Source organism: Lytechinus pictus, unplaced genomic scaffold (assembly GCF_037042905.1).
Source record: "Lytechinus pictus isolate F3 Inbred unplaced genomic scaffold, Lp3.0 scaffold_34, whole genome shotgun sequence".
In the NCBI taxonomy this organism is placed as follows: Eukaryota; Metazoa; Echinodermata; class Echinoidea; order Temnopleuroida; family Toxopneustidae; genus Lytechinus; species Lytechinus pictus.
The window spans coordinates 279,300-351,388 of NW_026974154.1; the positions used below are offsets into that span (position 1 = coordinate 279,300).

Below are 72,089 nucleotides of genomic sequence, written 5' to 3' on the forward strand. Positions count from 1 at the left end.
CAAGTTCGAAGTTAACCATGGCATTAGTCGGCTATTCCTATTAGTATTAGGCATTAGACAGGTCCAGATTTGAGGTAAAGTTAATGCGCTAGCCTAAGCTAGCCCTACCCTAGCACATGTCTTGCCATTAATGGCAGCTAGTTTGATAAGTGTTTAAGAATTGGATGTATATATAGATCTAAGCCTATAAGGCCTATGTAACTATGTAAGGGTACCGGTAATTTGACGATGCTAATTCATTCTGAGCAACGTGAATGCTTACGATCGGCACTGGTCGAGGCCACGCGCATGCGTACTCTCAATCCGAAGACGCAAGTCATGAATATTCATATGTCGGTCCAGAACTCGGTGGGAAAAATAATTTCGCGGCCCGGCCGGCCGCGCCCAGGCCATTCATGACTTGCGATTTCAGCGGGGAGAGATAGTTCTCGAGGCCACGAAAAACTTAGTATCAACCTCTCTTTTCAAGGGATATCATCATGTCTAAGATTCAAGGTGAGTGATTGCGTCAAAATCAATCGTAAAGTAAGAAATGAAAACCCCCAAGTGATTGACTTAAGTCTGAAGAAGAAGGAACTGGGCCGTAATTTTTAGGCTTTCTCAAAAAGCGAAAGCCACTGGCACTGCCTGGCTCTGCCATGGCCAAAGCCAAAGGCAAGCCGGACGCGGGCTCGACTGTCGTCTGCGAGGAGGCCTACGCTACGGCTACAACAAAGTCCCGGTGAACTCCGGAGTGCGGGGATCATGAGATCATTAGATGGTGGTTCACTAATGGGTACATTATTGCCGCCGTCTACAGGAAAATTGAAGGCACAGCGCATGTGAAATTGAATCAAATTCCCACGAATTATCCCCCCCCCCAAAAAAAAGTAAAATTTTAGTGTGGTGAGAGTTAGACAGCTGGCAAGTGGCAGCCGTCTGTTTCAAGTTTTTAAACATTTTTAAACATTGCTATCGACATCGTGCAGCCACCAGGGGACTTGCAATGTAAAAACTCCCCCGTCGGGGCTCTTCAATTTTTGTCTTTAATTAATAAAAATTTTGAAAATTAATGCGATCAAAATGCAAATTAATATTCCCTCTTGCCTTGGCATTAATTGCCAAGAAACTGAGAAAAATCAAGTTAAAAGGAACAAAACAGTGACTTACCTCACTTTCCCGTTTTATCCGATCTTAAGTACATTAAATACATAAACATATATGGCCATTGAGTCCCCTGTATGGTGGTGTGACCTTAATTTGCACGTTACCTAATTTTGCGCAGGGTCGAATATCTCAATCAATATCTAATATTTAGTAGGCCTAGGCCTAATAATAAATATATTGATATATATATCACTTACAGAAAAAGCGACTTAGAATTATTAAATATGGAAATTTTCTTGAAGGTAAGGCCTCAATTTGTGAAAATATTGGTATTAAAACATTGGCAAATTTTATTACCTTTTGCGTCTGCTCCGAGAAAATCCGAACTTCTCGGCAAGCATCAAGAAATCGCCAGTTTGTAAGCATAGGTCTCCAAATAGGTAAGTCAAATGTGATACCAACCCAATTTATGGCATTTTAACCTCCATCTGATACAATTAACTTACCTTTGTCTGTTTGATTTATTTTCTAAAGCTTTGCAAAACGTTTGTGCGCAAATTAAGGTCACACTTTTTTATGACACTTTTTCAGCCGAGCGTGCACTAGTAAATCATCATGGAATTTTGAGATCGCGAAACCCTTGGCCTACTTTATAATTCCGTCATGCTAATTTGACTTTGGAATCATGCCTTCTATTTGGTATTTATGATTTTGATTAATTTTTTGTGAACTGTGAGAAATTTTAGATTGAAAATCAACTTCATGATAATTTTTAAAATGTGCGCAAATTATGGTCACCCCATCATACAGATCGCGCTAGAATTTGGTGAGTGAAGCCAACGGAGTTCAGCTGAACAACCAACATAACAGAGACCGAAGCTTTTGGTCTAGGTGAGAGTGAGACTACCACCTGTTTTGTTTTGAAACCGACCACATTGTCCTTGCGCGCGTTGAAATTATTGCAAACGATACGCTTGGGAGAGTAGGCGCAGTATCCATAGAAACGGTAAGAATTGATTTTTCAATTCGCGTATATATCGGCGAACAACGAATACGACGGTTTTACATTTGCTCATTTTCACCCTTCTTTTGAAACTGACCGCCTGCGATACACTAAGTTTACGGCCGATTCTTGTCGCAGTGGCGAAATATTTTGACTCTTTCAAATCAGTTCTATGTTTTTCATCAAAATTCGCTATTTTCCAGCATATTTTTCAAACGAAAAGCTGTTAAATTTATTTTGATTTCATGTAGGTCTTTAATGTGTCAGATATAATTTCATACTCGAGTCTAGTGTTACCGTAAGTAACGGTGTATTAACCGCACCTGTGTATTAACCGCACCCCCAACTTTGGACTAAAAAAATAATAATAATAATAATAATCCTTCTCACATTTACATGCATATTTGAGGTACGAAGAAACAAAAACTAAGTTAAAGATTTCAAAGTATTCAAAGAGATTACCGGTATGCGGAAATCTGCTGTTCTTGATCAATTCATCTACAAATGTTAGCAAGAAAGAAAGGTCCCGACAATATTGGCCACTTACACACTCACTCACCTCACAGTCACAGTGTACACACACACAGCACTGCCGTTCTTGTACATGTACATTGCAAACTTCGATACGGTACCACTACCAGTACATCTTATCAAATTGTGAACTGTGTCTTTCACATTTCTTGCATCACAACCTCACAATCACTTTCAGAATTTGTCTAGCATTCGATGGCTTAGCATGAATTTTGGGTACGGGATTACAGGAAGGTTCAAGAAACAAAGAAATTGGCATTTTTTCCACTTGTTTTACGGCTTCGTGCCGTCTCTCTCATACGTGGTGCACGGTGTACATGGTATCTTATGAAAAGCAAACAGTAAAGAAAAAAATAAGCTGGCGCGAAACGGGAATTTGAGGGGTTAAAATGAATAGCGCCAGCTTAAGTCGCACTAAAACCACAATACAACGCAAGCTAGCTCTCGGCTCTTGCTCAGCTGTGACAAATTATTACCGAGAATGCTTGGCGTCTCTTTGAACTTAGCCAGGGAACTTCGCTGCTTTGAATCGAGAATAAAGTCGAAATTAGTGTCATGAAGGTGGGTGCATTTGTTATGGACACTATTTGATTAAGATCGTAATAATCGTTTCCCATTACCCGCGGCTCATACCCCTCTAAACGACATTGCCCTGGGCGGCTACGCCCGGCCATTCGATGTGTTGTGAACTGGCAGACTTCTTACATGTTCGGGAGGGGTTATGCGGGCGGGCTCAGACCCGTCACCATGGATAAACCGCACCCCCGACTTTTGCTTATATCCCGCCGAGAAAAAGGTGCGGTTAATACACCGTTACTTACGGTAATTTCCTTTTTATTTAAATTTTTCAGGAGGAACCGTTGTTGAGATGCAAGGAGATGAAATGACAAGGTATTTATCCTCTTTGCATTGACGCCCAATGGCGACAATGCATTGTTCTTGTTCCGTATTCCTATTCCGTCGTCTTCTTCTTCTTCTTCTTCTTCTTCTTCTTCTTCCACAAAATCCCATTTGTTTAACACATGGTTTTTGTTAGCTCTGCCCTGGCTCCGTCCCTCATCCAAATTCATCCAAACTTGGTAGACATGTTGTCCAGCATCCCTAGTTGTGCCCCTTGTCTTCCTTTTTTCAAAATCACTCATGCATGACCATCTAGGCGCCATTTTGTAAATTTCAAGTCCATTCGCATACCATTACTAATCTCGTCCTAACTCCCGCATCCTGCATTCTACAGACTTCTAACAAATTGCTATAGATAGTCAAAGAGTTGCCCCATCATTTGCGACATATAACCTGACCTTAAAAATGCCATCTTCATGCCCTAAATTCAAATCCGAAATAGCCTTCCTTCAAAAACGTCATATTTATTGAAATGTAAAGTCAAAAAATCGTAAAATGGCCATAACTTTCTTGTTTTTAATCAATTCAAGCTCATATATTCAGGAATTGATACTGGTACCATATCATACATAGGAATTAGTTTTCACGCATCACTAAATTTCCGTTACTGAAATAGCGCCCTCTAAAGTTTCAAAAACGCTTATCTTTGAATGCTCCTCATTGCGTCATGCATGGCCAAACCCGTACCCTTTTTTAAATTTAGGGTGTTCAAGATATGCTCTTTCATGCCATTTAGAAAAATATATACCTTACCGCTGACAAAATATCTGAAAAATGCTCCCGAATATCAGCAAAATACGCAAAAATGCACTATAATGCCAGCACAACTTCAACTTGCTCTTATTTCCTTATTATTGAAGCTTATCCTTTCTAACTTGGCAGATATGAGTATTGATATATACTTCAACCGTTCGTCAACCTTTTGTAACAGAAACTGACAAAAATCTGACGTCAGCTTAAAATTATTGTGCAAAACCTTCATTTTTAATGTTTTTCTTTATATGGCATTTACTTCCGGTCTATTGCTTGAGCACAAATAAAAGGGGTATCAATGTCACCGCATTTGAATGCTCTTTCTAGTGATACCAAATATGACATAGGTTACAACAGAAAATTTCAAGATAAGCCAATCTGAACACATGGTATACTACTCATAATGCACACATTATCAACAACAGAATTGTACACAATGTCTATGGCATAACGTATTATGCATGCACATCGTTCTGCTATGTACTTTACACTGAGTTACGTTAATGAACTGTCAGGGAAATGTGTATGCTTATCCATATCACTCTCTCTGTGTCTTTCTCTCCCTTCTCTCTCTTTGTTGAGCGGCCATGGTCAAAAAATTGACGAAATCTGTTTGACTCGAGAATGCAACTTCCTATGGAGGGCATAATGTCCTAAATCCACTTTGATTAACATGTAATTTTTTTTAATTACTCCCCTGCCTCCGCTCCTCATCCAAATTCATTTGGCAGATATGTTGTCGATGATGCATTAGTGTGTACCTCTTATTTCATTTTCTAAAATCATTCATACATGACAGTGCATGCGAAATTTTGAGTGAGTGACATCATCATCACTCTCATTTGGATGTAACTGGCTCGTTCATATAACTATTTTGTTTAAAATAAGCGAAACTTTGAAATGTCATAACTTTCTTATTTTACATCCGATTTTGATGAAATTTTCAGCTTTGTGCTTGTCTGAATTTTCCCTATTGATTCAAATCAACATTTTTCTGAGGTGGAGTTGACCTTTCAATCAGACGCGTCAATGCATGCACATCGTTCTGAAACGATTGCAGTTCTAGTCTTTTTCTTCCTTTTGTTATTTTCTTTTCCTTTTTACTTCGATCTACAGTTTAAATTTGTAGTTGATTAGCGCCATTTCAATTCCATTCCATTCCTTGTCTTTATTTGGCAATATGTCATGATTGACTATTTTTGCCACCCATGCATGAAAAGTAGGGTACGGTAAAAATTTTATTTAGTATTATTATTTTTAATTATTTTTTTATTATTTCTTTCATTTTCATTCCTTTTTTCTATGACAAAAAAACGACTGACACTTGTCTGTATCACCTATAATGCATGGATTATACTCCTAGGCACATATGACTTCCAAATGAACGGTTATGTCCTCATGTACGCTTAACCAGTGTAAAGATGCGAAATACATATTGCGATGTGGATTTCTGTACCCTTATATGGAAGACCACTTTTGTTTCTAATGGGGCGTTGAAAGAAACTTGCAATCAATTGCAAGTAAATTTTTGGTCCCTAAATCAATCATATATCTTGCAGTCAATTGCATATTAGTGATTGATTGCTAATTTGCTCCTTGAAACAAGAAGATTTATCTGATTTGCTGCAGCTAACGTTCATGTATCAGTTGTAAAATTGCAACAGAATATTTGCAATTTCAAGATCGCAAATATGTTCTTGCAACACCCCCTATTAAAAGACTGCTTCATGCGTTCCCATTACACCTTTTACTGGGTTCCACAAAAATTGGTTTAAAAGAAAGCTGATGAGAAAGGGGTCATAATTTTGGCTGTTAATGTAGCTCACCCATGATAAGTTGGAGCAAAAATATTGAAAGCGAAAGCAAAACCCCACAAGCGCGCATGATATCTACATCTTGGGCAGAATTGAACATTTACCCAGCAAGCCATACGCGTACGTTTTGCAGAGCTCAATGAATTGAATCATATTGTGACGTCACCTCCTAAAGGTGTGCAGCAGTACATTTTGGACTGTACATACATTAATGTTGCTTGTTCAGCCTCCCCATGCCTTAATATCCATTACTATACCTGGGTGAAGAGTGGCAATGATGGGCACCTTCTAATTAATAAAACATTAAAGCAGAGTATGCAGTGTAAAAGGTTAATTGTGCAATGCACATGATGTACATGTGAACTTGTGTATGAAGGTCTTAAAGTGTGAAAACAGCTAATGATTTACCCTCATTCATTGATTAAAGATAGATAGAGACAATAGGCAAACAAACTTGTTGATATTACACTTTACAGATAGTCTTAAAGTCACAGACCTTACATGTACTTGTAGCTCCCATTAGGGATAGATAATTAGGCAAATTGTTGAGGCCTATGCTTTACAGACTTTAGAAGCCACAGACCTTAGTTCTCAATACACACATACAGGTATGTAGTAATAATCTTAAGTCACAGACCCCTGGGGGGGGGGGGTCACTTACATTGACGAGTGGATACCATGCACGACCCCAAAACACGTAAAAAGGATGTCTTTTTCAAGATAGGGCACGTTACTTACGTAAAGTACATGTAAAAAGGGTGTCGAAAACACTAAAATAATGAAAAAAGGGTATCTATTTTCGCTAGGAAGGCTACGTGTTTAGGGTCAAATTTGCGAGGGTATAACAAATTAATACTAAAATGTTTTATAAGGGATGTACTTTTAAGCACTACGTGTTTAGAAAAGTATGATTTGCGCGAGGTGTGGGAGGTGGGGCTGTACTATAAACCCAATGATGTAGGTAAAGGTGACGTCTGTATGTGACATAACAATTGAAATATCGCTGTACTTGTTTAGGGTGTAAATTCAGGGAAAACTTGCCAATAGTATTGTTTTGTTTCCAATACTTGTTAAGGGTAGGGTTTCACACGCCAATACTTGTGAAGGGGTGCATTTTCAGATTATGGAAAATATGTTTGGGTGCTTTTCGAGACCCCATGGTCGCGCAGGGTATCCACTCTTCAATGGAAGTGGTCCCTCCGGGCACAGACCTTATTTCTCAATATAATGTCACAGATCTTAGTTCCATTCATCTGGCATGTTTTCACAAAATTGACATAGTCATTTGGGATTTACATTTGCAATGGAAGTGTGAGAGTACTATAATAGGTGTGTACAAATAAAATAGATGTACATGTCCTGTAAAAAAAGGAAGTTATGGAATAATAATAGCCAGCAATTTTAGAGGACAAGCCCACCTCAACAAAAAAAAATATTTGAATAAAAAAAGAAAAACCAACAAGCATAACACCGAAAATTTCATCATGAATTGGATGTAAAATAAGAACATTATGACATTATAAAGTTTTGGTTGATTTCATAAAACATTTATATGCACATCCTGGTGGGCATGCAAATGAGGAAACTGATGACGTGACCCACTCACCTTTTGTATTGTTTTATAATATTCATTATTCTAATTATCTCCTCATTGTCAAGTAATTCACCCTAAACATGTAGAATTAGCATTGTTTTGATACTATATGGTTCAATTGAGTTGATCCTTAAAGTCAAATCTGTAAAAGAATGAAATATTGCATAATTCAAACAATAAAAAAACAAAAGGAGTATTGAGTGAGGGACATTATCGACTGTCTCATTTGAATTGTGCCTATCACTGTTTAGTGAAAAATAGCATTCTTTAAAATGTCATAAAATTTTGTTATTTTACATCTGATTTTGATGGAATTCTCAGCGTTAACCTAGTTAGGTTTTTCTGTATTCATATTATATGACACCTAGATAGATCCTTGTCATTTGATTGGTTGTTTGATATCGTTCATTCAGCCCATTTTACAATGACGTCATCAACCGTGCAATTTTAGATCCATTCATCGTGCAATTTTGGATCCATACGATTTTGTCCATTGCACTCGCACACCGAGACTGCAGCTGCAGAGGTACCAGCAGTGCGCATGTTGTAATGACGTAACAATCAACAGACCAAACTCGCACTGCATGAGCATGTTTTGCATCGAAATTCATTAATTTCATATGAAAAAAAAAATGGAGGTGTCATATAAACCAAATAATGAATGTTTTTTTATGAGTGCAATGGACAGAATACTTCATGAGGTGAAAGATGAAATGATCCATTCAACGAGACGTAGCCGAGTTGAATGGATCATTTTTTCATCTTTCACCGAATGAAGTATTCTGTCCATTGCACTCATAAACATTCATTATTTGTATACTAATCAACATTTTTCTGAGGTGAACTTAACCTTTAAGAGGAAGGTTTCTGATCAGGGAATATTTTATTCTTTATTTTTGAGTACATCTTTAAGAACCATGTAAGGAGCGCTACTAAACATAATACTAGTACTTGTTCCCAGTCTTATTTGGTCAGTAGTTGTTTACATTTGTTCTTTATCAATATGACATTGTGCTCTTCAGGGTTAAATGATAAGATAATGATTGAAGGTGACCTTCATGGATTCAGACTGGGAAATGTAAGACAAAGAGAGAGAATTCATTCTTGAAATAAAGTTGGTAAAGTAATTGCTTGAGAGAGAGAGACGGACAGACCAACAGACTTTCACAGACATACATAATTTAAAGGGAGAGAAATGGTTGGGTCGGGGTGGTGTGAAAAATTTAACTTTTAAATAGTTTTGTGGGGGAAATATAACTTTTAGATCGTTTTGTGGGAAATATAACTTTTAGATAGTTTTGTATGTGTGTGGGGGGATTTAACCTTTAGATAGTTTTGTGGGGGAAATATAACTTTTAGATAGTTTTGTGTGGTTAACTTTTAGATAGTTTTGTGGGGAAAATATAAGTTTTAGATAGTATTGTGGGAAAATAAAACTTTTAGATAGTTTTCTGGGGAAAATAAAACTTTTGGATAGTCTTGTGGAGGAATATATAATTTTAGATAGTTTGATGGGAGAAATATAACTTTTAGATAGTTTTGAGGGGATATATCTTTTAGATAGTTTTGTGGGGGGGGGGGAATTATGGAACTTTTAGATAGTTTAGTGGGGGAAAATATTTTAGATAATTTTGTGGGGGAAAATACAACTTTGGTGGGGAAAATGTAACTCTTAGATAGTTTTGTGGGGAAAATATAACTTTTGGATAGTTTGTGGGGGAAAGTATAACTTTTAGATAGTTTTGTAGGGAAAATTTAGATAGTAAGGGTCAGTTAATAGGCAATCAGAACAAAGCTCATATTTCTTTTCATTGTTCCAATGTTCTCAAATTTAGAGCTGTGATAGTTTGTAATGTATTGATCCATCAGACTACGTTACATGTACATGTAACAGTCTCATGAGGGGCCATTTTGTCTCCTTAATGATTTTTTTCTACAGCATTCCATAGGAGGCCATCAAAATCAAACTTTTATTTCCCTTCATTCAGAGTTATTCATTCAGAGATCTTTGGATAATACATCTGTTTGTCTCTAATATGTGTCTTTCTTTGTCTAATTAAAATACAGGATTATATGGGAGGCGATTAAAACCAAGCTGATATTTCCGTTCATTGATCTTAACATTCAGAGTTATGATCTTAGTATTCAGAACAGAGATGCAACAAATGACCAAGGTGAGTGACCTTTGTAAAAAACACACATACCCATCTATCACACATTACAAGATAAAGAAGAGCTTTTTTATAAACCTACCTATCGATTGCACATTACAAGATAAAACAGACCTTCTTTCAGAAAACCTTCCTATAGATTGCACATTACAAGATCAAACAGACCTTCTTTCACAAAACATACCTATCAATTGCACATTACAAGATAAAACAGACCTTCTTTCAGAAAACCTTCCTATCAATTGCTCATTACAAGATAAAACAGAGCTTCTTTCAGAAAACCTTTATATCGATTGCACATTAGGAGATCAAACAGAGCTTCTTTCACAAAACCTTCATATCAACTGCACATTACAAGATCAAACAGACCTTCTTTCACAAAACCTTTTTATCAATTGCACATTGCAAGATCAAACAGACCTTCTTTTTATACAAATTACCTATCAATCGCACATTACAAGATCAAACAGACCTTCTTTCACAAAACCTTCTTATCGATTGCACATTATAAGATCAAACAGACCTTCTTTCCGAAAACCTTTATATCAATTGCACATTAGAAGATCAAACAGAGCTTCTTTTACAACCTACCTATCAATCGCACATTACAAGATCAAACAGACCTTCTTTCACAAAACCTTCTTATCGATTGCACATTATAAGATCAAACCTCTAGGGATCTGTTAGTCTTATTTTCATTTGAAATACTACAATGATTTGACTTGCGAGCTAATTGGGATATAAACTTCACTAATGCAAGGTCTGTGCAATGGATTGATTTACCAGCTCCCAGTCTGCTTTGTGAATTGGCAAGTATGCAGAACAAAAAAAAAAATGCCTTGGTCAATCCCTGTACAGATTCTCATACACTGCAAGAAAACTTGCAAGCAATTTTCTCGCGATGACAGAAAAACCGCAGGATGACTTTCGATGTTTCGTGTGGTTTTCATTGCGGCGTTTCACGCAGTTTTATTCTATTTCAGAAAAAAACGCAGGAAACTGTACAATGCTTTTTTGCAAAGTGAGAATAGCCCAATGACTGCAAGTTTGTTGATGGTGACTATGAATAATTTTGCTTTTACAAATTTGAATAGCATTTTTGGTCATAAGAAAAAAGCTCTCAAAGTAAAGTATAGATGTAAAATTATGCTATTCAAAAGACTGCATAACAGTCTTTCAAAAATGAGGAGCAAATTGCGATGCGATACCAGGAAAACTATTCCCTGAAGCATGACCAATGCTTGTAGACTTACTGTGCCAGACACATCTTGCATTACAACAACAAAAAAACAGAAGCTTTCAGCTGATAGGCTACTACATCACCTGCACATTCATTGACCTACCAGCAAACACAAAATTATAAATCTCTTTAACAGTTTTTATTATTGATCACCTCTACAATCACCAGATACATGTAGCAGATGGTAAATGGAAAAACATCAGGGCTTTTTTTTTAAATCAGTAGCAAATCATATCAATTTTCGTTGTAACTTGTGATATATTTCTTGCAATTTGTTAATTTATCTTGATCTTAATTGATTGATCATTGCCTATAAATTTGTCCTCATTTTGAAAGCTGTGAATCATGATGTGTTAAAAAGAATTTTGTAACCCAGTACATGAGCAGTGTTTTACTCTAGAAAATACCTGCAAGAAAACACTGGAACTTAGAATACATGTGATAAGTGATTGCATTGATCATTGATTAATATCCCATACATGTACAAACAATCAATCACATGATTTAAGCTTTGAAGGTTCAAGTGGGCTACAAACATGTACTGTATTGTGCATGTGTGCAGCTGATTCCCAAACTTACCAGCAAGTTTATTTCTTTGATCTGTTGGTTTCACTGAGAGTTACATGTAAACCAAACCACTGTGGTCCAGTGGTTAGAGCATTGTACTCATTATCGCAAGGTTGTGAGTTCAAATCCCCACTCTGCCATTGTTTCCACTTTCAAATTGATAAAAAGGCCCGAGAGTAGGCCTATACATGTATCTGTCGTCTATATAAAGGTCAGCCACTATAAACCTACATGTAGACATACAATTTTTCCTAGGTGATTGGTTATATACCAGCTTGGTGTTTACCAGCGAAATGCTATCCCGCCGAATCCTACGGGAGTTTCAATAAACTGAAACTGATTGACTGATGAATTTTTCTGGGATGCAACATGTAGGTATATGATTCAGAAAAAAAGTGAACCAAGTCCAAAATAACATGCAGTATCTTGTGTTGTTCCTGAATAAAAATTGAATAAGTTTACAATAAAACATGCTCAAACAATGATATCAATTGCAAATTGGTAACTTTTTATTTATGATTATTTGTAATACAAGTTCATTTTAAATTGTATATATCCAGATTTACCTTTTTAAAAATGTCAATCATTGCCAATTTGAGGAGTAAAAGTAGATTATGAATAAAACCTGTTAAAAAAAACACTTGTGCACCTCTAATACTGTAGTTGGTTTATACGAATTTGGAATTCTGAAATATTGCTTTTCAACTGATATATATGGTATTTCTTTTGTTTTATTCTACATGTAGTGACCGTTGACTGTGCTGAAGCTATCAAGAAATGTAATGTAGGCATTAAGTGTGCTACCATTACACCAGATGAAAAGAGAGTTGAAGGTAAGTCTACTTAAATTAATTCAGAAATCTGTGATCCGTCCCCAACAAACTGGTGATTTTGACTCCTGTTGCCCGTAACACAAAGCTACATTGTAAGTGATCATAGAACAATTTTCTACGATTGATTCCTTTGACTACAATGTACAATCAATCGTGAAAATCAAGCGTACGATTAATCGCTAACCTTTGTGTTATGGGACCAAGATCAAAGGATTGTTTATTCAGGGTCCTGTAACACGGTTTTTAGCGATTAATCGTACACTTGATTTTCACGATTGATTGTGTATTGTAGTCAATGGAATCAATCGTAGAAAAGTGTTTTTACGATCATTGCTTAGCTTTGTGTTATGGGCCCCTGATCATGTTGGAATCACCATTGTGTTGGGGACAGATCTGAGACTTCTAACTTGATGGTATGAATGTGTAATACCCAAGATATAATTAAAGAAAATCAATCAAGGAAATAATCAATCCACAATCAAATCAATCACTTCAACTCAGCATCAGTTAAACTTTCCCCAAAATTCACATTCAATCTGACAGGATGATATGGTTCAGTGACTATATGAACAAGTCTGGTATATGGACCTCCCTACCTTGTGAATTTTTTAATACAAAGTTTGCTTGGAAAATATTGACCAATGTATTTTAAATATTGCAGGACAATATGATTTTCTGACTGAATCGTCACTGCAGTGTACAGTATGTATTTTGATGCACAGCCTTTATAAAATCAATCAAAATCTGAAGGAATAAAAAAATAGGTCTTAAAACTAGACTTTGCCCATTTTTACTGCATTTTACCTCCTGTACCACAATTATGGAAATGAAAATAATTACTTAAAAAACATTTTTTTGTCTCTTTTTAAGAGTGTTATTGTATTTTTATTTTCATGGATGATGATGGGAATTATTGTTATCATTTGTACGATCGTTATTAATAATGATAATAAATAAATAAATAAATAAAATAAAATAAATCAAAATAGCAATAAAAAGGGAATAATAATGATGATCATCATCATAGAGAGTTGTACATTATATAGTGCATGTCACATATAATTATAACTTCTCTATGTATTATTATTATTTACATGTACCTCACCTGGGTTGAATGCAGCACAGTGTGGATGAATTTCTTGCTGAAGGAAACAAAGCCATGGTTCGGATTTTAACCCGCAACCCATTATTATTAAATTGCCCAAAAGCTACCATGGTTAATTTGCACAATGGGAGAGAAACAAAGATTCCCCTGAATGTTTGGTGAACAATGATTTCCAGTATTATTATCTAGTATTGTGCTATTATTGTTAAATTTAAATTCATAAATTTATATGTATATAAATTTTCTTTGAATATAGAATTCAACCTAAAGAAGATGTGGAAATCCCCAAATGGAACAATTAGAAACATTCTTGGTGGTACGGTCTTCAGGGAAGCTATCATCTGCAAAAACATTCCAAGACTGGTAGTTACATGGAATAAACCTATTGTTATTGGGCGTCATGCACATGCCGATCAGGTGAGGATGGATGGATGGAAGGTTGGTTGGTTGGTTGGTTGGTTGGTTGGTTGGTTGGTTGGTTGGTTGGATGGATGGATGGATGGATGGATGGATGGATGGATGGATGGATGGATGGATGGATGGATGGATGGATGGATGGATGGATGGATGGATGGATGGATGGATGGATGGATGGATGGATGGATGGATGGATGGATGGATGGATGGATGGATGGATGGATGGATGGAGATGGATGGATGGATGGATGGATGGATGGATGGATGGATGGATGGATGGATGGATGGATGGATGGATGGATGGATGGATGGATGGATGGATGGACGGACGGACGGACGGACGGACGGACGGACGGACGGACGGACGGACGGACGGACGGACGGACGGACGGACGGACGGACGGACGGACGGACGGACGGACGGACGGACGGACGGACGGACGGACGGACGGATGGATGGATGGATTGATGGGTGGATGGATGGATGGGTAGATTGGTAGGTGGGTGGATGGATGGATCGGTGGGTGGATAGATTGATAGAGCAATGGATAGATGGATGGATGGATGAATGAGTGAATCGATAGATGAATGGATGGACCAATGGGCAGATACTCTCCATCTTATTCTTAAAGACATCTTCTCTTCTCTTCCTTTCTAACAGTACAAAGCAACAGACTTTGTAGTTCCTGGCAAGGGAAAGATTGAACTAACCTACACACCAGAAGATGGAAGTGAACCCAAGTCATTCACTGTTCATAACTTTGTAGATGGAGGTGGCGTTGCCATGGGAATGTTCAATACTGACGTATCTATTCAGAACTTTGCTCATTGTTGTTTCCGCTATGCTCTAGATCGGGGCTATCCACTTTACCTCAGGTTAGTTGGCATTGAATGTTAAATGGTAGCCTGTTTTATTATATTGAGCTATATTATAATCAGTGGTAATCTATTCATGTAAAAGGGTTAAAATCAGGCTCCCATCAAATATCATAAAATGGGTTTCCTTTGAATATCATATAAACGGGTTAACATTGAATTCAAAATTACTGGTTTACCATTGTATACATTGCATACAGGTTACCATTGAATAAGATAGGGTTACCATGTGATTAACTGGGTTGCCATCCTTTGAATATGATATAATGAACAGGTTATCATCAATATATTGTAGATTTGATACCATTGAATACTGTATTTTTAAACAGTTTTCATTGACTAATTACATAACCAGGTTACAATTGAATGTGAAATATTAATCATGATAATAAACAAAATACAATTGAATATACAAGACAAATACAATATAGGTTACCACTGAATATAATAGGTTGCCATTGAATATTTAATCCTGTAATTATTTATTGCTATGATATTTCATCCCTCCTCAGCACAAAGAATACGATTTTGAAACGTTACGATGGTCGGTTTAAGGACATATTCCAGGAGATCTACGAGACGACATACAGAAGTGACTATGAGGCGAAGAATCTCTGGTACGAGCACAGATTGATTGATGATATGGTAGCCTTCGCAATGAAGAATGAAGGAGGATTCGTCTGGGCTTGCAAGAATTATGATGGAGATGTACAGAGCGATTCTGTAGCACAAGGTAATAATAATGACTATTATGATGGTAATGTAGAGAGTGATTCTGTAGGACAGGGTAATAATAATGAATATTATGATCGTAATGTAGAGAGTGATTCTGTAGCAGAGCATGATCGGTTAAGGGTTAGCATTGAAGTGAATTTTTTTTTTTTAGATATTTCTATCAAAATTGCTTTTAAGATAATCTTTGATATCTCAGGTTTCAAAGAACTCAGTTTCATGAAGATTGATAAATCCGAAAGTACTGGAATAGTCCATTTTATTCGTGGGGGTGCTATTACCTCTCATCACGGACGGACATTTTTACTAAAATTAAATTCTCTCTAGTTTTATTGTTTTTAAAGTTATTCTAATTTTGTTTGGATGTTCTTGCACTCTGAACATTAATCTATTATCAAACATAAATTAGTAGAAAAAAAATATTGGGAAGTAATTATTTTTGGTAGGTGTGAACATTTCCATTTTGAAATTTCCGTCCGTGATGAAAAAAAATATAAAAAGTTTTTTTATTTTTTATCAGAATAGAAATAAAAAATAAAAAGGTGTAGAGGTATCTCACTAAACACTGTACATCATTTTATTTGAACATAGCTGAAATCCGTACATTTTATCCATATCATAAACTCAATCAAAAATGATCACGGACGGACATTAATTTCATCACGGACGGACAGTGTAAATTCACTCAAACTCAATTCACTCTAGTTTTATTGTTTTCAAAGTTACTCCAATTTGGTTTGGATTTTCTTGTACTCTGAACATTAATCTATCATCAATAGTAGAAAAAATATGGGAAGTAAATTCTTCTGGTAGATGTTAACATTCCATTTTGAAATTTCCGTCCGTGATGAAATTAATGTCCGTCCGTGATCATTTTTATTGAGTTTATGATATGGATAATCTGTATGGATTCAGCTTTTTATTCTTTAACAGAATAGAAACAGAAATAAAAGTGTGTAGAAGCATCTCACTAGACACTGTACATCATTTCATTTGAATATAGCTAAAATCCATACATTTTATCCATATCATAAATCAATCAAAATAATCGCAGACGGACATTAATTTCATCACGGACAGACAATGAGCAAATACTGAGCAGATTATAAATTTAATTTTAGTTCCAATTTGCAGTGAAAAATGGTACTGAGAATTATTCAGAACTCAATGGATGGAAACCTACAACTCTTCACAATTTTTTGTGAAATCTTTCTTTGGCTGTTATTGGGGCTTAATTGTTGTCAGGAAATTTTTTTTTTAAACATAATTGGAATGCAGATAGAGTTGGAAGTTACATGTATGCCAAAAAGCAGGAAATGAAATAGAGCAAGAATAAGTCAAAAGCTGTATATTTCATCAATTGAAGCTTGCAGAAAGTGATGGAAAAGAAGAAAGTAGAATGCATATTCTGATAAGCAGAAAAAAAAATCATCGTTTTTTTCCATGTACAAACCTATGGATTCACAATGCTTCTAATAGAACATGACATCACGTCCCTGAGGCTTGTGAAAAGTACAAGAATTCTTTTTTTTTAAGTCCATTTTGGAGCTAATTTTGGGCAAATTGCTGATCTGGTAATCTGAAAATGCATACAATTCATATAAAGCTTGCACTGCAGTGTTTAGAAGTTTAATTGGTATCTGATTTCAATTTTGGATTCGGTCAGGGCCTAAATGCATGAGGGCTGTTGATGTGAAGGGGTGTCTCCACTTTAATATGGACAAAAGATGAATTTGAAGAGAGCCTGGACAAGTGTTGTGGTCATACTTGATCTACCAAACAAGCATAATGATCAGCAACCTGTTAATCTTTTGTATTTAGTCAATGGACATAAAAAAAAAAATCTGTGCTCTTCGAAAATTAATGACTAAAAATGTATGAACATGTATCATCATGATGTATCGTAAAAAGTATCAACATGATCATTGATCCACTGGATGTTGATTTGGTACCAACTATAGTATTCTCTAAATTGAAAAGAAGACAATGTGCATTTAATAGGATATTTGATTTTGAAAAGAACTGTGTTTAAAAGCAATCATATGGCTAGATTATTTTGTGTGTCTAGCATAGAAATCATGTTGCTACAACTTAAATCAAGTTGTAGCAACTTGATTGAAGTTGTAGCAACTTGATTGTGCAACTAATATTGTTTAATCATATAAAAAAATGTACAAATCATCAATACAATAGCATTTGTTCCCCCAAACAAGTAATAAGAACTTCTTACAAGGTACTTCCAATGTATTTTAATTGTGTCCGTCCGTGATGTCCGTCCGAGATGTCCGTCCGTGATGGAAAATATTTGCAATTCTCTCAGAAGTTTGATATTGGTTGAGAATTCAATATGCTGAACATAGAAGCTAACATACCTGAGTGTAAGTTGCATTAACAATTATTGGTCAAAGTTAAGCTATTTAGATAGAAACAATAAAAATGTTCAAAAAATCTGAAAACCACATTTCTATCATGTCCGTCCGTGATATGGCACATTTAGTGGCTACCTATGTTTGTAGGTAACCATGGCAACAAACTTTTTTCATCATTCAGCATACTTTGTCCTACCCTTCACTATAAAACAAAAAGGAACCATGTTCATCTTATTCCTAATTTGTTACAAGCCTTCAAAGTTTTCAAAATCTATCAAATGTCCGTCCGTGATGAACCGATCACGCTCAGCACAAGGTAATAATAATGACTATTATGATAGTAATGTAGAGAGTGATTCTGTAGGACAGGGTAATAATAATGACTATTATGATGGTAATGTAGAGAGTGATTCTGTAGGACAAGGTAATAATAATGACTATTATGATGGTAATGTACAAAGTGATTCTGTAGGACAAGGTAATAATAATGACTATTATGATGGTAATGTACAAAGTGATTCTGTAGGACAAGGTAATAATAATGACTATCATGATGGTAATGTACAAAGTGATTCTGTAGGACAGGGTAATAATAATGACTATTATCATGGTGATGTACAGAGTGATTCTATAGGACAAGGTAATAATAATGACTATTATGATGGTAATGTACAAAGTGATTCTGTAGGACAGGGTAATAATAATGACTATTATGATGGTGATGTACAGAGTGATTCTGTAGGACAATGTAATAATAATGACTATTATGATGGTAATGTACAGAGTGATTCTGTAGGACAAGGTAATAATAATGACTATTATGATGGAATGTACAGAGTGATTCTGTAGGACAAGGTAATAATAATGACTATTATGATGGTGATGTACAGAGTGATTCTATAGGACAGGGTAATAATAATGACTATTATGATGGTGATGTACAGAGTGATTCTGTAGGACAAGGTAATAATAATGACTATTATGATGGTAATGTACAGAGTGATTCTGTAGGACAGGGTAATAATAATGACTATTATGATGGTGATGTACAGAGTGATTCTGTAGGACAGGGTAATAATAATGACTATTATGATGGTAATGTACAGAGTGATTCTGTAGGACAGGGTAATAATAATGACTATTATGATGGTAATGTAGAGAGTGATTCTGTAGGACAGGGTAATAATAATGACTATTATGATGGTGATGTACAGAGTGATTCTGTAGGACAAGGTAATAATAATGACTATTATGATGGTAATGTACAGAGTGATTCTGTAGGACAGGGTAATAATAATGACTATTATGATGGTGATGTACAGAGTGATTCTGTAGGACAGGGTAATAATAATGACTATTATGATGGTGATATGGTTCATAACCACTAGTACATGCATGGTAGGTTGGTAACTTTGCCCTTATGGCAACTGCCATGGTAACAGTGTTCAACAGCCATTCAGGTTTCAATGGTAGGTATTAACTGCATTTATGTTAAAATTAATTGTCAATCTTTATGAAAATTGACCGTGGTCACATTAGAATTCTCAACCAATTTCTGATAGAAAAAGTGAAGAACGAGTGCTTTTGAGGCTGCTGTCTTTGACATGATAAAATCTTTATTTTGATATTAGTTTATGGACCCCTGGGTACGATGATACCAAGGCCCATAACACAAAGCTTAGCAATGTTCATAAAACACTTTTCTACGATTGATTGCATTGACTACAATGTACAATCAATCATGAAAATCAAGAGTATGATCAATCGCTAACCTTTGTGGAATGGGACCCAGATCTGTCCCGATGGAGGAAGTGAAGAACGATTGCTTTGGAGGCTTCTTTCTTTGACATGGTAAATTCTTTATTTTGATATTGAGTTATACATGTAGATCTACATGTATTAATGAGTCTCTGCTAGTACTCTCTCATTCCCAAGTAATCCATCTTTGACATGATAAATTAATATATTTATTTTGATATTAGGTTATGGATCCCTGGGTATGATGACGTCAGTTCTGATCTGTCCCGATGGAAGGACGATTGAGTCCGAGGCTGCTCATGGAACGGTGACAAGACATTATCGTATGCATCAACAAGGCAAAGAAACGTCTACAAACTCAGTTGGTAAGTACTACTGAGATTCACAAAATGCAAGCTTAATACACTGTCATATTCTTAAAGGCCACCGCACACCTTACAATTGATCAGTAATCCAATTTTGGAATGAAGCGTCTTATCATTTGATGCAAATGTGTAGATGTGGATCCTCTCCTTGCGCAACGTTCCAAATCAACAGTGGGCTTACGACTGAGATTCAAAATTGCAAGTGTAAGACACTGTCATATTCCTTATACCTCGGTCACATTTGCTCTACGTCGGCTGTACGGCGAGTTGAAAACAGCCAATATGTAACTGGAACAAAATATGTTAAAACGGCTGTCTTAGACTCGCCGTACGGCCGCCGTGGAGCAAATGTGACCAAGGTAAAAAGGCCACCGCACATCTTACAATTGATCTGTAATCCAATTTTGGAATGAAGCGTCTTATCATTTGATGCAAATGTGTAGATGTGGATCCTCTTATTGCACAACGTTTCAAATCATCAGTGGGCTTACTACTGAGATTCAAACATGCAAGCGTAAGACACTGTCATATTCCTAAAGGCTTCACATCTTGTAATTGATCTGTAATCCGATTTTGGAATGAAGCGTCTTATCATTTGATGCGAATATGTAGATGTGGATCCTCTTTATATTGCACAACGTTGCGAATCATCATATGAATTCATATTTATATTGAAATCTAAGACTGTACTATCCTCTGTTATTAGAATAAAATCAATTTCAGTATCTAATTATTATGACATCATAGCAATCGTACCATAGGCTACGAATTGAAGGGAAATTGGCGTTTACTCCATAGAAGTATTAGTACTATCAAATTGAATCCAAAATAGAAAGATTATATTCATACATATTTTCAGAAATAAGCAACATGCGATTAGATCTGAAATCATTTGTAATCCAGTTGTAAAATGTATGGTGTTCCTTAGGGGTTCATAATAATGTGTGTCTGGATAGTTGATCATCACCTACCTTACAAACTATGATATGGAAATATATCGTCCCCAATCAATACATTGAAGACAAAAACAAAATTAATATCTTTTTTTTCTGCTAAGACTGAAACGAGAATGGAGATGGGGAAAAATGATAATTATGGATTACTTTTTTCCCCATTTGCAAAAATTGTTTTCTCACAAGGTGACAGACTATTGTCTGATCATATTTATGTTAAAAAAAAGTTGAAATTTGGCAAATTTGCGACATATAGCATTCCCATGACAACAACAATGAAATCATTATGAAGTCACATTTATGAATCATTGTCATGTCATGAGGTTCCACAATTTTAAGATGAATTCTGAGACTTGAATTATGAAATACATTTATTGTTATTAAAGTAATGATAAATTTATAAACTATATAGATTTTCTGAGCATTACTTTCATTACCCAATGCTGTTTGACTCATATTATAGCATCCATATTTGCCTGGACCAGGGGTCTTTCGCATCGTGCTAAGCTGGACAGTAATGAAGCCCTTGCTAAGTTCTCTGCTGCTTTAGAAGAAGCATGCATCGAGACTATAGAGGGCGGTATAATGACCAAAGATCTCGCAATCTGCATCAAAGGAATGGCAAAGTAAGTAATGTTTTATTTTGAGTATAGTGAGTTTGCTTAATTGGTCTATGCTAACTTTCATAGAATTTTTGCTTGGTTTAACTATGGAGAGCCAATTGGGGCACGAATTCCTTACAATACACATTGACTTGACACCCCAACTTTTCATAATTGTCCGGGAATGATAACTGAAGTATTTTTCTTCATTATGAAAGCAAAAGGAAACATAATAGGAAACATACTTTTTGCTTTGTCTCATTCCACATGGTCTAATACTAGTTTGTCTTCATCCAATTTGTATTACACTGTTTAGTCTAATTGCCATTTAGCCCTTTGTATAATTTCCAGTTCGGCAAAATCCATCTTGTCCAATATGCACTTGTTGTTTATGATTTGATAAACTGTTTATGAAACAAGTTTTTCATTTGACATCATCCAAAATGATAAATAGATAAAGTGGGAATTAGACTCTTTGGCCTGTAGTCTAAAGTCGGGTTTGAATTAAACTCTGACTATGTCAACACGTTTGAATTCATTGATAAAGTAACTGAAGCCATCTCTTCTATGTGATTTTATCTTTTGTTTTTCTCTCTTTCATCTATTCTTACAGTGTTGTCCGTTCTGACTATGTCAACACGTTTGAATTCATTGATAAAGTTGCTGAAGCTGTCGCTGCAAAGTGTAAGTGACTGGAAAGTAGCAAACTGTGAATCCTTAACTCCATAAATTAAATAAATTAAAGTCTTATTCTATGTCTTAATCGTATAAAGTCAAATGTAGTTTTTTTTTTTCAGGCGGGAAATTCAGTAACAAATTTATGTCGGATCTTTTGTTTCAGCTGCTTGAAAGTTTATTTAACATGAAAATCATTTCATGAATGTAGTATTGATCAGTGAATATTGTCTGCATAGTGACACAAGGAAATCAATTCATAGCCCTGTCTTACACATAGTGTTTTGATTGGTCCAATCAATCACAATTATGGAAAGCCAACAAATACAGAATGCATATGACTATTGAAAGTGTTTTCTAAATACAGTGTCAGCATCATTGTTGATAAGTCAATGTACATGTCTGTTTCCAGAGGGATGTTGTTTACATTTAATTTTAAAATTGATTTCCATAGTTGAGACTGACTGGATCAGTTACAATCCTGTGTGAAACAAGCAATGATGAGATCAATTTAAGTTATAATAAAAGAAAATGGATTTAGGATATTACGTTCTAATGGCTTCACAGAGCAGTTATATAAAAATGAGTTATTAAAATGTCGATTGACATAAAACGTCTTCCACCAAATCCAGAGGGGTCTTTTCATAAAGCTGTTTGAAAGTTATAAATGATTTTACTGATCACCCCTTCTTGAAGTAAATGATATACCCCAAATTTGTATTGGTATTGCTTTTATAGCTCCATTTAAATGATCCAATCACCATGGCCCAGTCTTGAGTTATGAGAGTAGCTCCTTAGACAAGGTTACCAGTCACTTATAAAGTCATTTGTAACTAAGGATTAGTTTTATGAAACACCCACCTGGGGACGTTTCATAAAGCTGTCTGTAAGTTAAGAGCGAATTTAAGAATGGCTGGAGATCCTTTCTTACACACCAATAAATCACCAGTCAGTGAACATTTAATGGTGAATATGATTTACCACAAAAAAGGATAACCAGTCGTTTTTATAGTCACACATACCTAAAGAATAGCTTTATGAAACATCCACCTTTAGGCTTAAATAGAATGAAAAGCCTTAAAGCATATACAAAAAAAATCCACCTTGTGCTGTATTTTGATAATGAAAGACACAGTATTTACTTGTATATGATATTCGAACATCAATATTTGGTATGAATGTTATGAGCAGTTTAAATGTCATTTTATGATAAATCAACATTTGTTTGTTTGATAGGGGGTTGAATGAAAGGAAGATTAAGTTAGTGATAGCAGTGTTCATACATTTGTTTGATAGGGGGTTGAATGAAAGGAAGATTAAGTTAGTGATAGCAGTGTTCATACATTTGTTTGATAGGGGGTTGAATGAAAGGAAGATTAAGTTAGTGATAGCAGTGTTCATACATTTGTTTGATAGCGGGTTGAATGAAAGGAAGATTAAGTTAGTGATTGCAGTGTTCATACATTTGTTTGATAGGGGGTTGAATGAAAGGAAGATTAAGTTAGTGATAGCAGTGTTCATACATTTGTTTGATAGCGGGTTGAATGAAAGGAAGATTAAGTTAGTGATAGCAGTGTTCATACATTTGTTTGATAGCGGGTTGAATGAAAGGAAGATTAAGTTAGTGATAGCAGTGTTCATACATTTGTTTGATAGCGGGTTGAATGAAAGGAAGATTAAGTTAGTGATAGCAGTGTTCATACATTTGTTTGATAGCGGGTTGAATGAAAGGAAGATTAAGTTAGTGATAGCAGTGTTCATACATTTGTTTGATAGCGGGTTGAATGAAAGGAAGATTAAGTTAGTGATAGCAGTGTTCATACATTTGTTTGATAGGGGGCTGAATGAAAGGAAGATTAAGTTAGTGATAGCAGTGTTCATACATTTGTTTGATAGCGGGTTGAATGAAAGGAAGATTAAGTTAGTGATAGCAGTGTTCATACATTTGTTTGATAGGGGGTTGAATGAAAGGAAGATTAAGTTAGTGATAGCAGTGTTCATACATTTGTTTGATAGCGGGTTGAATGAAAGGAAGATTAAGTTAGTGATAGCAGTGTTCATACATTTGTTTGATAGGGGGTTGAATGAAAGGAAGATTAAGTTAGTGATAGCAGTGTTCATACATTTGTTTGATAGCGGGTTGAATGAAAGGAAGATTAAGTTAGTGATAGCAGTGTTCATACATTTGTTTGATAGGGGGTTGAATGAAAGGAAGATTAAGTTAGTGATAGCAGTGTTCATACATTTGTTTGATAGGGGGTTGAATGAAAGGAAGATTAAGTTAGTGATAGCAGTGTTCATACATTTGTTTGATAGCGGGTTGAATGAAAGGAAGATTAAGTTAGTGATAGCAGTGTTCATACAATGGCTTTGATTGATTATGATTTACAGATTTTATTAAAACTCTTAGGGTTCTATGTTCATTGTTTTTGTTCGGTTTTAATATTTTTGATTAATTTAACTTAGTTTTTACTGTGTGTGATTCCGATAGGTTTTGACTTGTTATTCTAATTTTGTTGCTTTGCTTAATATTTTTGTTTCTTTCTAATAGGTGATCAATTGTATGTTTTGTGTAACCTTGATATAAGACTTGCATCAATAACCAGTGTAGTTGTATATACATAGACACATTCCAGTCATGGCCTTTAAAAAAAAAACACGATATGAATGATTCCCAAGATTTTAATAGATGTATAAATTTAAAATTATCTGAGTTTTGTCTTAAACCTCGCAATATTGAATTGAAGATAGAATTTGATATGAGATGACTATTTTGTATGTATGATTCTGATGCGATGACCTTGGTTCGTTGACTGGAAAGAAAATTTGGACTAAGAAAAATTTAGAGAAATATTGAAGGTTTGTAAAAAAAATCTATTTAAAAATGAGAGATTTGTGAATTGCCAAAGTTTCCATCTCTTATGCAAGCAGCTTTCCATTTATATTTGTGTAGCAAACGTGCAGCTTACAGGCAGGGGCAAAGCTGTGAAATTTCGTGCAAATAATTTATCATCAATTCACCATGCAATTATAGTTGTCATCATTCTTAAAAGCAACGCTGTAGAAATACATATTGAGAACATTGTTTAGAGCTGTGTATTTTTTCTACCCAATTTCTATTAAATTATTGATTGCACTTGAATATCAATTGTGATTATTTTATGGGGAAGAGAAAGAGAGAGGGAGGGAGAGAAAGAGAGAGGTAGGGGGAGAAAGAGAGAGTGGATGAGTCGTGATGTACTGGTTCTGACTCTTGCCTTGTAAACAGAGGGTTGTGTGTTCGAATCCCACCACGGTCTGGCGTCCTTTGACAAGGCGTTAATCCACAATTTGCCACTCTCGACCCAGGTGCTAAAAGGGTACCCGGTATGATGTGAAAGTCATTGTAGCTTGTCCAGTACTGTGTGCGCCTCACCGGCGACTGACTAGAATACTGCCCAGGGAGTGGAGGATGTGCACACATTGTGTGCGGGAATGACTGATTGATCCGATGACCGGGATTGATGTGGGTGACAGACTGAGAGAGGGGGGGGGGGGGACGTTCTTGCTCTCTTTATCCCTCATTATCTCCTGAGCTCTGTCATTTATGTTGATGGCTTATTTTTCGGCTATTCCCCCGTCCACATCATGTATTGCCTTTCATTGAATCATGTTAAGTCATGACGAAAAAACACTGTCAAGTTTTGTGATCAGCAAAAATGGTAAATAAAGGTTCGCACGATGTCTTGTGACGTGTTCTGAGGCAACAACAGAATGTCTAAAGTCCAATAATTTGGAAAAAACAAATACGAGTTGTGACATGCAGGCCTACGTGATGTTATAAGTGATAAACTTGCATTTCAGTTTCTTATTCGCTCAGTATCAGAGAATTATGTATATAAATGTGAGAAATTATACATGTACAACAACTTTTTTATTTAATCATTTTGTGAAAGACATCGATGAAGAGAACAATATATAAACCATGTTGTTCTCAAACGTTTTGAACATGCAATCACTCCTGGCTCTGCCCTTCTACATTTTAGTTTTAAGAGACGATGCAAAGAAATACATTTTGCTTATACCTCGGTCACATTTGCCATACGGCCTTGTAAACAGAGGGTTGTGTGTTCGAATCCCACCACGGTCTGGCGTCCTTTGGCAAGGCGTTAATCCACACTTTGCCACTCTCGACCCAGGTGCTAAAAGAGTACCAGGTAGGATGTGAAAGTCATTGTAGCTTGTCCAGTACTGTGTGCACCTCACCGGCGACTGACTAGAATACTCCCCAGGGAGTGGAGGATGTGCACACATTGTGTGCGGGAATGACTGATTGATCCGATGACCGGGGTAATAATATATCTGTTAAGTGCTTAGACACGGCGTTCAGATGTATTATTATTATTATTATAGATAGAGATAAAAGCAGAAGGGTTGACAGCAGGTGGTAAAGATAGTAAGATGGAGGGAGATAAAGGAGAAATGGACAGAGAGAGCAGGAGGGAGAAATCTTGGTGGAGGGGGGGGTGAAGAGACATACATTAAATAGGCGTGACGTAGGAGGGTGGGGGGTAAAAAGAAAATGGGGAGAACAGACCGAACAAGAGGGGGGCGGGGAAATGTGGATAAAGGATAATGATCAGATCAGAAGGAAATGGAGAAAGGAGATAAAGAGAGGGAGAGGACGGTTTAAGATGAGGGAGAAAAATGCCGGATATAATAGAAGAGAACGTACGTGGGAGTGATTTGGGTGACAGACTGAAAGAGAAGGAGAGAGAGAGGGGGGGGGGACGTCCTTGCTCTCTTTATCCCTCACCTCATGAGCTCTGTCATTTATGTTGATGGCTTATTTTTCGGCTATTCCCCGTCCACATCATGTATTGCCTTTCATTGAATCATGTTAAGTCATGACGAAGAAACACTGTCTTGTGATCAGCAAAAATGGTAAATAAAGGTTCGCACGATGTCTTGTGACGTGTTCTGAGGCAACAACAGAATGTCTAAAGTCCAATAATTTAGAAAAACAAATACGAGTTGTGACATGCAGGCCTACGTGATGTTATAAGTGATAAACTTGCATTTCAGTTTCTTATTCGCTCAGTATCAGAGAATTATGAATATAAATGTGAGAAATTATACATGTACAACAGCTTTGTTTATTGCAACTTTTTTATTTAATTATTTTGTGAAAGACATCGATGAAGAGAACAATATATATATAAACCATGTTGTTCTCTAACGTTTTGAACATGCAATCACTCCTGGCTCTGCCCTTCTACATTTTAGTTTTAAGAGACGATGCAAAGAAATACATTTTGCTTATACCTAAGTGGCGGATCAAGGGGGGGGGCACAGGGGGCGGCCCCCCCCCCCTAAAAAATGAAGAAAAAAAGTAAAAGAAAGAAAAGGCGCCGCTTGAAAAAATAAAAATAAAGGAAAGAAAAGAAAAGAAAAGACGCTGCTTAAAAAATTATACACTGATATAATATTAGCAACAGTAAAGGAAAGACAATCCCCCAGCAAAGCACAATCATATCATCTTCCTTATCTTTTCTTTTAACTACCCTTTTCCCAACAACTTCGCCGGTTGAAAATAATCAGCAGTGCGCTGCCTACATATAACTGGCCCCAATCAAGAATAATCAGCGCCACCTAGATCTAAATCGGCACCGGACAAGAATAATCGGCGCCATCTGGTTATAAATCGGCGCCGGTAAAGAAAAATCGACGCTGCCTGAGTTCTTAACCGGCGCCGATCAAGGATAATCAGCGCCACCTAAATCTAAATCGGGGCCGGACAAGAATAATCAGCGCCATCTGGTTATAAATCGGCGCTGCCTGAGTCTTAACCGGCGCCGATCAAGAATAATCAGCTCCACCTAAATCTAAATCGGCGCCGGACAAGAATAATCAACATCACCTGGTTATAAATCGGCGCCAGTAAAAAATAAACGGCGCCTCCTGGTTCTAAATCGGCGCCGGTCGATTATGAATTGCCGCTGCCTGAATCTTACGTGACGCCGGTCAAGAATAATCAGCGTCCCCTGGTTCCAATAAATAGGCGCCGGTAGAATAATGAAGAAGGGCCTATTGCCAACCAAATCTAGATCGGCGCCGGTCAAGAATGATCAGCGGCACCTGGTTATACATTTTATTGTTGAATTGTCATAACGAATAACAAAGCTTATCGCATGCCCTTACAGAGTGGACTGGGGCGAGGCAGTTGCCCACAGATGTCATGAAATCTTTAATTTGTTATTTAAGAAATTCCAGAATCATACAAAAGTGTAGAGCAAATCCTTTAATTTTGATCTTATTTTCCAATGCTTTAATAAAAAAAAAGGTCAGTCACTTTTCTTCTTTATACACATTCCACATTGTGCCACCTCTATTGCCTTTAGTGTAAGACATGCAGCTACTATCATGACTATAGTGTTTTATGAAGATGATTCGATATTTTAGTCCAAAACTTTGCTAAAACCCGTTGCTAATACCGGGAGTGTATAATTACGCAACCAGACGTATATTCGTTAGACCTTAAACCACTAAATATCATTTTCAATGTATAAATACAGTTTGTCAATACCTTTGTTTTAACGTTTAAACGTTTACGCCACAAAATTGGATTTATTTTCATCTGCAATTAAGTTAAATATTATTCATCTGATCACTCAGGAAGAAGTTAAAAAATAGATAACGATACCTGTAAAACTGGAGAACTATTTCCAAAGCTCTGTCTTGAAGAATCTCTTTCTGAATTCAGCATTATATCCAGTTTCATCAAAGTAATTAGATAAAAATTACTCATCATTACAAATTGCATTATATTTAGTGAAAAGCATCACAATATATAAATACCAAATCTGTATATAGGCTGTAATTGAAACAATGGCTTTAGCTGTGAGACAAATGACATTATCAAAGGTATTCCAATCCAAAATGAAGAAGTGAAAATTTCATTTATGGCGGATGATTCAACTTGTTTTTTTTTATGGTTCCTTGTAATCTTTTAATATTTTATTTCAAGTGCTTGATAAATTTGCTAGTAGTTCAGGGTGTAGGCTTAACTTATCTAAGTCAGAAGCTATCTGGATAGGAAGGAAAAAAGGTTGTCAAGATTTCCCATTTGCTGAAAAAGGTCTAACATGGAGAGATAATTCTTTCAAAACATTGGGTATTCAATTCTCGTTGAATTTTAATTCACTGTATAGTCTTAACTATGTTCCTAAACTGAGGCAGATAGAGAATATATTGAATTGTTGGCGCTCAAGAAATTTGTCTTTTGTTGGAAAAATCTGTGTTATTAAAACTTTATTAATGCCTCAGTTGCTGTATTTACTATCTGTTTTGTGTATTAAAATTCCAAGCAAATTTTTTAAAGATCTAAATACTTTATTTTACAGATTTATTTGGAATGGAGGCAAGGACAGAGTAAAGAGGAAATATTTTTGTAATGACTTTTCTGCCTGTGGGCTCAAGATGGTTGATCCCTATACATGTTCATTGGCTCAGAAAATGATTTGGGTAAAATTTTTGTTGAATGATAATTACAATAGTGGATGGAAATTAATTGAAGTTTCCTTTTTAGACAAATTTAATGCAATGAGGGACATTTTGTGGAAGGCCCATGCACCTGAACAAATTTTGAATAATTTAAATTGTTCCCTACTTGCAGACTCAATCCGGACCTGGTACTTGTTTAGAGATAAAGCTTCCAGAAAAGAGTTTGGTTATGATTATTTGTATTTGGGTTATTCACATTGTATTTGGTTTAATAGAAATGTCAGATCCAAATCTAAACAATTTTTCTTTTATGAAAATTGGTTTAATAAGGGCATAGTTTTTATAAGTGATCTCTTTAATCCACCCCATCCAGGTTACAAGTTATTTGAAGAGTTAGTTCTCGACTTTGAAATTTCAGCAAAAGATAGAAGAAAATATTATTTTCTATTACAAAATATTCCTGGTCCATGGTTAGATTGGCATAATAATCCAGATTTAGATATCCATTCCGAAGTTGTAGATAAATTATTAGAGAAAAGGAAAGTTGGCAGTTATGCATACTCGATATTTTTCGATCAATGTCTCCCAGATAATTGTATTTCCTTTTGGGAAGAGTCGTGCCCTTCTAACGACAAAGTAGACTGGGAGAAAATACATATGCTGAATTTTAAGAGTACTATTGATAGCCGCCTCAGATCATTTTATTTCAAGGTGTTTCATAAGACAATTGCCCTTAATGCATTTTTATTTAAAATCAAGAGAAAAGATTCCCCAAACTGTTCATTCTGTAAAAGAGACCCTGAAACAATTGTACATATATTTTGTGATTGTCCGGTGGTTAACATTGTATGGGATGATTTTTTATCTATAATAAACCAAAAACAACATTCGAATATTATCCTTTCCCCCTTTGTAAAGATTTTTGGTATTCAAGGTGATAATTTTCTAACATTCATTTTCCTTGCTTTCAAATACTATGATCACTTTTGTAAATTTAATAAAAAAAACCCCAATATTGTGGAATTCAAAGCTCGTATCAAAGGTACTAAGGATATTGAATATGTTTTGGCGAAGAAAAATGGTAAATTACCTGTACATTTTAAAAAGTGGAGATTTGATATCTAATTTGTTTTATGTATCTGTCTTGACAAGTATATACCTACATGTACGTAAGTGCTGCTCTGTTTAATCATGTAAATAGCTTGTTGATTTGTTTGATTTGTACTGTGATTTATTTTTTGATCAATAAAGATTGAAAGAAAAAAAAAATCTGTATATAGGCCTATACAGCATGTACATGAAAATTGAATGATAATATATAAACCTGGATTGGTGATGTATTCCAAATGATTCATGATGTAGTATCATTGTATATACAGAAGCGTCGATCCTGGGGGGGGGGGGGGGGGGGCAGGGGGGGGCGATCGCCCCACCAATGAAAATATTGGGGGGGCAAACATATTGTTGTGCCCCCCCCCCCCCCCCCATGATTCCGCATGTGCAAAAATAAAATAAGATGGTAATGTTACACAGAAATCAGCAAGCGAAATTGAGCTACACGACTCGCTTTTTATTTAAAATCATGCTCAAATTGTCCGCTTTTCAGATTGGAATATACAAAATTTCAGCTCGCGCTTTGCGCTTGCATCATTTCTGTAGCAAAACCCCATACTTTTCATGATTAAATAGGTAAATAGAATGTTCCGTTTTCAGTTCTAAACCTCAAAAGAACTCCCGCTTCGATTTGCAATAATCTTTTGTTGGATATAATCCTGTTCTTTATTAAAAACTTCAATTAAACTTTTTTTTCAGATCGAAATATCAAAATTTTAACCTCACGCTTCGCGCTCGCATCTATTGTTTTTTTAGATACCCATCTTAATCATTGGTACCAAAAATGCTTAGAATATCAAGCCTTCTGGTCAGAATATAAAGAAATTTCAGCTCGCCCTCGGCACTCGCATTATCTGTGTAGTGAGATATGTATCCTCCTCATGAGTTACTACAAACAGTCCTAAACAGGCACCTTTTTCCTGTTTTCAGGTCAGTATACTAACAAATTTCAGCTCGCGCTCGCATTAATTTGTTGGTGAGATATGTGTCTCTATCTCATGCGTCATATAAATAAATAAATATTATATACAGTTCGTCCCACAAAAAACGAAACCGATATTTATCGATGATTTATCATAACTTAATCGCAAATATAATTGACAAATGACCTACCCTTTTAAAGCTTAGAATCTCCTCTTTCATATGAAATTACTTAGATTATTTCTCATTCACGCATGAGTGAGCAAAAACAATTTGAAAAGGGGATACCAAAAAGTCACTTGGCGGGCCGTATCTGGGTTTTAAAAAGAAAACCACATTTTTAAAAAGTTCAATATCTGCTTTTTAATTTGATACCTCAATTACAGAAAATGGTTAAGAAATAACAAAGTTCTGGTTATTTTAAATAAGCCTTGAATTTCAATAATTTCATAAAATGAAGAGGTTTTACAGGCTAGCGTTCAAACTCACTCGACACTCCGTTTTGTTGACGATCAGCCATGCATTAAGTCTTTTGTTACCCGAGCGATAGCTTCTGTGGGAAACCGGTGAAAACATGTTTATTTAATGAAATTATGGAAATACAAGCATTGTTTCGAGGGATCATAACTTTTTTACTACTTGACCATTTTCTGTCATTTAGGTATCAAAGAAAAGAGAAGATATTGAACTTTTTAGTCATGTGATTTTCTTTTTGAAATTCATATACCCCCCGCCAAATGATTTTTTGTCCAAGAGCAAGTGTCGCAGGTCAGCAGACGATGGTGCATGTTGCCGCCGGGCCTATCCCGAAGGATTACTTTGGATTTGCGCTCTTCGTTACAATCCTCTGCTGCCTACCATTTGGTGTTGTTGGCCTCGTCAAATCAAGCGAGGTAATTAAGTTATGTCTGACCAACAAACGTAGAGGGCAGCAGCAACATCAGTTGAAGCTTGGCGGAAAACGTATATATAAATTATATATATATATATAATTCTTTTTATACCCCGAAAAAAGAATACTGTCAAAATGACTTGGCCATCCAGGGGTATCATTTATAAAATCCTTTATTCTGATTGGCTGCTGTGTCATACCAGTTATCATTGGATGACAAACTTACGATAATAGTAATTTTTGTACAACGGAGCTCTAACTATGCTCATCAGGTTCTTGAGTATTTAAATTATTCCTTAACCGGGAATATTTTAAAAATATGATCACGTGGTACTGGATTGATTATGCTATTATTCAACACGATTTTTGTAAAATATGAATGTCCAATATTTATGATAATTTGTTTAAACTTGAATGATTATTTCTTAATTTGTCAAATATGGATATTTAATACTCATAGGTATGTTTGTAAAGCAAAAAAAAAAAAAAAAAAAAAAAGATATTTGTGCTATTTAAAAAAAATCATAATAATGATAATTTTGATATACTTTTTTATTTTGGTAAAATATTAATGGGTCAATTTTTTAGTTATTTTATTTTTGTTTTAAACGTTATATATTTACTATGGAATTATTATATTCATGCGGATTTTTTTGGTAAAAAGTAAACGAAAGATTTACTTCATATGAGTGTGAAAATTTTATTCTATTTTTCTTAAGTTGGATATTCAATATTTTATTTTTTAGAAGTTGATTTTATTTATTATTATTTTACAGGTGAAGAATCGTGCGGCAGGAGGAGATTATAGCGGAGCAACCATCTCGTCATCTGAGGCTCGACGCTGGTCATGGGCTGGCTGTATTATCGGAGGGATTACGTGGGGTATTGCTCTCATTGTGACGTGTGTCTACATAGGTCTTGCTGTAGCTGCCTGTAACGCTGGAGATTGCTATAATTACTAAACATGGGAGGGGCTACAGAATGGCGATCGCCCTGAATGATTTCCAGTTGAAAGATAAGAAGAAAACAGAAAGGAACAGACAATTTTTGAAATAGATAAATTACCCATCAATTTAATGGCATTTCTTTAATTGCTATTTTTGAACCAATAACCAGACTCGCATTTTAATAAAAAATAGATTTATCACATTTTGTCTATTCATGATTATTTTTACCTTTACGTCATTACCATGAAACTAAACATAGAAGAAGAATACCTCGGAAAGAAGGCATTTGTTAAAAACACACACACACACACAAACAAAAAAGAAGAGCGAGGGTCCATAGAGGGGGGGGGGGGGTCCCTTCACCCCTGTGGATCCGGTACTGGTAACATAAAGTGATAGGCTTTATTCTACATGATTGATTCAATACGGAAATAGTCAAGCTTGATAATATCACAATGAAATATTTTGCTGAAATCAAATGAAGTTTGTTTTGCTAATACAAAATTGGCTGTGTCCAAATAAACCGTAGTCTACAAGTATTACACAAGTTTAAACATTATTGTTTCGGTCATCTGCTATATTTGCTCCATTTTTATCAGTTTAGGCATAGATTATGCTTGAGATCATCATGAGTTTTGTTACTTGTTCTAGAAATTGTTCATTTATTAATATAACAAGTCTTGAAGCGGGTCGGGACTCTGATTTGTTTATTCTTATTTGTTTATTTTTTAAGGAATTGCCTTTATTTTGCTCATCTTTGAAAATAATCAATAACTTTGTTCAATGAAATGCTTTATTTGCATGGTATTCTCGACCTCTTTCATAACACCTATATATTATTTACGATGATTGCTATGCAGCGCGGCCCTAATCTGGCAAAAGGGTCTATCTGCAAAATTTTGGAAATTTTTTTTTTTTCCTAATTAGGGTTTATGAGGCCAAAATTTTCATCTGGCCAACTCTCAGTGGTGCTCGAGCTTTCGTTTTCGAGATACCAGAGGACACCAATATCAAATTCCATCATTTTACTGGTATCTAATCTGGCAGAAGGGTCTATCTGCACATATACCCTATAAAAAGTGGTAGTAATCTGGCAAAGGGGTTTATCTGCACATAGACCCTTTTGCCAGATTACATGGTGGAGAAGACGTATCTATTTAATCAGGCAAAAGGGTCTATCTAGTCCAGTAGATATGTGAAAAAGATGCTCGAATCTGGCAGAAAGTGTAAAATTTGGCATACAGGGGTATTTTGGGGCGCTGATTTCAAAAATTGCCGGCCCCAAGCGATTTTACCATCGGGTTGGCTGCCATTTTGAAATCCAAGATGGCCGCCATGAAAAATCATTAAATGTCATTTTCTTGAGTTTTACATGGCATGTGACACTGAAATTTGGCATATAGGGGTATTTTGAGGCACTGATTTCAAATATTGCCGGCCCCCAGCAATTTGACCATTCGGCCGGCGGCAAAATGACCGCCATTTTGAAATCCAAGATGGCCGCCATGATATATTATTGCAATCATTTTCTCGACTTTTATATGAACTGCGGTATTGATATTTGGCATATAGGCTTAATTTGGGGTGCTAATTTCGAATATTGCCGGCCCCAAGTGATTTGACCATCAGGTTGGCTGCCATTTTGAAATCCAAGATGGCCGCCATGAGAAATCATTAAATGTCATTTTCTTGAGTTTTACACGACATGTGACACTGAAATTTGGCATATAGGGGTATTTTGAGGCACTGATTTCAAATATTGCCGGCCCCCAGCAATTTGACCATTTGGTTGGCAGCAAAATGGCCGCCATCTTGAAATCCATGATGGCCGCCATGAAATATCGTTGCAATCATTTTCTCGAGTTTTATATGAACTGCGGTATTGAAATTTGGGATATAGGCTTAATTTTGGGCGCTGATTTCAAATATTGCCGGCCTCAAGCGATTTGACCATCGGGTCAGCCGCCATTTGAAATCAAAGATGGCCGCCATGAAAAATCATTGAACTCATTTTCTTGAATTTTACATATGTGCCACTAAAATTTGTAGTATATGGGTATCTGGGTGCGTTAATAAAAAAATTGCTGGCTCCAAGGAATCTGACAATTGGTCAGCGGAAAAATGGCCGTCATCTTGAAATCCAAGCTTGCTGCCATAGAAATTTTGCAATTATTTCGTTGAGTTTTATATGATCTGCGGCATTGCACTTTGACATATAGAAGTAGTGTGGGGAGCTTATTTCAAATATTGCCGGCCCTCAGCGATCTGATCCCCTGAGTCAGGGTTATACGGGCGTAATTACAACTGGCAGGCCAAAGATATTCATTCGAGCAAACCCACCCTAAATTTTTAATTTTGATATTGCTGATTTTCAAAAATGAATATGATTGATAATCTTACACTAGCTGATTCTAGGGAGGGTAACTTTACTGAACTTGCTTTTTTCAAATTGGGAAGAATATCACCACTTTGGAACTATTTTTATACTGGCGGAAGAAGTATTGCCATTTTACTGTCTCAAGCCATGAATTTGATCCTGTCAGGTGTAGTCTTCATAAATGCCGATTTATTTTTAAAATGAGCTGCTCGAGGTACCCTTTTCTTAAGATGGCTGCCATGAAAACAAAATACATACATGTACATAATACCAATTTACAGTGTCACATGTAATGTATAGCTCAGGAAAGATATTTCATAAAAGCCATCCTAGATTTCAAAGTGGCGGCCATTTTCAGCTGACCTGGTGGATCAATCAATGGGGCAGCAATATTCTAAAACCAGCAGGCCAAAACCTGCCTGTACATGTATGTCTAAAATGCAGTGCCTCAAATTATTTAAAACTCAAGAAAATAATTTGGATTTTCATGACAGTCGATCCTCTCTAGATTTCAAGATGGTGGCCATTTTGCAGCCTATCTATTGGACAGACTACTGGGGGAAATTTCAATACCCCAAGTGTCAAATTTCAAAATAATATCTACGTTATAATTATAATACCTGATTTTTTTTTTGATTTTTTTTTCATGGCAGCCATCTTGGATTTCAAGATGGCTGCCAGTTTGCAGCTGAGGTATCACGGGCCTAAAACATTTCCCATAGTCTCGTGTGTTAAAGAGGCGCTCAAAAAAAGGATGAAATTCGAGAATTGAATGTTTACTACCAGTGGATAGGATACATGTCTGACATTCCATATCTGACCAGAAAAGGGTACCTCAAGTAGCTCATTTTAAAAATAAATCAGCATTTATGAAGACTACACCTGACAGGATCAAATTCATGACTTGAGATAGTAAAATGGCAATACTTCTTCCGCCAGTATAAAAATAGTTCCAAAGTGGTGATATATCATCCCAATTTGAAAAAAGAAAGTTAATTCAGTAAAGTTACCCTCCCTAGAATCAGTGTAAGATTATCAATCATATTCATTCATTTTTGAAAATCAGCAATATCAAAATTAAAGATTTAAAATGGGTTTTCTCGAATGAATATCTTTGGCCTGCCAGTTGTAATTACGCCCGTATAACCCTGACTCAGGGGATCAGATCGCTGAGGGCCAGCAATATTTGAAATAAGCTCCCCACACTACTTCTATATGTCAAAGTGCAATGCCGCAGAACATTGCAAAAGGTGAATACAGATTTAAGAAAAGAAGGATAGCACGAAAGAAGAAGAGTAGAGATAAAGAACAGGAGATCAAGGGAAAGAGGAGAAAAAGGCAAAAAACAGAAGAAATGAAAAAACACAATTGGTAGATGTTAGACTGCCATATAAAAAATAAAATCATAGATTTTAGAAGAAAACAGATAGCTCTTAAAGAATGAAAGGCAAAGAAAAACTCTTCGTCAGTCTGTGGCATGAGAAAGAGAAATCAAAATACAACTGGTTATAATTAATGAAGATCTTATACGATGGATTAAATTAAAAAAAAAATATTGTTATGCCCAACTTTATAATTGATTAATTTTGTATAATCAACAATATCCTAGCCAATTAAGTGTAAAATCTTGGATAGTGTCATCATTATTATGATTATTTTATTCATTTATTTATTTATGTATTTTTTGTTGGGGGGGTTAGGTTTTACATTTTCCAATCGCTAAGACACCCTGTGCATCCAACCAATTGCTTTCAGAACAAAGTCAAGTAGTTATAAACGCCTAGTGAATCAAATGGTTTTTGTAACATTCCTGGTAGACCAAATGGCTGGCTGTGGACCAAATGCCTACTTAGACCAATTAGTTACGGACCAAACGCCTAGTAGATCAAATAATTTTTGTTACATTCCTGGTCGACCAAATGCCTACTTAGACCAATTAGTTACGGACCAAATGCCTAGTAGACCAAATGGTTTTTGTAACATTCCTCGTAGACCAAATGGTTGTGGACCAAATGAAATGACTACTTAGACCAAATGGTTGTGGACCAGACGCCTAGAAGACCAAATGCTTGTGGACCAAACGCATAGTAGACCAAATAGTTTTTTTTGTATCAATGCCTAGTAGACCGAATGGTCGTGGACTAAACGCCTAGTAGACCAGTGGTTTTGTAACAACGTCTAGTAGACCAAACACCTAGTAGACCAAATGGTTGTGGACCAAACGCCTAGTAGACCAAATGGTTGTGGACCAAACGCCTATTAGACCAAATGGTTTTGTAACAACGCCTATAGTTGTGGACCAAACGCCTAGTAGACCAAATGGTTTTGTAACAAATGCCTAGTAGACCAAACGGTCAGTAGACCAAATGGTTTTGGACAAAATGGATAGTAAACCAAGTGGTTGTAGACCATGAAGTTGAGAGTCCTGCGCAGCCTGTCCAATATTATAATAGTTTACCAACCGTGCAGATATACCTTTCTGCCTGGTTAAATTAACACAATTTCCCTCTGTAACAGGGTGTATCTGCAGATAGACCCCGTTTGCCTGATAAAATAAACATATTATCTGCCATCATTTAATCTGGCAAAAAGGTCTATGTGCAGATAGACCCTTTTGCCAGATTACAGCCAATTTTTATAGGGTCTATGTGCAGATAGACCCTTTTGCCAGATAAATATCACTGTCTTTGCTCCCGAGATTAATCTGGCAAAAGGGTCTATCTGCATTAAATCGGATCTTACAAGAAAAGTAAAGGGATTAAAATAATAAAAAGGGACTAAAAATAATTTTTCAAAGATAAACTAAGTGATAGAATAGAGTCCACCAGCGAAAATTAACTCTCAAGTATTCTACAAGTAAATTAAATGCTCAAACTTCAAAGCTGATTTTCTCAGAAAGTTTTTCGAGGGCGAATGTGCAGATAGACCCTTTTGCCAGATTAGGGCCGAGCGGACTGATGCAAAATCAAAGAAAAAAAAGGGCTTTCCAGTTTGTATTAAACATGAGAATAATAACATAAATAATATTAATGATAATAACAATAATAATGATGATGATAATAATACAAACAAAATGATATTATTAATTACCAAAATATTAATATGCAACATTTAGGCCTATATATCGCTTGATAAAAATATTTATAAGCGAAATTTCAACAATTGCAATCATCTCTTAAATATGAATGTGAATCAAAACGCTTCTTCTCACTTCGCTTTCCAATTAAAATGAAATGAAATCATCCTGAATGTGGTCCGATGCTTCTTGTTATTGTCTTTACAGTGCAAAATCTCCGGTGTTGATTTAACACCAGCCCGGAATCTATATTAAGTCCACAACAGAGAAGTATTGAAACAACTTCGGTTTGGAATCAAACCGATGCTGTTTTGACACCAATTAGTGTTGTATAAACACCTATCTGGTGTGAGACCGAAACGAAACTGGTGTTGTTTAACACTTGTCTGGTGTGGACATATAATACAGATTCGGGGCTGGTGTTAAATCAACACCAGAGTTTTGCAGTGTAGTGTATTAAAAGATGTTCATAACATATTTAATTCTAGCTAGTTGAGGGGATGGATGAGTGAGGGTGTGCTTGCGTGTGTATATTATTGCGTGAATGTGGATGTGCATGTGTTGGGAGCGGTCGTAACGTTATTAGCGGTTTTAATGTCATTTTGTGATAAATCAACATTTGCTGGATAGGGGGTCGAATGAAAGCCCAACTCGCGCAAATCGTACTCTAAACACGTAGTGTTGACTTCGTGGTCAAAAAGCACATCCTTTTTAAGACATTTTAGTCTTGATTTTTTATACCCTTGCAAATTTGACCCTAAATACGTATTTTCCTAGCAAGATAGATCCCCCTTTTTTTTAATTATTTTAGTGTTTTTTTACACCCTTATTACGTTACGTACGTAACGTGGACTATCTTGAAAAAGACATCATTTTACGCGTTTTTTTGGTCGCGCATGGTATCCACTCGTCAATGTAAGTGGCCCCCGGGGGTTTTAATAATTTTGATCAATTCAACTTAGTTTTTACTGTGTGTGATTCGGATAGGTTTTGACTTGTTATTCTAATTTCTTTGCTATGCTTAATATTTTTGTTTCTTTCTAATAGGTGATCAATTGTATGTTTTGTGTAACTTTGATACAAGACTTATTAGTGCATCAATAACCAATGTTGTTACATACATAGACACATTCCAGTCATTTTTTTTTAATGATATGAATGATTCCCAAGTATTTTGATAGATGTATGAATTTAAAATTATCTGAGTTTTGTCTTAAACCTCGCAATATTCTCCTTTTTAATGAATTGAAAAAACAATTTGATCTGAGATGACTTTTGTATGTATGATTCTAAATATTCCTGATGCAGTGACCTTGGTTCGTTGACTTGAAAGAAAAATCGGTCTAAGAAAAATCAGAAAAATTTAGAGAAATAATGAAGGTTTGTAACAAAAATCTATTTAAAGGTCAAGTCCACCTCAGAAAAATGTTGATTTTAATCATTAGAGAAAAATCAGACTAGCACAATGCTGAAAATTTCATCAAAATCGGATGTAAAATAAGAAAACTATGACGTTTCAAAGTTTCGCTTATTTTTAACAAAATAGTTATATATACGAGCCGGTTCATCCAAATGAGAGAGTCGATGATGTCACTCACTCACTATTTCTTTTGTTTTTTATTGTTTGAATTAAACAATATTTCAATTTTTACGAATTTGAAGATTAGGACCTCCTTGTATGAACCACAAAATGTTAAAATAGTGGAATTCCACGTGTTCAAGGAGGAATGAAACTTCATTTCACATGAAAATGACGAGAAAGTAAAAATATTTCATATTTCATATAATAAAATACAAAAGAAATAGTGAGTGAGTGATGTCATCAGTTCCCTCATTTGCATACTGACCGAGATGTGCATATAACTGTTTTGTGAAATGAAGCGAAACTTTTAAATGTCATAAGTTTCTTATTTTACATCCGATTTTGATGTTTTGATTCAAAACAACATTTTTCTGGGATGGACTTGACCTTTAAGAATTAAAGATTTGTGAATTGTTAAAGTTTAGTTCTCTTATGCAAGCAGTTTTCCATTTATATTTGTGTAGCAAACGTGCAACTTACAGGCAGAGGTTAAGCTGTGTATTTGTGCAAATAATTCATCATCCATTCACCATGCAATTATAGTTGTCGTCATTCTTAAAAGCAACGCTATAGAAATACATATTGAGAACATTGTTTAGAGCTATGCATTTTCTACCCAATTTCTATTTGATTATTGATTGCACTTGAATATCTTTGTTTATTGTGATTATTTTATGAGGAAGAGAAAGAGAGAGAGAGAGAGCGAGAGAAAGAGAGAGTAGAGGAACCTTGATGTACTGGTTCTGATTCTTGCCCTTTAAGCAGAGGATCGTGTGTTTGAATCCCACCACGGTGTAGCGGCATGAATATAATTTGGTATATTTGCCATTATTATGTACTGTTTACATGTATGTATCTTGTATACAGAGTTAGTGGAAAAAGAAAGTAAAAAATGTCAATGCAAGATTGTACACAGCGCATTGCTTATTGTGCTCCTTGATTCCAAGAAGTCCAGGAGAAGATGAGTCATGTGGGTGAAGCATCACCCAAACTATAGAACAAAGAAAGTAAGATTCAGAAGTTGCAAAGATTCAGAAGAAGAGAGTCAAGAAATTATATTTATTCCTGTAAATTGTGAAATTCCCCAGGATTGCAAACAGTTGGTAAGTTTAAATTGCATTATTATCAAAGTTTATATATGTGCTGTCAATTATACCATAATACTGGGTTTAATAAGTCATTCACATTTATGTAATTTTGGCTCAAATTTGAGTGATGGAATTTGGCATTTTGCTCTCTATCGAGCATTACTTCATAATGTATACTTGTACACACAGACCGATAGAAAGTGATTGGTGTTCAGTCAGATTTAATTATTATTAATATGTTATAAAGATCAGTATGCTTCGTATTATTGTGTGCTATTATGTTCACATGAACTTATTCTTTGATTATACAAGAAGATTATATTGCATTTATTTTTCTGAGAGTGATATATAATGCGCACTTCATTTAGTTGTAAGTAGTCAACTGGTGTTATATATTGTGTAGGGTGGTAGGGTCTCCTAGCTTAGGCATGAGATCATTGGGTTATTACTCTATTACTATATTATGTTATCATAAACATATCTAAGTACTGTTTGGTTTAGTTTAGGAATCACATATATTATGATTCATCATGGTTTATTAGTATTTAACCAGTTATTAGTAAGTGTTTGTTATATATTTTCTGTTTGCCTATATTAATTTCAGTATTATTTGCTTTAAGATAATAAGGGTATTAAAGGGATGAAGATGTTTATTAACTATAATTACAATTATTAGGCCAACAAGATAATGAGTTTATATTGCACATATTCAGATTTAATCTGATATTGATTACAGTTATTGATTACCAATTTATTATTGTTTACCAAACAATTATTCAACTCAAATAATATGATCAATTATTGAGGTTTCCTTTAATCACGTTAATATCCTTGACCGTTGTATATTGCATCAGTATCATTGAGACTTATTCCCTGTGGGTATATAAGAAGTTATTTACAAGTTATTCAGTCATGTTTGAATTATGTTACTGTTGGTAAATGAATATTAACACTGTGTTTATATGTTTATTTGTTTATTCAGCGAACCGCTCAATTACCGCTCAATTACCGCTCAATTACCGCTCAATCGCTCAAACGCTTATGCAATTGTTGACGTACTGGTTGTTGACAGTTGATGCTGGTTAAAGGTTTCTTCGCTGGTCGTTGGTTATGTCGACCTAGAAACTTCATTACAAGGCCGTATTTGATGTCAAGTTGTTGATTTATGTGTCGTCATTATTACGGAAGAAGTTGAAGAAGGAATAAACAGACAAGTAACTGTAAAGCCGCTGTTTGAGTCTTCAATTAGCGTGTTCGAACTAAGCAATTAAGAATTTCCACGTGTAGTTTAAGAAAGGCAGCTACACGACAGTTCGCAACTGTTTTATGGATCCCTCAAATAAACCAAATTCAGAAGCCCTTGCTGGAGTTGGACCTGGAGCTGGAGACGAGGATGATGTAAAGTCTACCACATCTCGGGGGAGCGCCATGTCCAGAGTGTCTTGTGTAAGCGATACATCAAGCGTGAAACTAAGAGCAGCGAGGGTGAAGGAGGAGCTGGTGAATAAGAAAAGGGAGCAGTTCTTACAGGAACAAAGACTAAGACGAGAACAGTTTAAATTACAACAGGAACAATTTGAACTGAATGAAAGAATAGAACTTCTCAAGATCGACCATGACAAGGAAAATGCCAAGGTTGAAGCCACCATGTGGCAAGAACAAGTAAATGAAGAAAGGGCAGAAGCAGGATTTCCGCCCTTACCTAAGAAGGACTTGGACAATGTACAAATTACAGAAAGTTGGTTCTCCACCCAGGGAGAATCAAATCATCAGGGTAATGTACCAAATGTTCAAAAGGATAATGTATATGTTAAAGGTAATGAACATGTAAGTACTGGTGTAGTAGGTGAAGGTACTACAACAATTCATAAGCCGAGTAATGAAGGAGTAGGGTTAAGCAGGGGATACAATGGTAATCACCAAGTTAATAGCCAAGCGCAAGAACAGAAACCCTTCATACCCAATCCATTTCAGACCCCAGTTAATAACATGTATAATCATAATATGATGGCAATGGCTCTAAGTTTGCCAAAGCCAGACATGCCAACTTTCTCAGGCAATCCGATTGATTATTGGAATTTCGTGAATAGTTTTGAAGTTAATATTGCTGACAGAATTCATGACAGTAGGTTAAAATTGTCTTACTTAATTCAGTTTACCTCAGACAAGGCCAGAGAGGCCATAGAAAATTGTGTATTATTAGATCCCGATACAGGTTATTCCCGAGCTAGGATAATACTACAGGACCAGTTCGGACGGAACTACATAGTGGCTAGAGCTCACCTGGAGAAGGTCATCAATAGATCACCACTTAGGGCCACGGACAGCCAAGGTCTGTGGGATCTAGCCAGAGACATGAGGAGGTGTCAGATGACAACTTCTCAGATGGGGTACTCGGCTGATATGAGTACAACGGATACCCTACTGAAGATTCAACATCTTCTCCCAGTCCACATTCAATCCAAGTGGGCCAGCCGAGCACATTCACTGATGGAGCAATCAGTGATGCCCAACTTCTCCCATCTGACAGACTTCATCGAAGAGTCTGCTAAGGTGGCGAGTAATGTGTTCGGTAAGAGCGTAGGGCGTCCAGCCGTGCAAGACAAGAAGGCATCTGCGGGAAAGCCTAGGCCAAAGGTTTCGACCTTTAATACTACAACAAGCAAGTTTGAGAAACCTAAGGAATCGAGCTCATGCCCATGCTGCTCAGAGAAGCATGAGCTTGATAAGTGCCGCAAATTTAAAGGTCAGTCAGTAGATGAAAGGTTTGCCTTTGTCAAGTCTAAGGGGCTATGTTTCAATTGCCTCAAATGGTCGCACATGGCAAAGGGCTGTACAGCTAACCCTAAGTGCAGCAAGGATGGGTGCAAGAAAAGACACCACACCCTTCTTCACATGGAGTGGTCCACCAAGGGCAAAGATAAAGGGCAAGAAACAGGTAAGCAAACTGGGGCCGGGCAAGGATCTGACTTAGATAAACAGGCCGACACTAATGCTGTTGGTGGTCAGAAAGAGGTTTGTCTCCGAGTTTTACCTGTCAAGGTTAGAGGCAATCGCAGGGAGGTGACAACATGGGCTTTGCTGGACCATGGCAGCGATGTTTCCCTCTGCGAACAGCGTCTTGCAGATGACCTCGGCATCCAAGGTAAGGAGACAAACTTCCGACTGACCACGGTGAACAACACTAATACCCAAAGGGGAGGACAGGAGGTTAGTTTCTCCATTCAAGGAATTAAGGACAGGGATGTAATTGATATGCCCAGGGTGTGGACGGTAGAATCACTACCAACAACCCATAGAAGTATACCAAGGCAACAGGACGTAGATAGATGGTCCCATCTGAAGGGAATAGAGCTTCCAACAGCTCCCAAGAAGGATATCACCTTGCTCATAGTGAGTGACACCCCAGAGGCCTTCTGGGTCCAGGAAGAAAGGAGGGGAAAGAAGAAAGAACCTTATGCTATCCGTTCTCCACTGGGATGGACAGTCATGGGCCCCACTGGACGCAGAAGGAAAGGAGCATTTGAGGTGAACAACATCTCCTCAATGGATGACCATTTGCAAGAGCAAGTCCAGAGATTCTGGAAACTGGACTATGCTCCTGGTGATGAGAGTGAAAGATTAGGTGACTCGGTAGAAGACAGGAAGGCTCGTGCCATGATGGAAGACACAATCCGTCTTATGGATGGCCATTATGAGATGGGTTTACCTTGGCGTCAATTCCCTCCGTCTCTACCAAACAACCACAAGATGGCAGAGTCACGTTTACGATCTCTAAAGAGAAGACTGGAGAAGGATGACAGCCTTCACCAGAAGTACACAGAAACTATGACAAATTATTTGTCGAAGGGGTTTGCAAGGGAGGTGGACGAGGACCCTCAAGAGGAGGGCTCTATCTGGTATCTACCTCACCACCCAGTGACTCATCCCTTCAAGCCGGAAAAGGTGCGTGTAGTATTTGACTGTGCTGCCAAATACCAAGGAATCTCCCTTAACAGCCAGTTATTGAGTGGACCGGATTACACAAATAAGCTTGTTGGTGTGCTTCTTCGCTTCAGACAAGAGGAGATAGCACTGGTGGCAGATGTGGAGGGTATGTTCCACCAAGTGAGGGTCACACCCGCCCACACTGATGCGCTCAGATTCTTGTGGTGGGAGAACGGCAACACGGACACGACGCCTAAGACGTACAAGATGCAAGTCCATCTGTTTGGAGCGACTTCGTCTCCAAGCTGTGCAGGCTTTGCACTCCAAAGGACTGAGGAAGACAACAGGCAGGACTTTGAGCCAGAAGTTTGTCAGATAGTCAAGGACAATTTCTATGTCGATGACTGCCTGAAGTCTGTTCGCTCTACAGAGGAAGCGATAAGGCTCATTCCTCAGTTATGCAGCCTACTAAGAAAAGGAGGATTCAGACTAACAAAGTGGGTCAGCAATGACAAGGAAGTGTTGGAAACAGTCCCTCTTACAGAAAGGGCTGCATCGGTAGTTGATCTAGATTTGGATCATCTTCCAATAGAGAGAACACTTGGAGTCTTATGGAACATGGACTCTGACATGTTTAGCTTCAAGGTTTCTCCCAAGGACGTACCAGCAACAAGAAGGGGTATACTGTCCGCCACAAGCTCCTTGTATGATCCACTTGGATTTGTGGCACCTTTCACAGTAAATGCAAAGCTTCTTTTGCAGGATCTTTGCGCCCAAGGTCTTGGCTGGGACGAGAAGATCAAGGACCAGGACTTGCAACGCTGGCGAGCCTGGCTGGCTGAGTTACCAGAGTTAACCTCAGTACACATCCCCAGATGTTTCAAGCCATCTGACTTCAAGGACCCTGTCTATGATCTCCATGTGTTCTGTGATGCGTCAGAAAGAGCATATGCAGCATGTGCCTATCTACGGATAGAGGATTCTGGTCGCACCCACAGTGCACTTGTGATGGGGAAGACAAGACTTTGTCCTCTGAAGAAGATGACAATTCCCAGATTGGAGCTGTCAGCAGCAGTACTAGCGGTAAAGCTGGGTCGAACCATCATGGAAGAACTCAGGCTACCAGTGAGGAGCGTCACATACTGGACTGACTCTACCTCAGTGCTGCTGTACATAAGGAATACCAGTAGGAGATTCCGTACATTTGTGGCAAACAGAGTAGCTGTCATTCAAGAAAAGAGTGACACTTCACAGTGGCGCTACGTTGATACCAAGAGCAATCCAGCAGATGATGGCTCAAGAGGATTGCATGCAGGACAGCTATCAAGATGGATCCAAGGACCAAACTTCCTTCTGAAGCAAGAAGAAGACTGGCCGGAAGCATTCCTAACTCCGACTGACCAGAGAGTATTGCCCGCTCAGGACCTCAAGGATGATCCTGAGATGAAGAGGACTAATGCCATATCAATCAAGCCTCAAGACAGCATTAGTAATCTGATCAGTCGCTATTCATCCTGGAATAGATTAAAGAGAGGAGTAGCTTGGATCCTTCGCTTCAAGGCACACTTGATAGCCCGCACAAAGAAAGGTACATCTCAGAAGACTACAGATTTGACACCCTCCGAGTTGTCGGAAGCTGAGCTGGAAATAGTGAAGTACATTCAGAAGGATGCCTTTCCAGCTGAGTTTGAGAAGAACAAGAAGTCAAGGGTTGAACAGTCCTCCATGAAGAAATTGAACCCTACCCTAGTTGATGATGTCCTTAGGGTAGGAGGGAGATTGGACAGATCACCTATTGACTTTGATGCCAAACACCCCATGATATTGCCAAGCAACCATCATGTGACCAGACTGCTCATTGAGCACCACCATCATGAAGTTGGTCACTCTGGTGCAGGCATGACATGGACGGCACTAAGGTCGAAATATTGGATCCTGAAGGGGGGTTCCACTGTTCGACGGATCATAGGGAAATGCATTCAATGTAGGAAGAGGAATGCACCAAGAGGAAGGCAAATGATGGCTGACTTGCCGAAAGAAAGAGTGACACCTGGCAGGCCGCCATTTACCTTCACCGGAGTCGACTACTTCGGGCCATTCAGTGTTAAGCAAGGACGGAGCCAGCCAAAGAGGTATGGCTGTATATTCACTTGTTTGACAACTAGGGCTGTACATCTGGAGATAGCCAACTCCTTGGATACAGATTCATTCATTAACGCTCTTAGAAGATTTGTAAATCGCAGGGGGCTACCTGAGAAAATCTTTAGCGACAATGGCACAAACTTCAGAGCAGGACATAAAGAACTAAAGCAGAGCCTAGCAGAGCTCAACTCAACAAAGGTGGGTCGCTTTCTAACTCAGCGAGGGATTGAATGGGCGTTTAATCCTCCGGGTGCAAGCCACATGGGTGGTGTTTGGGAAAGAGTAATCCGGTCAGTTAGGAAGATATTGGGAAATCTTCTCAAGCTTCAGACTGTAACCGACGAAACTCTAAGCACACTCATGTCTGAAGTAGAAGCAATCCTAAATGCTAGACCATTGACACCCTTAAGCGCGGATCCTAAAGACGAGGAACCGCTAACTCCAAACCATCTTCTTCTCATGAGAAGAAATCAGTCACTTTCACCAGGGGTATTTGATAAGAGTGACTGCTATACTCGAAGAAGATGGAGACAAACCCAATATCTGGCCGGACAGTTCTGGAGGCGTTGGACAAAGGAATACCTTCCCTTGCTCCAAGAACGCCAAAGGTGGCTTAAACCACAAAGAAACTTCCAGACTGATGACCTTGTACTCATAGCTGATGACACTGCTCCTCGTGGGCACTGGCCACTAGGTAGAGTGACTATGACCTACCCAGACAGACACGGACTAGTTAGACAAGTTGAAGTTAGGGTAGGATCTAAATACTATAAACGACCAATTTCTAAATTATGTCTTTTAGAGAGCAACGATTAGGCTACTTTGACATATGACCGACATAAGACTTGTAGGGACCACACCCTCTTTATTATTGTTACATTAATGATTGTTGTAAGATTGATTTGATGTATTCTTAATCTCATTGTTATTTTCATTACTATGTTTATGTTTATATCGTTAAGTATGGTATATTGGTTAATGATGCCGCTTTACATGTTTACGGTTTAATGAAATGAGTAACTGGTGGTTGCCTCATTTGGGGCCGGGTATGTAGCGGCATGAATATAATTTGGTATATTTGCCATTATTATGTACTGTTTACATGTATGTATCTTGTATACAGAGTTAGTGGAAAAAGAAAGTAAAAAATGTCAATGCAAGATTGTACACAGCGCATTGCTTATTGTGCTCCTTGATTCCAAGAAGTCCAGGAGAAGATGAGTCATGTGGGTGAAGCATCACCCAAACTATAGAACAAAGAAAGTAAGATTCAGAAGTTGCAAAGATTCAGAAGAAGAGAGTCAAGAAATTATATTTATTCCTGTAAATTGTGAAATTCCCCAGGATTGCAAACAGTTGGTAAGTTTAAATTGCATTATTATCAAAGTTTATATATGTGCTGTCAATTATACCATAATACTGGGTTTAATAAGTCATTCACATTTATGTAATTTTGGCTCAAATTTGAGTGATGGAATTTGGCATTTTGCTCTCTATCGAGCATTACTTCATAATGTATACTTGTACACACAGACCGATAGAAAGTGATTGGTGTTCAGTCAGATTTAATTATTATTAATATGTTATAAAGATCAGTATGCTTCGTATTATTGTGTGCTATTATGTTCACATGAACTTATTCTTTGATTATACAAGAAGATTATATTGCATTTATTTTTCTGAGAGTGATATATAATGCGCACTTCATTTAGTTGTAAGTAGTCAACTGGTGTTATATATTGTGTAGGGTGGTAGGGTCTCCTAGCTTAGGCATGAGATCATTGGGTTATTACTCTATTACTATATTATGTTATTATAAACATATCTAAGTACTGTTTGGTTTAGTTTAGGAATCACATATATTATGATTCATCATGGTTTATTAGTATTTAACCAGTTATTAGTAAGTGTTTGTTATATATTTTCTGTTTGCCTATATTAATTTCAGTATTATTTGCTTTAAGATAATAAGGGTATTAAAGGGATGAAGATGTTTATTAACTATAATTACAATTATTAGGCCAACAAGATAATGAGTTTATATTGCACATATTCAGATTTAATCTGATATTGATTACAGTTATTGATTACCAATTTATTATTGTTTACCAAACAATTATTCAACTCAAATAATATGATCAATTATTGAGGTTTCCTTTAATCACGTTAATATCCTTGACCGTTGTATATTGCATCAGTATCATTGAGACTTATTCCCTGTGGGTATATAAGAAGTTATTTACAAGTTATTCAGTCATGTTTGAATTATGTTACTGTTGGTAAATGAATATTAACACTGTGTTTATATGTTTATTTGTTTATTCAGCGAACCGCTCAATTACCGCTCAATTACCGCTCAATCGCTCAAACGCTTATGCAATTGTTGACGTACTGGTTGTTGACAGTTGATGCTGGTTAAAGGTTTCTTCGCTGGTCGTTGGTTATGTCGACCTAGAAACTTCATTACAAGGCCGTATTTGATGTCAAGTTGTTGATTTATGTGTCGTCATTATTACGGAAGAAGTTGAAGAAGGAATAAACAGACAAGTAACTGTAAAGCCGCTGTTTGAGTCTTCAATTAGCGTGTTCGAACTAAGCAATTAAGAATTTCCACGTGTAGTTTAAGAAAGGCAGCTACACACGGTCTGGCGTCCTTTGGCTAGGCGTTAACCCTAAAAAGACTGGGGGGGGGGGGCTGATTCAGCCCCCCCCCCCCTCGACATTTTTTGTAAATAAATCCGCCGCGCAAATTTTTTTAACCGCGTCACTCACTGACTTTTTACTCTCAAGTCTCGCACAACTTTTGAGACCAAAATTGTGACCCCCGGGTACGCGGTTCCGAAATTACACAACATTTCGTAAGTGCATGCAGACCCAAAATTACTCAAAAACGTGAATTTATGTACAAATCCAGTGCAAATGGTGTTTTTAGCCAAAATTCATTAATGTATCATTATTTTTCCTTTTACTGCTTAAAATCAATTAATTTTATCTTTTTTATGGTCAAAATAAAGGCCCTGACGATTTCCATTGAAAAAACAATAAAAAACAAAAAGTCGAAAAACAAATACATAAGAAATTTAGAAAACAATAGAATACATAAGAAAATAAATGTGATGTTTAAATTTTTGAAAAATAAATTTGATCAGATGCCTATATAGAGTATGTGAAACCAAAATTAGCATTTTAGAGGCATTATTTTATTAATTAGAGCAAACTTATGATTTTACGCATAAACTTAGCATAATTAATGAGCAATGAGATTTTTCGCAAAATTTGATATTATAGTTTTGTAGATAATGCCATGGGTAACGCGCGTGCCAATTTTCGTCGCGATCGCGCGATCGACGGCCGAGATCATAAGGGGGGGCTGAATCAGCCCCCCCCCCCCCAGTCTTCTTAGGTGTCGAAATAGCCCCGTCTATTTTGGGTTAATCCACACTGCCATTCTCGACCCAAGTGCTAAAAGGGTACCCGGTAGGATGCGAAGGTCATTGTAGCTTGTCCAGTAATGTGTGTACCTCACCGGCGACTGACTGGAATACTCCCCAGGGAGTGGATGATGTGCTCACATTGTGTTAGGGAATAACTGATTGAATCCGATGCCCGGGGTAATAATATATCTGTAAAGCGCGTAGACACGTCGTTCAGATGTATTTAGCGCTATCTAAATTCGGATTATTATCATTATTATAGATAGAATAAAAGCAGAAGGGTTGACAACAATTGATACAGATGGTAAGGAGGAGGAAGAGAAAGGAGAAATGGAAAGAGGGCATGAGAGAGAAATATTGATGGGAAGGTATGAACAGACAGACAATAAATAGGCGTGACGAAGGAGGGGGGAGTTAAAAAAAATGGGGAGAAAAGACTGAACAAGAGGGGGGAAGGGGCGGGGAAATGTGGATAAAGTGATAATGATCAGATCAGAAAGAAATGGAGTGAGAAAGGATATAAAGAGAAGGAGAGGACGGTTTAAGATGAGGGAGAAAAATGCCGGATATATAATAGATAATGTACGTACGTAGGAGTGATGTGGGTGACAGACTCCAGACTGAAAGAGAAGGAGAGGGGAGGGGGCGTTCTTGCTCTCTTTATCCCTCATTATCTCCTGAGCTCTGTCATTTATGTTGATGGCTTATTTTTCGGCTATTCCCTCACCCACATCATGTATTGCCTTTCATTGAATCATGTTAAGTCATGACGAAGAAACACTTGTGATCAGTTAAAATGGTAAATAAAGGTTGGCACGATGTCTCATGACGCTTTCTGAACATACAATCTCTGAATTATGCGAGTGGGGCAATAACAGAATGTCTAAAGTCTAAAAATCGAGAAAAAAACCCCCATATATTCTATGTACGGGTTGCTGATTGGCTGATAGACCTACGTGATCTCATAAGTAATAAACTTGCATTTCCGTTTATTATTCGCTCGATATCAGAGTATATATATATATATATATATAAAAATCGTTTTGAACATGAAGTCACTCCTGACTCCTGGCTCCTTACACCTCGGTCACATTTGCCCTACGGTGGCCGTACGGCGAGTCGAAACACAGCCGTTTTAACATTTTTTTTTAAATACCAGATACGGGCTACATAACGGCCGCCGTAGACCAAATATGACCGATGAATTACCAAGATTTTAGATGATCCACTTTTATAAAGCGATCACGTGGTATGGTCTGAATAGAAGAGAACATAATATAACAGGACTTTGAACGCAAAATATCAATAATTGAAATCCCCAATGACGGTGCAAGCTTATGCTACGTACACTCACATTGACAAATAACTGCTTCAGACCGATTAAAGTTAATGCACTGTATCTAATGGCCTACCATTGATCGAATTGGAGTCGGTTTTCAAAGTATGACTGGGTACATCCGGAACTTACTTTACTACACACTTGATATAAAATGATATTCATCATCGGAGACATCGTTTCCTGTCTATAACTTGTTAAGGTGCGGTTGGAATACTACATCATGTCGTCCGGTACGATCTTATATATTCGGTGATTTCAAGTTCAGTGTTGACCTCTCGGTATAGATGTTAGGTCAGAGTATAACACCATACATAAAGTGACCCACTATGTGTTAAGTTGGCAATGTTGTGATCTGAATTATTTGTTTTAACTCAGAATGTTTTGTTCTTGGTGCTAATTAGAGACGTAATCCCGGCAAAATGTGGCTTCAACACCAACGCCGAACTTGAATCAACCATGGATAGATTTATAAAATGTGACTTGAGTTAAAATCATTACCATCCGTCAAACTTAACAGCCTGCATATGTGCAACACGTTTTATTTTTTCTCGTAATCTCTCTTGATTATGGACTGTTGGTGTTGGTTTATTTGAGCTTCAAGCATCTGGAATTAATTATTAATCAGAATGATAATGAGGAGCGTCATTGTTTTCCCTTTTTTTCATTCAACTACTTCCCTAAACTTGCCTCATGAGGAGATCCACCACGGCACTAAGTTTATTCCAAAACTGTACAGTTAACAGACAAACTTGAATATGTTTGCATAAGAACTGTGCAAAGTAATGTTTTTTCTACAATTTTAAAATTTCATATGCCAGCGGCTAACCATACCCCTGAGCAATATCAGGCGACGATATTAAAATTCTAACGATTCCCATTTTGTTAAATAATTACCGGGATAATTACAGGCTAAATTATTTTTGTGTTTGGTATTCCATATACTACAAACTTTTAGTTTTCTATAAATGGGCCATTTGTACACCGCTTTCAATATATTGTTTTCTCCATTGAAATGGTAAAAGCAAAACAACTCTTTAGTTAGTACAGTGGCGTAAAGAGTAAACAGTTTTCAGGGAGCAGAGTCTGTTTCTGATATGGTAACTCCCGTAGGAACCCGGTGGAACGGCCTTTTAATTGCTGGTATACTCAATAACGCCAAGCTAGCATAGGAACATTTTCTCTTTTTTCGAAGTTAATAAGGCATTATGGCCGAGGTTAAAGACAAAAGTCTCTGTTGCTAAGTAGTGCAGCCTACGTCCATCCATGGAGCTATTAACTGAGAATATATGTTAATAGCTCTATGCCCATCTCAGAACCTTTCCCGGTCACAAATGATGTGAAACAAGGCCGTGTCAAACCACGACTCAAACCATTTTATCTCATAGATCCATCACTACAGAAGCAGGGGCTTGATTTGAATGGATTTTCATCTCTATTGACACAGACAAAAGAATCATGTTTAATTAGTTCTGTATTGACCCTTCATGACCATTTCTTTAGTTTTGCAGCTTTTCAATTCAGACCTCATCTAACACTTTTGAATCCTGCTCTGGTACAAATAAGTTGCATTTTTGCATAAGAATAAGTCTTATGCAGAAAGTCCAAACTAGTGTTAATTGACCCATTATTCAGGATACGAGAGATTCAACAACGAGGACGTAGAGAAGACTGGTGAGGTTCTCAACGCTCCTGCATATCCTGTTCAACAGTTCCCTCCGCAGTATACGGGACAGCAACCTGCGACACTTGCTCTTGGACAAATTCCTCAGGTAGGAGAACTATGTTACCCCCCCCCCCAAAAAAAAAAAAAAAAAAAAAAAATATATATATATATATATATGATGTGTAATGATATGTATGATCTCCTTGTTAATTATCTTCAAGTGCATTTGCCTATTTACACTCCTTGGTAGAAAAGGGACAGAATTAAGAGGTTGTTGCCAGCTTAGGCAAAAAAAATTGTAAAATTGGTATTTGCACCTATTGTCTTCAACATCAATTAATTCGGTCATGTGTGATACAAATGGTACCAATAAGGTATCACTAGAAAGCAGATGAGATTATATTTAATTCCCAAGCATATTGATTTAACATACTATTATTTCGAATATAGGCCCTTTAGATTTGGATTGCTTTTTTCTGAAACTCACTGTATAATACTATATACTTTATATGAAATCAACTGCCAATCAGAATAAGCAATGATCATTTGAATTGAACTGAATTGAAAGAAAGAACAAAAATTGTAATTGATGACAGGTCCCTGGTCAGCAGACGATAATACATGTTGCCGCCGGGCCTATCCCGAATGATTACTTTGGATTTGCACTCTTCGTTACAATCTGCTGCTGCCTACCATTTGGTATTGTTGGCCTCATCAAATCAAGCGAGGTAATTAAGTTATGTCTGACCAACAAACGTAGAGGGCAGCAATAGCAGTTGATGTTTTGGGGAAAACTTTTATATATTTTTTTTATCTGTTTATACCAGGCGCGTAGCCAGGGGGGGGGGGGGGGCGGTGGGGGCGGTCGCCCCCCAAAAAAAACGTCCCCAAAAAGAAAAAAAAAGGGGAAAAAGAGGGGAGAAAAGGAAAAGGGAAGGGAGGAAAGGGAAGAAAGGTAGCTTTGTGTTTTTTTTTCTTTTTATTCTTTATTTTTTTCTCAAAAGAGAAACTCCTTCTCTCTTGCTCTAAATTTATATATGAATTTTGCTTCCGCGCGGCGCGCGGTTAAATGATAAATTTGAAGTTCTCCATTGTTTCCCCCATCCTTTCTCTAACCCTGCTTTTCCACCTCAGCTATATGTGTTTCTTGCCAGTTAATGTTCAAATGTATACATTAGGGCATATAATTAGAGTAAGGTTAGGCCGAAGTATATGAAGTTATCTTTTTTTTTAATTGATTGCGCAACTTCTGGACGGGTCGGCCATGGGCGGGTAAAATCTTTATTATAATTTCTGCCGTCACCTCCATAAAGTCAACTTCTCCTGCTTTTCAGCTCATTACTAATCAACCATAATTTTGGGGCAAACAGGTTCCTAATTTAAAAAAAGGAAGGTATAAAATTCGTGTCGTATTAGATAAAAAAGTACAATATTTATTATCAAATTCTATTAAACTTCATGTCATTTCCCTGCACATTCATCTTTTGTCCTGTTTTGCGCACTCAGTTTGAAATTTTGAATGACACTTAGGGTTCTTTATAATTCAAAATGAAGCGCTTCAGGATAAGTCAAAGAAATTAGGCATCCTTTTTTATATAATTTCAATGAATCACAGAAGTTTCAACTTTTTGCGCACTATTTTCCTTGTAATGAAGTTCAATAATCTTAGAAAATCAATCGAATTAGACCCGATGGGGTATTAGAGATATCTGAATTTGATGAAACGTCCGCCCTTTGAAACTTCAGAGTTTCATTGCTCTGCGCGGGGAGGAATATCTTCCTCCCGGCATATACACTTCTTCTCCTCTGTTTTGCGAGTTATGCACTGTCGCTAAATTGTTTGTAATCAAATATGATCTTTCCAAGGGAAGTATTCAATATATCTTTGAAAATACCCTTTTATCGGGACCCTTTTCATGGCAGAAAAAAATTGAAAAAACGCTTTAGCTTCCGCGCTTCGCGCGGGGTTATTATTTTAATTTCCTCCATTGTATTCCCCTTTTATGCGTTCGCTCACAATCACTTTTGAAAACAAGGTTCATGAAAAAAAGGTTCAAAATCACAATATTGTCAACTGAACTGGAGGTGATATAGGTACTAGAGACAAGAGAGACGGCTCCTTTTCATTTTAATTTATGAAACACCAAAAGCTTCGCGCTTCGCGCGGGAGGGGCAAACTCCCCCTCCCTGCACCCACCCCCCTAGGGAGCGCGCTTCGCGCGCTCTGTAAGTGTTGGCACGCTTCGCGTGCGATTACCGCCCCCTCCAAAATGAAATCCTGGCTACGCGGTTGGTTTATACCCCCATCCTCTCTTACCCGTCTTCTCTATAAAGGATACTGTTATAATGACTTGGCCATTCAGTGGTATCTTCTAAAATAAAATATTTTATTCTGATTGGCTGCTGGGTCATATCAGGGAGTCATATCCTGGTTACCACTGGATCACAAAATTACCATAATAGAAATGTTTGTGCAACTATGCTCATCGGGCTCGCGAGTATTTCAATTAATCCTAAACCTTGAATATTTTAACAAATTATGTTCACGTGGTACTGGCTTTTCAAACATGATTGATTATGCTTTTATTCATCATGATTTTTGTAAAATATGAATATCCAATTTTTATGATAATTTGTTTAAACTTGATTAATTATTACTTATGGTAATATTTGTCAAATATAAATATTTAATATTCATGGTATGTTTGTAAAGCATAATTTTAAAGATTTATTGTGGTATTAAAAAAATCATAATGATTAAAATTTTGATATAATTTTCTTTTTTAAATTGTGGTAAAATATTAATTGGCCTATTTATTAGTTGTTTTAATTTTGTTTTAAACGTTTTATATTTACTATGGAATTATTATATTCATGCTGACTTTTTTTTCAAAAGTAAATTAAAAATGTACTTCTTTGGAGTATGAAGATTTTATTTTATTTTTTATTAAGTTGGATATTCAATATTTTATTTTTAGAATTTGATATTCATTATTTTTCACAGGTGAAGAATCGTGCGGCAGGAGGAGATTATAACGGAGCAACCATCTCGTCATCTGAGGCTCGACGCTGGTCATGGGCTGGCTGTATTATCGGAGGGATTACGTGGGGTATTGCTCTCCTTGTGACGTGTGTCTACATAGGTCTTGCTGTAGCTGCCTGTAACGCTGGAGATTGCTATAATTACTAAACATGGGAGGGGCTACAGAATGGCGATCGCCCTGAATGATTTCCAGTTGAAAGACAAGAAGAAAACAGAAAGGAACAGACAATTTTTGAAATAGATAAATTACCCATCAATTTAATGGCATTTCTTTAATTGCTATTTTTGAACCAATAACCAGACTCGCATTTTAATAAAAAATAGATTTATCACATTTTGTCTATTCATGATTATTTTTACCTTTACGTCATTACCATGAAACTAAACATAGAAGAAGAATACCTCGGAAAGAAGGCATTTGTTAAAAACACACACACACACACAAACAAAAAAGAAGAGCGAGGGTCCATAGAGGGGGGGGGGTCCCTTCACCCCTGTGGATCCGGTACTGGTAACATAAAGTGATAGGCTTTATTCTACATGATTGATTCAATACGGAAATAGTCAAGCTTAATAATATCACAATGAAAGATTTCGGTGAAATCAAATGAAGTTTGTTTTGCTCATAAAAAACGACTGTGTCCAAATAAACCGTAGTCTACAATTATTACACAAGTTTAAACATTATTATTTCGGTCATATCTGCTATATTTGCTCCATTTTAGTTTAGGAATAGATTATGCTTGAGATCAACATGAGTGTTGTTACTTGTTCTAGAAATTGTTCATTTATTACTATAACAAGTCTAGAAACGGGACCCTGATTTGTTTATTTTTATTTGTTTATTTTTAAGGAATTGCCTTTATTTTGCTCATCTTTGTGAACATGATGTAAATGTTGAGATTTCAGTGATTTCAAAATGAGATGCACCATTATTTTAACAGTTTTCAGTAAAAATAATCGACGACTTTGTTTAATGAAATGCTTTGTTTGCAATCGAGAGCATGGTATACTAGTCTCTGTCAGTAGAAAAATAATAATGCTAGCCCTAAGCGTACGCTGATTTTTTTAATAGGGGCCCTACTCTACTGACCTACAAATTGTCATTCTAAGATATCAATGAAAGATTCGTTACTCACTAATGCGACCCTTTTTCTGCTTTCAACAGCTGATTTCCGAACTTTAGTTCCACCTCCCCAGATGTGGACCCCATTCCACTTTCCCAGGATGTGCACCTATCCCCGTGCTTAAACCAGCCTACGCTTTGTATGCCTGTAAGGAACATTTCCACTCCAACAAAAGGTTGATTTTAATAGAAAGATAAATATCACACAATCATAACACGGAAAATTTCATCAAAATCAGATGTAAAATAGAAAAGTTATGACATTTTCAAAAAGTTTATAATTATGTTCGCACCCTCATCGGTATTTGAAGTTACCATAATATGGACCTGTCCACCCCAAACAAAATGTAGATTTGAATAAAAGAGACTAAAAAGGCAGACAGCACAGACAATTCACCAATTTGACGTAAGTAAAAAAAAAGACATTTTAAAGTTTCGCTTGACTGGCTTGACTTTACAAAACAATTATCCACATCCCAGTCAGTATGCCATCGTCTAATTTGATAATATTATGATGTTTTCGTTTACTTTAAATTCTGGCTACGATTCTTTGTAGCAAAATGATAACGATATTAAAGCTTACATATACGTGCTCAAGGGCGCTGGAAGCGGGGGCGCAGGGGGGCACTTGCCCCCCAAAATAAAATTTAGGGGGGGGGGGGGCAAAACGAGATTTTGCCCCCCCCCCAATGTGCCCCCCTAATATGATAAAATATTTAAGGACAAAAGTAAACGATGAAGGCACTTTTCTGCCTAAAAATTGTCATTTCCATTGTCAAAAAAAAAAAATTTCGCCCCTGACGGGGCAATTACATATCATAGTAAGCCTCGCGTCTTTTGACGAACATGTCCCTCTGTGAAACATACCTTAGATAGGCCCCTTTTCCATCTTATTACAGTGTGATAACGTTTAACCATAGAGCTGTTAATATGTTAATAGCTATATGGTATTAACCTTTTAATGAATACATTTCAAATTAAAGCCGAATGGCAAATTGAAAGTGGTTCACCATTGCACGCGCGGTCGCCCCGACACATAAATCGAGTAATGTTTTAAACTTTAATGATTTTCGGAAAAGTTTTAAATTGTTAGAAAATAAAGCTTGTCATATTTCTTTTTTCTCCAGTTACAAAACATGAAACGTATTGCCCAGTGGAGTAACTACGGGGAGGGGCATGGGGGCACGTGCCTCCCCCCAATCGGCTGACCCCCCCCCCCCCCCCAAAAAAAAAAAAAAAAAAAAAAAAAAAACGGGGAAAATGAGAAAAAGAGGGAGAAGGGAAGAGAATCGTAGCAGGAAAGGAGAAATTATTGTTCATTATAATAATAATAATAATAATGTTATGTTGCATAATTTTTTTTTTCATAATTTATGAAACATGATTTACTCAGGCCCTATGTCTTCATTGTTCCTGGTGCTTGCATTGTCTGTTTAACGAGATATATAATCCTGCTGTACTAAAACCTCCCGTTTTCAAGTCAATATACATGTACACCAAATATATTTCCTCGCACGTTGAGTTATTATTGTTTCATGTAGTGATATATGCTTCTTTTTCATGACTACTTATAGTGATTGCCCCATTTTCAGGTGTTAATATAAAACATTTCCTGTCCGTGCTGACGTTCGCATTAGTGGATTGGTGATATATGCCTGCTCTCCGTGAATTTCTAAAATCAGTCATTATAAAGTTAAATCTGAATATAAAAAGTTTTCAGCACGCGCTTCGCGCTCTGATCGTTCGGTTAGTGAAATACGTACGGTCTTAGTGAATTCCTACAAACAAGCCTTAAGGCCCGTTTACACCGCATCCGGCACGGCGACCGTGCACGGCATTCCGGCACGGCATACGGCACGTCGTGCCGTTTTCCAGTTTCCACTGCCCCACGGCACGGCAATAAAGCCGTGCTCGGATGCCGTCCGGCAGGCAAAAACCGTCCGATGTACCCAGGAAAACCCAAGGCAAAGAAGCCTGCTTCAGGCGTGGCAAGAAGTCATTTTAAGGGTTTTCGTGTATATATGTATAAATTAATCTTGTCTTGAATTCCACCAAGAAGCCTGAATCAATCTGACGGACTGCTCATTGGACAGACACAATATTCTTTCTTTTATTCACTCGGCTATACGGGAATGGATCGTTTCATTTAAATGTTCAATTTTGTCATGATTAATCTTTTTATCTTACCCTTTTTTTTATACTTCTTTTTCCATTCTCTGCCATTCTTACCTGTTATCTCATTCCTTAGTTTATACATCACATTCTATTGCCATTCCAACTCCACATGTTTCTATTGTCTTCTCATTTATATTCAGAACATTCTTCTTCATTCATATCATCCTACCTCATGCTCATTGGTTCACTTTTCACCCTTAGTTCTTCCACTTTTCTGGATTCTTCTATTCTCACCGTTTCTATTAGTCAAATTTATTATACGAAACTATTTCTGATTATATTCGAATACGGTATATTATTTGTTTAAATGTCAAATCCACCCAAGAAAACTGTTGATTTGGATAAATAGAAGAAAAAAGTCAAACTATAGCATAATACTGAAAAATTTCATGCATAATCGGATGTAAAATAAGAAAGTTATGACATTTTAAAGTTCGCTTATTTTCACAATAGAGTGATATGCACACCTCAGTGACATGCAAATAGACGGTTCATGATGTCCCTCACTATTTCTTTTTTTTTTATTGTTTGAAAAATACAATTTTTCATTTATTTGACAAGGACCAACTTGACTGAACCAATGCTAATTCTATATGTTCAGGGAGGAATTGATTGTTGTTTCTCTTGACAATAAGAAGAAAATTACATTTCATATAATAAAATACAAAATAAATAGTGAAGGGATGACGTCATCAGTCTCCTAATTTGCATACCGATCAGGATGTGTATATAACTGTTTTTTTTTAATCAAGCGAAACTTTAAAATATCATAACTTTCTTATTTTACATCGGACTTTGATATTTTCAGTGTTATGCTTGTTGGATATTTATTTTTTTATTTAAATCAATTTTTTCGTTGGGGTGGACTTGTTCTTTAAAATCAATGCCAAGTGAGGTCTGGCCCAATAAATCAGAGCAACACTGGACTTCATTTTGTCGACATCTTTACTTTGAGTTTAGTTCAGCTCCAATTAAATGTTAGGTTCTTCTTCTCCTAGCTGTTTGCTTGTTAATGACTGATTGCTCGAGGTCTATCTGTGAACAATCAGCACTCTACATTATATTTGTTGTTGAAAATAAAAGTGATGCTCATGAATTTATTACAGAAAAAAATAAAACGATATATATATATATATAAACCAAAAAAAATGCATGGGGCGGCAAAAACTTTCTTGAAGATAAATGTATTCTTTTTATTTCACCATCAACTTTCTTTTGTCAGTATTCTTCATGTCCAGGGACCCATTTCAAATGTGTTTAACATTATGGCAACTACCATGGAAACCACAATTATAATTGGATGTTGCGCCATATTATAATGGTAGTTGCCATATTAAAGAAAAAGTTGTGATAGTTGTACCTCTCTATGAAACAGGCCCCAGGAGTGTCATTGCCATTCTGTTTAGAGATAAAATTTAGTTGGTAACATTTTGTCATATTTCAAACAATCCTAGATCTATTATTTTCCAAAAAAAAAAACATTAGTCCAGAAATTACCTGTACCACGTTCCGTCCAGTACCCATCATTTTTTTTTCACAGTAACTGGTTGCATGTGTTGATATTTGATAGTGCATTATTAATAATCATGTTAATATTTGCATGAACCAAATTTCTGTGAAGTGCAAAATGTTCATCTTCTCTTATCTGTGAACAAATCCTGATTTTAAATTCAAGTATAATTTAAGAAATAAATATATTTTTAATAAATGGTGAACATATTCGGCCGATATTTCCCAGATCTAAAAAAGAGGAAGATCATAATCCTTTACAATCGTAATTTCTGCAAATTGAGACTGACTTGCAACTGTAACAATGAGAGACGTTAAAGTGAAAAATTCAAGTGGAAATTAGAATAGCACATTTTATGATTTATTTCATATGGATTTATCATAAGTCATTCAGATGTAATCATATATACATCGCTTTCCATTTGTTGGTGATGCTGCATGTCTGACATTGCATCTTTTATGTTGAGACTATTAACAGGTTGTTAGCTCTGGCAAACTGCAAACCACTGTCCCTTTGTTAGCTAACAATCAGATGAATATTGAGTGATGTCAGAGGGAATAAGATATCAGCTCTCTTTTTAGCGGTGGAGCATAGCAAGTTAGAACATTTTCTGTTAACTTTTTTTTTAATCTACGAAACATATTTGGATTCTTAAATTGTAACATGTGAGACGTTTATCACATCAATAGGAATCGACTTAGATTTAGAAGACACAGAACTTTTAATTCCTATAGTAGTATGTTCAATGTTCAGAAGACCAAAATTTAACCGCATTGCAATGGAGCTGGCATTGAGGTAACTTTTACAGTGTGGGACAATGGGGGACAAGCTGGAACAAAATGGATCTACAGTTATGTTGTCACCATGACTATCGCTGCTTTGAAAATACTGCAACATTGTCTCCTCGATTTGAAGTGAATTTGGGACTTGAAGACTGGACTGATGTTGCGGACGTGCCTGAGGACGATGACGATGAGGCCTGACCCACGTTGTGGACAGGGGGTGGACAGATGTCACCATTCTCCTGCTCAGTTTCTTCCTGTTTGGTACAGGCTTCTCCTGGTGTGTCCACATCAAACACAGGATCCAAGATTGAACTTGTTCTGTTGACAGAAAAATCATATGTTCAAATTTATTTCATATGTTTTACTCATAATAATGAATACTAAAAAATCGACTCTCATGTACCAAGTCGATACAGTTTGTCTGTTCTTTACTTCATTAATATTCGAAACATCTTAAGTTTTATTTTATTATATTATATTATATTTCTTTAAGGGTACTTTTCTGAAGGCAAATGGCTCTCACTTCAAGGAAATGCAACACCCATTAACCTGTACTATTTTACACAGGTAGTCAAGTACAAATATGATAAATCATATTGAATGAAAATGTGGATGTATAATTACAGGAAACGGGTTAATGTAAACATGAGAGAATGAGCCAATCATCAATGTATAATTCAAAATGATTTGTATAGTTTGTATGACAGCGCTCATATCCACCCTGCGGAGTGCACAAAGTGCAAATTAATACCATAGCTGTTGCCCGACCGTTTCCTGTTGCAAGGAATTCCTGTCAGAACCCAGAAACTAAGAATGCCCCTATTCAGCTCGCACTTCGCGCTCGCAATATATGATTAGTGAGATGCGTATGATAATCATGATTACGACTACGTACAAAAGTGCTTCGTGTGTTTAGATGTAATTTTAACAAAATCAACAGGCGCTTGACACTCGCATTAGATGACTTTGGTGAGATATGTATACTCTTAATTGATTCCCTAAAAAGTTCCTTTAAATATCCCTGTATGGGGTCAAAATATACACAAATTTTAGCTCGCGCTTCGCGCTCACATTGTTTGTTTAGTGAGAAAGGTACATATCATGATTACAAAAAATTGCTTATAACGTGCATGGATAATCAGGGACTGTTTCCAGTGCTGATGTCAGAAATAATTTGCATAGAATGGGGATTTAAGTGCTTATCGACGTCTGCCACGTCAGAACAGTATGACATTTTGCCATTTGAAAAGACATTCATGAGAATTTCTTGTTTATGTTTTTACGCTCTTCTGCTTAATACACTCCTTTGTTCTGAAAGGAATTACTTGAAACTTATGATGATTGTGCTCTCTCGCGTCGTCCGTGTATGAAAATGTACATAAATAAATGTTAATTTCTGAAAGGATATTGCATGAAAAATTCAATTTCTGGTATTTTGAGTCAATTTAAGCATAATACGTAATTAAATTGATCAGACATGAAAACCACATTCCGGAGCGAGCGTTTTGTGCGTAGATTTCATAAATTATGAGTATAGTCTTTTGTAGTGAATTCTATGTATAACTCTTAAGAAATTTATTTTTGAATGCTCTGAGAAACGCAACTTTTATACTCCATTTTTACACAAAGTCCTTACAGTGGGGGTCCCACACCCTCTCCCGCTCGATCGCTTCGGTATCTCACGCTGTCAAAAATATTGTGCCCCCTTTGGGATTTTGCCCCCCTAAAACTAAAAGTGTTCCGGCGCGCCTGTACGTGCTCAATATTACTTTTACCACATCTAGCATTGCTTGTTTTCAGTGGGAATAGTTGTTTTATCCCATTTTGGTATAATCGTTTAATTGCTAATTCCATGCTTATACATGTACAGCCAGAAATCATTTAATCAATCATTAGATTTATGATATCTCTCATTTCCTTGTAAGCCAGGTGAAATATACCTATCTCATTGAATTATTCTACTCTTCTCCCTTCTTAACTTTCAACATATAACATTTATTTTATTACTTTTACATGTCATCATAGTCACTGTTATTGTATATATTTTGTATTTTACCTTGTACAGAATTTCGCAATTCAGCCTTCGGCTGCGATGAAGTTTTCTTAATAAATCATTTCAATTTCAATTTCAATTTTCAGTATAGAAATGAGGTGACGATCAATGCCATCACCGTACTATTTCTTTTGCATTTTATCGTTCTATTTTTTCTCCTCCCTGAACGTGTGGAAATAGCAATCTTTGGTTCATTCAAGAGGGTCTTTATTGTAAAATATGTAAAAAAAAAAAGAAGATATCATCTGCTGTAATCTCCGGGCTCTGCAGCCTGTCTCGAAGATAATAACCATTACTATTACTATACTATACAAGTAATTCAAACTATATAAAAAAACTGAGAGAGGAAGTGAGTGATTTTATTGACTCTCTCATTGCATATCAATGAGTAGTGAGTTGTGCAAAACTGTTTTGCGAAAAATAGGCAATCATGACTTTCTTATTTTGCATCCGTTTTCTATGATTTTTTTAAAAACCTGTTTAAGGTTTAACGTAACCCTAGAAAGTTCGATCACTGCGCATACGTGTGTCACCGAAGTCTATCGCGTGATCAAATTTTGACGGATCCATATCCCCAGGGGCGGATCAAGGGGCACATGTTCCCGAGGAAAAAATTGACAAGCAAAAAAAACAACAACAAACAGGGTTTTAACAAAAAAATTAAGAACATTTGTCAACGAAAAAATTTGACAAGCAAGCAAAAAAAGGAGAAGAAGAAGAAAAAAGTCTTTACTTTCAAAAATCAAGGGTGGGGGTGCACACTTCTGTTTTAACGGCATTTTTACATTACAAATTTTAATTTTACCTCTCAACTCCGCCAAAAAAAATGTTCAGTTATTCCTTATTAGTTTATACATATGGCGTTCCACAGTTTACTGAGAGAACAACAGAACTTCAGAAGAAGCGGTGAGTTTCGCCACTACTACACTAGCCATAAAATCAGCATTTATGGACAAATCTTTTGCCTTAATTGTTCCTATTCAATTTGCACAAATCGCCAGGTAGGTTGACATCTCATATGATATATTCATAGAATGTTAATTAGTAATTAAGACGCTTTTGCCCGAATGAAACAATAATGTAGTCCCACATCTTGACTTTCATGTATGATGGGGGGACCTAAAAGCTACGCACTTTGTTTTCAAACAATAGAAACTATCCCAATTTTAATATTTCAACAAATTACCTTCCACTTATTTGTGGCAAACTGTTTTCAGAACATTAACCAAGAAGAAAATGTGCAAAACTCACTAATACGAAAATCCCGCCGCGTTTTCCGAACATCTCTTGATTTCGCCGCCCGATGTAGACCACTCTAGGACTAGGACTAGGAGTCTAGGCGACACCCCAATACTTACCCGTGCTAATAAACTGGGACTCCACTCACGCGCGTTTGGGCCTCCCTAGCTTAGAACTAAGCACTAATATCACCTTAAAAACTAAATCTACAAGGTATGTATAATCTATTTACAACTTTAATAATGTTTAATCGGTACTCACCGGTTCTTTTGTTGCATTTTCAGACCATTTCTCACAATTCTTCGTAAATATTTGCGGCAAATTTTGTCGCCATAGACAGCTTATCATCCATCTTTATTGATAAATGGAGCGCCCTTTACGATAGTTGTTAATGCCGCGGAGAAATCGTTAGGCATTTTGGCCTGTGTTCAAGGCGTTCTTTCTGTTTTATTTTTTATATTGAAGATTGTGCATTTGTTGAATAGCGCCGTCTACGTCAGGTATGAGATCGAGTGTATAAATACACTCTTCCAAAATAATTATGATTCCGACCTGGCGCTGTTTAACTTCAATCTCTTTCACCTAAATTAGCGATGAATGCTAGCATTATAAAATATATATTATTAACGTCTGACGAAAAGAATAACCAACCGATCAGCTGACGAGAACGCGAATCACGTGATCTTCATATCAGCTTCGATCGCGAGTCAGAAGAGAAGAGCAGCTGCCCAGAAAATCAGGAAAAAGCCGTGAAAATGTAAGTTCCCCTTCATTTCTTTCATTTTTTGTTGTTGCTAACGATGCATTTACACTATAAAATTATAATTTAAATAAGAGAAAGGAATATAGCTTGTACTTGTGATATAATATATAAATATCCTGTTCTCAGAGATTTCTAACCAAAAATACTACTGATGTCGCCTATGAGGTCCATACATGTAATGTTGGACCTCGTTGGTACTAGGAGTGATGTAGACTAACGTTCACTCAAGGGTTCATTTCTATCCTGCCTGTGGGGAATCTACAGGTAGGACTATGGTATGCCAATGCTGTACACAACACACACTTTAAAAAGTCATTAAAAAATCACTTTTGTGACCAAAAATACTAGTTTCCTTACAGTTGCAATTTATTTATCATTAGTAACTTGGGGGTAATTTTGTTATTCACCCCTACGCTAAAAAAGTTGAATTTTGGGCATATTTTTGTATACGCCCTCTATTGGTGGAAAGTAATATGGCTCTACAATTTTGGTTTTTCAATCTCTATTTTTAATTAAGAAAAAATAATCTAAAGATTCAAATTTACTTAATAGCCAAGTTATATGATGAATAGCTGTACTGGAACCTGACAGTGTAAAAAAATCAAGCATTTGTCTCAAAGGAAAATAGAAAATAAGCCAAACATTGCCAACCTTATTTCACCACACAGGGAGGAGTACCAGAGAACAAGGTTATATCATAACCTTGTTCATAGAATAAGTGACTAACGTTAGAACACTCCCACTCACACTATTGCGAGGTTCGTATATGCTATACGAATCTCGCACAACCACCGTGTTTATGTAGTGGATTTTGGAATTGTCGTTAGCATCGCTTCATAACGTGAATGCTGTTAGCAGAAACCCATTCCGCTACTCACCAGGGCTTATTCTTGTTTAAAGTGTTGCATTTTCAATTTTTAACATATTTTTTTAGGCCTAATTAAAAATGACCCAAAAAAAGCAAAATCGCTTACCTCCGCCTGGAAAGTGGCTTCGCATGTCTCTTCCACGGAAATAAAAGGAAGGTCGTTGGTGGCGGGGGGGGGGGGGGGTTCTTATTTTTATTTGGCAACCAGTCAAATTTGACTATTTTTGCCATCATAAATATTGTATTATTAACATTTGTTTTCTTTGAAAATATAAAAAATATATGAGTAAAGTAAAATTCAAATATTTGTTTCTTTTCCTTTCCTTTTTTTCTTTTTCTTTTCTATGTCTTTTAATTTTAATAGGATATCTACTAGGATTTAAAGTCGAGTAGGTGCATAGAGATGTGTCTCTCAATTTAAAATCAGGGCTTTTATTGAAAATATTTTATATGAACGTACTAAGTATGCAAGTAAAAACCTAGGATGGAGATGACAGAGGAAGAAATTAGGAAAATCACAGCTCCAATCCTACACCCGTACCGGAGTATGGGGATACGTCTGTCCCGTTGATGTGAACATCAACGTCAGTGAAGTCTCGATCTTTCCCGGAGACAAGACGCCTTTAAATCCTACCTACTTTGGGAGACAAGCCCTTGTAGGATGGAATGTGATTTTGGGTGAGTTTGGGCGAAAAAAAAAAAAAAAATATATATATATATATACACACACATACATATCCATATACGTATTCATCATTTAAGTATAAGTAAACTGTAAGGCAATTATCTGAAGGCTATACATGTTTGGTTAGTCATGATCATATAAAGATGTAATTTCAAAATAAACAGTAGGCCTACTTGGCTATAATATAAAGTAATTAAAAGTAATCAAGAGCAGTCCAACTTGTACATAAAACTTTGTCTATTTTTTGTATTCTTCTTTCTCAATTGGCTCTCTTGTAATTCTTTTTTCCCTTTCTTCCTCTTCTCCCCTTCTTCTCTTTTTTTTCCTGGTCGTGAGTTAAAAAATCCCCCATGAAGCTTGGCATATGGTTATGGCAGAACTAAACAAAAAAGCTCAATTTTTTTAACTGCTCCTCGAATAGCTGGGTAACTGATGAACTAGATCGACATGGTGCTTTCATCGCCCGTTTTCCTCGAGTCACCTATATATGACTAATCATCAGCCGAGAAGGAGACTTTCTCCAACCGTTGACCAACATAAAAACATTGGCCCCAGTATCCGATTTACAGAATTAATTGAGGAAAGCATCCGGGCTTTCTGCGCATATATTGCAATGTTTTCCAAAGCATTATAATATATATTTAAAAACAAACTAGCTGAAAAGGCATGCAAATACATATTTTATATATATATATATATATAAAACATTCTTCCTTTGATATTTTTCTTTTGTATTTTAGGTAAATTTTGAGAAAATCGAAAATACCATAATTCATGCCATTCTTTAAAGGGGTTTATAATGTTTGTTTCAGGATTGTTAATATACGCATAATTCAACGAGTTGTACAATTTAAACTGTTCTAAGAAGAAGATATATGTTTTACTGTTTGTTATATATTCGTTTCGTTCTAAGGACGAAACGTACGAGTGATTTTTGTTTGTCGATGTCTATGCTTTTTAGCAGGGAGGGAATCTCTATAGGTTCCGTCAAATCTGTTTCAGCGAGCAGCATAGCTCTTTGAATGATATAACGTGGGCATTTCACAAGAAAATGGTCAACAGTTTCCAATATTTTGCAGGAATCACAAAAACCAGTGGGATGTAGTTTTAATCGGAAGAGATCGAAGTTAAGACCTATTATTCCGAAACGAAGTTTATGTAGTAGACTTTCGGCAAATCTGTTCAGGTGGCATTCGTATAAAGAAAGATTCACTTGTGGTTGTATCTGTCTCATATTACAAATGGAATACTTCCATCTGTTTTGCCATTCCTGTGTATATTTTTTTGTTATCAATGTTTTTGCTTCATCGGAACCTAAACTATTTTGAATTTCGATTCTCTTTGTTAAAGCTACTTTTGCATGAAAATCTGCTGTTTCGTTTCCACTTATACCACAATGGCTTGGTATCCATTCTAGAAAGATTTCTTTACCCTGGTATTGAAGCTTAGTAGTTAAAGTTAGTATTTCAGTTACAAATGATATGTTTTTCATATTTTGTATAGCTAACAGCGCACTTTGTGAGTCACTTAAGATAACTGTTCCTACATAAACATTAATATTTTCTAACCACTCTAAAGCAAGTACTATTGCAGCCAACTCAGCTCGGAAAACTGAAGTATTATCATTTAGTCGTTTTGATTGGTGGTAAGACCATGTGGGTACGAAGAATGAAGCCGCAGAAGCACCTGTATTGGGTGCTTTTGATCCATCTGTATATATGTGTAGTTGATGAGACCATTTCTTGTTAATTCGTCTGAGACTTTCTTGATAGAGAAATGAGGGGTTTTCGTTTTTATTTAAAGAGTAACTAAGTTCAGTGGATACTACAGGGGGTATGAAGAACCAGGGTGGAAAATTACTCATATTTGTTTCAATATGGGGGCCCTGGTTTTCCGTTCTACAGCCAAATGGTTTGTTTATTTTTTGTAGTTTGGAAAGTTCCAACTGCCAACATGGTTCGATACTTTTTAATACAGGGTGGTCTTTATGTGTTTCAATCTTTTGACGAAAATTATCAGACAACATCTGTCTACGTAAATCGAGTGGAAGTTCTCCTAGTTCCACCTGGAGAGCTTCCAAAGAAGTGAGTGGTAATGCACCTGCACATATTCTTAGGGCTTGATACTGAATCGAATCTAGTTGTTTTTAATAGAGGGTGCCGCGCTGTCATAGGCTTCACAGCCATAGTCAATTAAAGATCGTATATAGGGTCTATAGACCATTAAAAGAGATTTCGTTGAGCTTCCCCATGTGGTTCCTGTTAGATTGCGGATGATATTCAATTTTCTTTTGCATCTAATTATAATATCAGCAATATGTTGTTGCCACGTAAGCTTCTGATCAAAAATCACTCCCAGAAATCGTTTAGAACTTTGGAAAGTAAGGTCCTTGCCATTTAGTTCTAATTTTGGGTATTGTATTTTATGTTTTTTTGTGAAGAGTACTGGGTTTGATTTATTTTGAGATAGATGGAATCCCCATTTTGCAAACCAATCACCTAGTCTATTTATATATTTTTGCAATTTTCCTGTGATCTGGTCAAGGTTATTACCTGATATCCATATTGCACAATCGTCTGCATAAGTGGAAATAGAAATTGATTCTTCAGATGGAATATCACTTAACATGATGTTTAATAAAATGGGACTAAGGACACTCCCTTGCGGTAGACCATTGTGCATAGTGTATATTTCAGATTTTGTTTTTCCCACAGCCACTTGGAAGGTTCTATTTTTCAAATAGTTTTGAAGAAAAATTATTATTTTTCCATTGATATTATTTTTTAATAGTTTGTAAACAAGTCCATCTATGTTGAGCCTATCATAGGCTTTCTCAATATCTAAGAAGAAGGCAAGGGTGTATTCTCCATTATTGATGCTCTTTTGAATATCATTTTCTAGATTAATGATATTATCTGTTGTACTTCTTCCTTTGCGGAAGCCGCCCATATGCATAGGCAATATATTGGATTTTTCTATGAACCAGTCAAGTCTGTCTTTAATCATACGCTCAAATATTTTTATGAAACACGAAGTAAGTGCAATGGGTCTGTATGAGGACAGAAAACTTAAGTCTTTGTTTTGTTTCGGGATAGGGATGAGAATAGAGTGTTTCAGTTCAGTGGGAATCTTTCCAGTGTCCCACATTGAGTTTAATATTTTTAGCATGGTTTCTTTTGTTGAAAATGGAAGTTTTTTATATACTTCGTAGGGTATTTTATCCTCTCCTGGAGCAGAATTTTTGCAGGAGTTTAGAGCCTTTTCCAATTCGAAGGATTTGTATGGCTCATCGAGGATATTTCCATGTATTTGAGTTAGATTCAAACTTAGACTGATTTTATTTTTACTTATTGATTGGAAAAAATTACCAAAGGCTTCTGCCTTTTCTTGGTCTGTAATAAATTCCTTTTCTTTTTCTATTATGATTGGTATTTTATTTCCTCTTTTAATCTGAATTCCATTCATCTGTTTTATAATCGACCATACTACCGATTCTGGCACGAAGCGATTTAGTT

At 36.5% G+C, this 72,089-nt stretch overlaps 4 protein-coding genes across 5 annotated transcripts; all 4 read left to right on the top strand.

The window, feature by feature from the left end:
* The first annotated feature begins 292 nt into the window (after window positions 1-292).
* LOC135158107 (isocitrate dehydrogenase [NADP] cytoplasmic-like) lies at window positions 293-25,486 on the top strand. The gene is made up of 10 exons (XM_064115397.1): window positions 293-495; window positions 3,472-3,511; window positions 9,749-9,855; window positions 12,406-12,492; window positions 13,854-14,014; window positions 14,676-14,890; window positions 15,403-15,623; window positions 19,974-20,114; window positions 21,531-21,693; window positions 22,283-25,486. Exons 1-10 carry the CDS (start codon window positions 480-482, stop codon window positions 22,359-22,361), a joined length of 1,230 nt encoding a protein of 409 aa, XP_063971467.1. The 5' UTR covers window positions 293-479; the 3' UTR covers window positions 22,362-25,486.
* Window positions 25,487-32,639: 7,153 nt separating this feature from the next.
* LOC135158108 (proline rich transmembrane protein 1B-like) lies at window positions 32,640-34,118 on the top strand. Its single transcript, XM_064115399.1, has 2 exons — window positions 32,640-32,753; window positions 33,529-34,118. The coding sequence occupies exons 1-2, from the start codon at window positions 32,640-32,642 to the stop codon at window positions 33,712-33,714; spliced, it is 300 nt and encodes a 99-aa protein (XP_063971469.1). The 3' UTR covers window positions 33,715-34,118.
* Window positions 34,119-43,148: 9,030 nt separating this feature from the next.
* On the top strand, window positions 43,149-48,707 carry LOC129281519 (uncharacterized). Its single transcript, XM_054917450.2, has one exon. It carries the CDS (start codon window positions 43,149-43,151, stop codon window positions 48,705-48,707), a length of 5,559 nt encoding a protein of 1,852 aa, XP_054773425.2.
* Window positions 48,708-52,632: 3,925 nt separating this feature from the next.
* On the top strand, window positions 52,633-57,704 carry LOC129263626 (proline rich transmembrane protein 1B-like). Of its 2 annotated transcripts, XM_064115402.1 has the most exons (4): window positions 52,633-52,894; window positions 54,297-54,433; window positions 54,924-55,055; window positions 57,332-57,704. In XM_064115402.1, exons 1-4 carry the CDS (start codon window positions 52,885-52,887, stop codon window positions 57,515-57,517), a joined length of 465 nt encoding a protein of 154 aa, XP_063971472.1. In that variant the 5' UTR covers window positions 52,633-52,884; the 3' UTR covers window positions 57,518-57,704. The 2 variants fall into 2 exon arrangements, with proteins under 2 accessions (XP_063971472.1, XP_063971473.1); XM_064115403.1 differs by lacking the exon at window positions 54,924-55,055 and having other exon boundaries at window positions 52,797-52,894.
* Window positions 57,705-72,089: the final 14,385 nt, after the last annotated feature.

Bases quoted from the DNA above. Each gene is read 5' to 3' on its own strand.
- LOC135158107 (XM_064115397.1), top strand. The intron at 3,512-9,748 runs GTATTTATCCTC...ATTAAAATACAG, and splicing joins CAAGGAGATGAAATGACAAG to GATTATATGGGAGGCGATTA. The intron at 9,856-12,405 runs GTGAGTGACCTT...TTCTACATGTAG, and splicing joins AGATGCAACAAATGACCAAG to TGACCGTTGACTGTGCTGAA.
- LOC135158108 (XM_064115399.1), top strand. From the start codon at position 32,640: ATGGTGCATGTTGCCGCCGGGCCTATCCCGAAGGATTACTTTGGATTT. The intron at 32,754-33,528 runs GTAATTAAGTTA...ATTATTTTACAG, and splicing joins GCCTCGTCAAATCAAGCGAG to GTGAAGAATCGTGCGGCAGG.
- LOC129281519 (XM_054917450.2), top strand. From the start codon at position 43,149: ATGGATCCCTCAAATAAACCAAATTCAGAAGCCCTTGCTGGAGTTGGA.
- LOC129263626 (XM_064115402.1), top strand. The intron at 54,434-54,923 runs GTAGGAGAACTA...AATTGATGACAG, and splicing joins CTCTTGGACAAATTCCTCAG to GTCCCTGGTCAGCAGACGAT. The intron at 55,056-57,331 runs GTAATTAAGTTA...TATTTTTCACAG, and splicing joins GCCTCATCAAATCAAGCGAG to GTGAAGAATCGTGCGGCAGG.